Source organism: Macaca fascicularis, chromosome 8 (assembly GCF_037993035.2).
Source record: "Macaca fascicularis isolate 582-1 chromosome 8, T2T-MFA8v1.1".
NCBI lineage: Eukaryota > Metazoa > Chordata > Mammalia > Primates > Cercopithecidae > Macaca > Macaca fascicularis.
This window is the reverse complement of record NC_088382.1, coordinates 26,325,116-26,377,270: the sequence shown is the minus strand read 5'-3', so window position 1 is coordinate 26,377,270 and position 52,155 is coordinate 26,325,116. Positions and strand designations below refer to the sequence as shown.

The 52,155-nt window shown below is 45.0% G+C and overlaps 2 protein-coding genes across 3 annotated transcripts; one reads left to right on the top strand and one right to left on the bottom strand.

Moving 5' to 3' along the window:
* Positions 1 to 5,474: 5,474 nt before the first annotated feature.
* On the bottom strand, positions 5,475 to 5,924 carry LOC102135736 (large ribosomal subunit protein eL34-like). The gene has a single exon (XM_045398037.3). The coding sequence runs from the start codon at positions 5,892 to 5,894 to the stop codon at positions 5,541 to 5,543; it is 354 nt and encodes a 117-aa protein (XP_045253972.2). The 5' UTR covers positions 5,895 to 5,924; the 3' UTR covers positions 5,475 to 5,540.
* Positions 5,925 to 22,936: 17,012 nt separating this feature from the next.
* Positions 22,937 to 51,841, top strand: TNFRSF10D (TNF receptor superfamily member 10d). Of its 2 annotated transcripts, XM_005562837.4 has the most exons (9): positions 22,937 to 23,217; positions 33,550 to 33,652; positions 39,949 to 40,062; positions 41,407 to 41,518; positions 42,546 to 42,796; positions 43,371 to 43,402; positions 43,825 to 44,007; positions 49,213 to 49,285; positions 49,456 to 51,841. In XM_005562837.4, the coding sequence occupies exons 1-9, from the start codon at positions 23,068 to 23,070 to the stop codon at positions 49,584 to 49,586; spliced, it is 1,149 nt and encodes a 382-aa protein (XP_005562894.3). In that variant the 5' UTR covers positions 22,937 to 23,067; the 3' UTR covers positions 49,587 to 51,841. The 2 variants fall into 2 exon arrangements, with proteins under 2 accessions (XP_005562894.3, XP_045253970.2); XM_045398035.2 differs by lacking the exon at positions 43,825 to 44,007.
* Positions 51,842 to 52,155: the final 314 nt, after the last annotated feature.

Genomic DNA, 52,155 nt, shown 5'->3' with positions numbered 1-52,155 from the left:
TGGAGTGCAGTGGTGTGATCTCAGCTCACTGCAAGCTCCGCCTCCCAGGTTCATGCCATTCTCCTGCTTCAATCTCCCAAGTAGCTGGGTCTATAGGCACCCACCACCACGCCCGCCTAATTTTTTGTATTTTTAGTAGAGACGGGGGTTCACAGTGTTAACCAGGATAGTCTCAATCTCCTGACCTCGTGATCTGCCTGTCTCGGCCTCCCAAAGTGTTGGGATTACAGGTGTGAGCCACCGCGCAAGGCCATTTCTTGTGTCTTTTTTGGTATGGTTTTTATAAGGTGTCTACTTTTAAGTATTTTTATATTTAATTTTGGTAACTTAAAAATCTTAGTTATATTAACCTAAGTTAAATGAAGGTTATTTGTATTAGTCTGTTTTCTGTTGCTATCACTGAATACCTCAGAGTAGGGAGTGGGTAATTTATAAAGAAAATCAATTTATGTATTATGGTTCTTGGGGCTAGGAAGTCCAAGGGCAAAGGGCCAAACCTAGGGAGGGCCTTCTTGCTGACGGACTCTGATATGGTTTAGATCTGTGGCCCCACCAAAGTCTCATGTTGAATTGTAGTCCCCAGCGTTGGAGGTGGGGCCTGGTGGAGGTGATTGGATCATGAGGGCAGATTTCTCATAAACGTTTTAACACCATTCCTCTTGGTACTGTCCTCCTGACAGTGAGTGAGTTCTCATGAGATCTGATTGTCAAAAAATCTGTGGCACGTCCCCATTCTCTCTTCTCCTGCTCTGGCCATGTGAAGTGCTGTCTCTCCCTTTGCCTTCTGCCATGATTGTAACTTGCCTGAGGCTTCCCTATTTGCCAAGCAGATGCCAGCATCGTGCTTCCTGTACAGCTTGTGGACCTGTGAGCCAAATAAACCTCTTCCTCTTTATAAATCACCCAGTGTCTGGTATTAATTTATAGCAATGCAAGAACAAACTAATACAAAGTCTCTGCAGAGTCCCAAGTTGGTGCAGGACATTATAGGGCGAGGGGACACACTGAGAGGCAAACAGGCTTTTATAACAGAGTCACTGTATTAGTTTGTTTTGCATTGCTATAAAGAAATACCTGAGCCTGAGTAATTTATAAAGAAAATAAGTTAATTAGCTCACACTTCTGCAAGCTGTACAGGAAGCATGGCGGCTTCTGCTTCTAGGAGGCCTCAGGAAGCCTCCAATCATGGCAGAAGGCAAAGGGGGAGTGAGCTGTCTCACATGACCAGAGCAGGAGGTAGAGAGAGAGGGGAAGGTGTCACACACTTATAAACAACCATATACTGGCCAGGCATGGTGGCTCACGCCTATAATCCCAGCACTTTGGGAAGCTGAGGCAGTGGATCACCTGAGCTCAGGAGTTCAAGACCAGCTTGGCCAACATGGTGAAACCCCGTCTCTACTAAAAATACAAAATTAGCCGGGCATGGTGGCATGGTGGCGGGTGCCTGTAACTCCAGCTACTCCGGAGGCTGAGGTGGGAGAATCGCTTGAACCCAGGAGTGGAGGTTGCAGTGAGCCAAGATCGCACTGCTGCACTCCAGCCTGGGCAACAACGCAAGACTCTTTCTAAAAACACAAAAATGAATAAACAAAAAAACTATGAGACAGAAAAGATGGGTTTTTGCTAAAATAAAAAATAATATTGTTTTAGTTTGGAAGTTATTCAAAGGTTGTTTCAAAATGAATCACTAAATAACAGATCAAACTGAATGGATATTGTCTCAGTCTGATTTGTGCTACTATGACAGAACACCTGAGACTGGGTGATTTAGTTAAATATGGAGATTTGTTTTTTACTGCTCTGGAGGCTTGGAAGTACAAGGTCAAGGGGCCCCTATTTGGCAAGGGCCTTCTTGTGGCCTCATCACCTGGTGAAAGGTGGAAGGACAAGAGGGCATGCATGAGAGGAAGGGAAAACATGCAAGAGGGGGCCAAACTCACTTTTATAACAAATCTACTCCTGCAATAACGAACCCACTTCCACAATAATGTATTAATCCATTCATGTGGGAAGTACCCTCATAATCCAATCATCCCTTAAAGGTCTCACCTCCCCCCACTGTTGCATTCAGAATTAAGTTTCCAACACATGAACTTTGGGGGGCACATGCAAATCACAGCAGAAATAAAAAGCTGAAAGAGAGAAAACGAGAGAATCCTATGTGCTCAAGTTGATTAAACTGAATGAATTTATTATATTACTTTTAAAAATGAGCCTAAATACTGAGAGTGAACTGACACAGAACTAGAATTTGAATTTCTCTGTTAAAAGGACAAAACAGGCTGGGCGCAGTGGCTCACGTCTATTATCCCAGCACTTTGGGAGGCCGAGGTGGGTAGATCAACTGAGGTCATGGGTTTGAGACCAGCCTGGTCAACATGGTGAAACCCCATCTCTACTAAAAATACAAAATTAGCTGGGCGTGATGGCAGGTGCATGTAATCCCAGCTACTTGGGAGGCTGAGGCAGGAGAATCACTTGAACCCAGAAGGTAGAGGTTGCAGTGACCTGAGATCGGGCCATTGCTCTCCAGCCTGGGTGACAGGTTGAGACCCTGTCTCAAAAAAAAAAGCACTACAGAAGGTTAAGTGAATGTAAAAAACCTTTTAGATCTCAGTTTTTCTAAGCAATTAAAAACCTAATAAAGGCAACAAATGAGTTATTATTATTACTATTACTATTATTTTGAGACAGGGTCTTGCTCTGTAGCCCAGGCTGGAGTGCAATGGTGTGATCATGGCTCACTGTAGCCTCCACCTCCCCGGGATCAGGTGATTCTCCCACATTAGCCTCCTGAGTAGCTGGGACTACAAGCATGTGCCACCATGCCCAGCTAATTTTTTTAAAATTTTTATTTATTTATTTATTTATTTATTTATTTATTTATTTATTTATTTTGAGATGGAGTCTTGCTCTCTCACCAGGCTGGAGTGTAGTGGCGCGATCTTGGCTCACTACAACCTCTGCCTCCCTGGTTCAAGTGATTCTCCTGCCTCAGCCTCCCAAGTAGCTGGGATTACAGGCACGTGCCACCACGCCTAGCTAATTTTTGTATTTTTAGTAGATGGGGTTTCACCATGTTGGCCAGGATGGTCTCGATCTCTTGACCTCGTGATCCACCCACCTCGGCCTCCCAAAGTGCTGGGGTTACAGGTCTGGGCCACCGCGCCTGGCCTAATTTTTTCTTTTTGGTATTTTTTGTAGCTATAAGGTTTTGCCATATTACCCAGGCTGATCTTGAACTATTGGGCTCAAGCAATCCACCCACCTTGGCCTCCCAAAGTGCTGGGATTACAGGCATGAGCCACTGCACCTGACTGGGAATTATTTTGATAAAATGTAAAATGTTGTTTCTTAGGCTGATTACGAGAAAGGGAAAGAAAAACCTGCAGTCTGACTGTTCCTCCTTATGGAAAGCCCATCTAGAAAATGCTAGTATTTTCTCTTGATAGACAGTTCAGTTCAGGACTTTTTGCTTCCTAGTTTTCACTAAAATTTAAAGTTACTAAGGATAACAATTGTAGTTAGTGTATAATTCTGTACATAAGATTTGCCAAAGAAGATGGGTTCTTATTAAGAAAAAGAATAAATTTGTCTAATTCAGAAGTTATCTAAAGGTTAATTCTGTTTATGGACTTGCAAAGGTTATTTATGAAACAAGGTAGAAAGGAACCAGTAAGAAGAGGAGAAAGATGTAAAGTAAGTCATGGATTTATGGCCAGGCGTGGTGCCTCACGGCTGTAAACCCAGCACTGTGGGAGGCTGACGCAAGTGGACTGCAACCTTAGGAGTTCAAGATCAGCCTGAGTGATGTGGCAAAAGCTCATCTCTAACAAACAAAAAAAAAAAAAAAGAAAAAAAAAATTATGGTGAAGATGTATTTTTGGTAATGAAGGTTAGAAAGAAAAGAGAATAACTTTGTATGAGAAAAAGTCTTACATGATGAATATAGGAACATATTCTAATATAAATTGAATGATTATTAAAACAAAGACAGAATTTAGGACAAAACAGAAAGTTCTAGCATGTCATCAATGATCCATGTAAGTACATTGTAAAATATTATTTAAAATCTGGTAGAAAATTGAAAAGTTTGGCTAATTGACATTGCTCGTGGTTAAAAGCTCAGTCTTGATGAAGCTAAAATAAGAAGTATTGTAAAGAAATACACTGGCAGTTTGCCAATTCTTCTTTAATATAGTTCATCATGAAGTCATATTTAAACAAGGGGCCACATTTCACACCCACGCTTGCGTTGCTTCGTTTCACACTGTATTGCTCTTCTGCAGAGATAGTACTAGCAATAAAGTACTTACTTGTCACATGCCTAAAGTGAATTTCTTAATTGCACAAAATACACAGTGGGATTGGTGGACTTAAAGACATTAATTCATATACCAGAAATGAAATATTCATCTTTTTTTTTTTTCCTTAGGCCCTGGGTAACACGGTAGCCTCCAAGACAACTGAGTAGGAAAAAAAATTGGGGGTTGGTGTCCTGTTTATTTGTTTTTGCTTTTAATTTACATTTATCTGCTGTTTGTTTTCATTGGGATTTGGCTTATACATACAATTATAAGTCCATTGTTGTTGTTGTTGTTGTTTTTTGTTTGGTTTTTTTTTTTTTTTTGAGATGGAGTCTCGCTCTGTCACCAGGCTGGAGTGCAGTGGCGTGATCTTAGCTCAATGCAACCTCCCGGGTTTAAGTGATTCCCCTGCCTCAGCCTCCCAAGTAGCTGGGACTACAGGTGCCCACCACCACACCTGGCTAATTTTCGTATTTTTAGTAGAGATGGAGTTTCATCATGTTGGCCAGGATGGTCTCGTTCTCTTAACCTCATGATCCATTCACCTCGGCCTCCCAAAGTGCTGGGATTACAGGCATAAGCCACCGTGTCTGGCCGTATTTTAGTTTCTAATGGAAGGCTTATATTTGGTTCTATGAACAGCCATTTTGTTTCCTGTGCATTTCCAACCGTTTATCATTTGCTCTATTTACCTAAACTTCCTAAGCTACCTTTGTCAAACCTGCAAAAATTGAGAGCTGATACCAGCCATTTAAAATTGGATTGGTTTTGCTTAGCTCTGACGATCTAGAGAGCTACAAGAACTTTAAGTTTCCTGGTAAAAAAAAAAAAAAGTAAAAATAAAGGCTTAAAAGTCCAGCAGAAAAAGAACATTATTGATTTTGTTATCTGGAAAAGCAAGTGAGAGGAGAAATGTTTAAATGGCATTTCTTTTCACGGAAATTCAATTCAATCAATAATTTAAGTTGGTTTCAGATCCTTTTCTTTAGGCAATGAAGAAAAACTGCGATACGGGTACAAAGTTTTAATATTCAGGAAAGATTGACCTTGCCCTGAAGAAATTTATATTGACTAGGATTTCTCTAAAATTGCTTTAGTTGTGTTTACCATTATTAAAACTAAGTGACATTCACTTGGGTTAAGTAGTAATTTTAAAAATGAGACTTTTCTTTTTTTTTTTTTTTTACAGCAACTCTTTTCATTTTTATTACTCAAAAAAGTTTCATTTTTTTATTTAGCTTTCTGACTCTGTGCTTGTGCCTTCAACACTTTCACAACAATTTTCTGCTCCTCGATAAGGAAAGCACGCTTGATCCTGTCACGAACACATTTAGCACACATGGAACCACCATAGGCCCTGCTGACATGTTTCTTTGTTTTGGACAATCTCATAAGAACTTTAGGTCTTAGAGCACGAACCCCTCGAAGTCTGCCTGGGCACATACCACATGCAGATTTTGGTGCTTTCCCAACCTTCTTGGTATAAAGGTAAACAATTCTATTACCAGGAGTTCGGGACAGCCTAGTTTTGTTAGAAGCTGTATTGTAGGAAAGCCTACGTCGGTATGTCAAACGCTGGACCATTCTGAGTACCTGCAGACAATGTCCCCGGAAGAGCCATTTTTTTTTTTTTTTTGAGACAGAGTTTCACTCTTGTCGCCCAGGTTGGAGTGCAATGGTGCGATCTCGGCTCACTGCAACCTCTGCCTCCCTGGTTCAAGTGATTTTCCTGCCTCAGCCTCCCGAGTAGCTGGGATTACAGGCACCTGCCACCACGCCCAGCTAATTTTTATATTTTTAGTAGAGATAGGGTTTTGCCATATTGGCCAGGTTGGTCTTGAACTCCTGACCTCAGGTGATCCACCTGCCTCAGCCTCCCAAAATGCTGGATTACAGGCATGAGCCACTGTGCGCAGCCAACTTTCTACTAATTTTTTATCCCAACCCTTTTATTACGTTTAGGCCTTCATGTGTGTACTTGAAAATAAAATACGTACAAGTGTTGCACCGGTTTGAAGGCTGTAGCAGTGAAACTTACCTAAGCAGTTGTCTAGATTAACAATCTTGGAAAGGTGTGATGACGCTCTTTTGAAATAGTTGAAATTATTCTATGCTTGTTCTTGACTCTGTCCCTGTTTTCTTTTACAGTATTTAAGTGAAAGGAGATTATCCCTATGCTGAATTTCGAAAACTGATATCCACATTTATGTTATTTTTTTGTTTGTATTTTTGAGACAGAGTCTTGCTCTTTCACCCAGGCTTGAGTGCAGTGGCACAGTCTCAGCTCACTGCAACCTCTGCCTCCTGGGTTCAAGAGGTTCTCCTGCCTCAGCCTACCAAGTAGCTGGGATTAAAGGCACGCACCACCACACCCAGCTAATTTTTGTATTTTCAGTAGAGACAGGGTTTCACCATGTTGGCCAGGCTGATCTCAAAGCTGTGACCTCAGGTGATCCACCTGCCTTGACCTCCCAAAGTATAATCCCAAAGTGTGATTACAGGCGTGAGCCACCATGCCTGGCTGCATTTACCTTTTTTTAAAAATGATGGAGAGGAAAGTTAGTTGTTTTACTTTGGTAAGTTTGGCATAAAATCTATCACATTTTTGATGCTTTTGGACATAGTTCTGTCACTAGATTGTTGCAATTAGACATGTGCAATAAGTAACCTAACCACTTTAATATAATGGTTTGAAGTGCTGCAGGCAGTAACTACTGGACATGGTTAATCTGTGACATGTTAGAGAGAATGCTAGGACTTCCTGCAGTGTAAAATCCTGTTAACCAATCCTGGGCTGTCAAGTTAAAGGACTTTGACTCCTGGGTCTGAAAAAGGCACTGACTCTTGCTTGCTTAATCTTTTTTTTTTTTGGGGGGGCGGGGAGGAGGGACAGAGTCTCGCTTTGTCACCCAGGCTGGAGTGCAGTGGTGTGATCTCCGCTCACTGCAAGCTCTGCCTCCAATGTTCACACCATTCTCCTGCCTCAGCCTCCTGAGTAGCTGGGACTGCAGGTGCCTGCCACCACACCCAGATAATTTTTTGGTTTTGTATTTTTAGTAGAGATGGGGTTTCACCATGTTAGTCAGGATGGTCTCGATCTCCTGACTTTGTTATCCGCCCGCCTCAGCCTCCCAAAGTGCTGGGATTACAGGCGTGAGCCACCGTGCCTGGCCAACTCTTGCTTAATCCTGAACATTGGCACCAGTCAAAGCTTCATCTTCAGACCCAGGAGAAGGTGACAATCAAAATGAAGTGCCTTCATGAGACACAGGGCAAGAAATTAAAACTATTCAATCCCTTTAGGCCCAGGGACTATTTTGGAAGAGATGGGCACGTGAGATAGTAAGGACTGATTCTGAGAGATAAAATAAGTTCGGAGTTTTTCTACAAATTAAGCGTTAATATTCAAAGCACACTGATGCAAGGCCAGCATCTGGGCCCCTGTGTCAGAATAACAGGGTTTCCTTGGAATATTGATTTGCTCTTTAATAGAAAATTGTAAAACATTATAGAAAGTTTATGAAAATCTTACATTATGTTCAAACTAATTAAAATTAGATTAGTTTCTAAGCGTTTATTAAAATGAGTTTTAACAATAATACACCATACAAGGGTAAAAACTTTGTTTCTTTTGAACAAAATGTTTGTGTAATATTAATAAGAGATGATCTTGCTACGATTCATCTTTGGTGGAAGTGGGGGATGGAGAGAGGAAGATTGTATTTCAGAAGAAAACTGTAGGATTAGATTAACCTGTGATTCCTGAGTGGCCACGAGGTCACCCATGGTATTAAGCTGCCCACAACGCCTCACCTCAGTGTGAGGCAGCCAGAAAGATCCAGGGTCAGGTTCCCCAGGATTGAGGAATTAATAAGTAGAAATGAGGGACTGAAACAGACCCAACTGTCTCACAGAATCGATGTTTACGGTTTATTTGAAAAATCATAGAAATTGATCCCCCCAGTGTTAACACTTTAGAAAGTTATATTAGTCTTATCTAACTTCCTTTCTCAGAAAACCCACCAACAAGCTTTCCAGACAGTATCAAGGAACTGAAACTTCCTGAAATCATTGCATTTGAACAATGAGATGCCAGACTCCTCATCCACTAGGATTGCCTAGCCAGTCAGGTGGTTCCTGTTGACTAACTTCTCTTCTTTAGTCCTCTCTAATTCCTCTTTTTCCACACATGGTTAGGTTTCTTATCATCACTCTCTAATTCCTGTATTCCTACACATGGTTACATTTCCTCCCTGCTATATATACCCCTACATTTCCCTGGAAATACTCAATGTCTCAGTGCTTGACCTTCTGTGTGTCAAGCAGCAGGACCCAGACCCATCCTCAGGTGTTTCAGTAACAATAACAACTTACCTATGGACAATTTTCATGCCCGTGAGTATATGGGGTGCTCAGAAAGTTCACCAGAACACTTGATGTAAACCACACAACAGGAAATTCATCAAAATTGCCACGACTTCTTATTCCACTATCTAAAGATACTTCAAGCCCAACATCTAGAAATCTCAACGGACTGTCCTCTGGACTCAAAAACTGGGCTTGTATAATTTGCTCCAACCATTAACCTTTACTTTTCTTTCGTTTCCATAGAAATGCCTCTTATTAAATACTGATTGGCCACACCTTATAGAGGCCTAACCTAGATGAAGGACCACCTACAACATCACCTCCTAAAATGAGATACAACTGCTTAACTGGACAAAACTATTCTCATGACTAAGAGACTTATTCAATAAGATATGGGACGCCTGTAATTCTAGCACTTTGGGAGGCCGAGGCGGGTGGATTGTATGAACTCAGGAGTTTGAGACCAGCCTGGCCAACACGGTGGCAAAACCCATCTCTACTAACATACAAAAAATTAGCCGGGTGTGGCGGCGCACACATGTAATCCCAGCTACTCAAGAGGCTGAGACAGGAGAATCGCTTGAACCCAGGACACGGAGGTTGCCATTAGCTGAGATCGCGCCACTCCACTCCAGCCTCGGTGACAGAGTGAGACTCCGTCTCAAAAAAAAAAAAAAAAAAAAGAAAAAAGAAAAAAAAATGTGACTATATAGTTAGACTTATGTCTTGCCTGTTCCTATTTATATTCCTGTTTTCCTTTATAGGTCTCTTGCCATTCAGTTACTAACCTGATTCTGCTCTCCACAGCCATCAACTTAACTTTTAATACATGAAACGTCCTGGGAAGTTCCAGATGAGAGAAATGAAGGGGTTAAAATATGCTAATCTAGCATACTGACTATTTAAGTTAAAGATACTTGAAAAACAGCAAGTGAGAAATAATCACTTTGACCCTCCTGTTATTTCTTAAAAGTAGAAGATGGCCGGGCACGGTGGCTCATGCCTGTAATCCCAGCATTTTGGGAGGCTGAGGCAGGTGGATCATGAGGTCAGGAGATCGAGACCATCCTGGCTAACACAGTGAAACCCCATCCCTACTAAATATACAAAAAATTAGCTGGCGCTGTGGGGGGTGCCTGTAGTCCCAGCTACTCAGGAGGCTGAGGTAGGAGAATGGCGTGAACCCGGGAGGCGAAGCTTGCAGTGAGCCCAGATAGCACCACTGCACTTCAGCCTGGGTGAAAGAGAGAGACTCCATCTCAAAATAATAATAATAATGATAAAGTGGAAGATGTAATTTCTATGGGAAAGATGCCCTTCCCTATCTGCAAGGAAGAGAAGTTGAAAGAGGATTCTGTACAGACCTTGTTAAAAATAACTTATCTTTTAAATCTCTTCATGTAATTTAATTGCTTCTTCACAACTCGTTTTTGATCCAATTCAGTGCATGAGTAACTGACTCTAAGTACTTCATTGGATCTTCATTTCTTTATGAGGGCTCCCGATGATCAATCTTATGTCAGTTTAACTCTGCAACCTAGGTGGGATCCTAGGAGAATGAAAGGGAGTTTCTCCAGCCCTACGACAGCAACCTAAAGAGGGCTTAATGAAAAAAAAAAAAAAGTGATGGAATTTGACTAAGCGCATTAGTTTTAGGACTACTGTAATGAATTGCCGCAAACTTTATGGTTCAAAAAAATTCACCTCACAGTTCTGCAGTCTAGAGGTTCAAAGTCAAGGTGGCAGCAGGGTTGGTCCCTCTGCAGGCTGTGAGGAATAATCCATGCCTGTCTTCTGGTTTCTGGGGGCTGCTGGCTATCCATCACCTTCCTTGGCTTCGGGGTGCTCACTCAGTCTCCATGTCTGTCTTCCCAGGATGTTCTCCTCTCTGTGTGTCTCCCCTCTGTGTCTTCACATGGCCTTCTAAGGACACCAGTCACTGGGTTTAGGGCCCACCTTAACCCAGTATGACCTCTTTTTAAGTAATTATATCTGCAAAGAACCCATTTCTAAATAAGATCACATGACCAGGCACAGTGGCTCACACCTGTAATCCCAACACTTTGGGAGACTGAGGCAGGCGGATCACAAGATCAGGAGTTCGAGACCAGCATGACCAACATGGTGAAACACCGTCTGTAATAAAAATACAAAAAGTAGCCGAGCGTGGTGGCATGCACCTGTAATCCCAGCTACTCAGGGGGCTGAGGCAGGTGAATAGCTTGAACTTGGGAGGCAGAGGTTACAGTCAGCTGAGATCGTGCCACTGCACTCCAGCCTGGGCAACAGAGTGAGACTCTGCTTCAAAAAAAAAAACAAAAACAAAAATAATCGCATTTACAAATACCAAAGCGTAGGGCTTTAAAATAAGCTTTAGGGAGAAAAATTCAACCCACAAAAGCATACAAAGTAAATATGGTCCATGTGCAGGGAAAGAAGAAATTGATAGATACCTGGGGAAGCTCAGATATTGGTCTTATTCGGCTTTAAATCAACAGTTGTGGTGGGGTTTGTTTGTTTTTCTGACAGAGTCTCGCTCTGCTCTGTCGTTCAGGCTAAAATGAAGTGGCACCATCTCGGCTCAAGGCAACCTCCACCTTCGAGGCTCAAGCAATTCTAGTGCCTCAGCCTCGGGAGTAGCTGGGGTAACAACAGTGCCACAATTGCCTGGCTAATTTTTGTATTTTTAGTAGAGACATGGTTTCGCCATGTTGGCCAGGCTGGTCTCAAACTCCTGACCTCAAGGGATCTGCCCAACTCCACCTCTCAAACTGATAGGTTTATGGGCATGAGGCAATACCTTGCCTAAATCAACAGTTTCAGGAATGCTCAAATATCTAAAGGAAGTGTGTGTGTGTGTGGGGGGGGTGTATATTCTAGAGGATTGCGGAGGATTAAAACAATAGCGCGCAGCCCATGGCTTCAAGGGTGAGGCTGAGGAGCCCATGGGCAGGGGCTGGAGGGAAATATTCTAGGGAAACCCAGAGTAGCACCTACACTTTTCCTCTGGGAAAACATTGATGCATCTCTCTCTATATATATCTATACATACCTATACGAACATATAGAGAATATCCATAAAGATATAGGAAATATCAGAAGGTAGAAAATCCTGGGACTGAAAAAAATATAATAGCTGAAGTGGAAAATCCAGTAGAGAAATTACACACCAGATTTGATCGGGCAGAAGAAAGAATCTGCTTATTTGAAGGCAGGAGAAAAGAACAGGCCAGACAGCCTCTGCTGTGTGCACGGAGGGCAGGAACTACTTCACAAAAGCAGACCTTCCCTTGCTTGTCTGTTCTCCTACTAGAGAAAGCAGTAGATGATCATATCTGAAGAATATGTTGGTAACATCAAACATAAAAAGAAGGCAATTAAGGGTAAAATCTTGAGGTATGTGTGAATTCATGACCAAATTAACTATGGAAACTGACATAAAAAGAAGTGTAGAGGTTTTGTTTGTTTTTGGTTTTGCCCTGTCCCATTCTCCTCTGAAACAGCTCTGAGTAAACACAGGCTGTGTTCTCGCTGTGACTCACACCTCCCTGCCTTCTCTTCCTTCAGGTTTGCTGAAGTGCGTGGGGGGTTGTTTCCTGCCTCTGACTCCCTGGAATTTAAAGTGACAGAGCCTTGACCAGGCACGGTGGCACACGCCTGTAATCCCAGCACTTTGGAAGGCCGAGGTGGGTGGGTCACGAGGGGTCAGGAGATCGAGACCATCCTGGCCAACATGGTGAAACCCTGTCTCTACTAAAAATACAAAAAATTAGCCGGGCTTGGTGGTGGGTGCCTGTAGTCCCAGCTACTTGGGAGGCTGAGGCAGAATGGCAGGAACCCGGGGGACAGAGCTTGCAGTGAGTGGACATCATGCCACTGCACTCCAGTCTGGGCGACAGAGAGAGATTCCGTCTAAAAAAAAAATAACAATAAAAAAATAAAAAAAATAAAGTGACGGAGTCTTGGGGACTGGAATCCAGCACCTCCTTCTGCCCCTCCCTGTGGGGACAGGGACACCAGCACTGGCCTGGCTCACCCACAGCCTCCGGGGGGGTCCTCTGGCTGCACCTGGGGCTGCAGCTGGGCTCTGATAGAGCTGTCAAGGAAGGGACAGTCGGTCCCTGAGTGGTGAACTGGCCCTGGTTGTTGGGAAAGTCCTGTGGTCACTTTCCTGTGGCTTCCTCCCGCCCTGGGCCGATCTTCACTTTCTCCCTGGAGCTTCCCTGCATCGTCATCAGTGGGACCGGGTTGGTTCATTACAGGCGACTCCTGTTCTTCAGCTCTGTGCCCCTTTTCCTGACATTTGGACCCTGCCCAAATCCCCCCACAAAACATACAGTTATTAAACATCCTGTGAGTCCCCCTCCAAAGATGATGAGGATGACCTGTGTTCTCAAGACGGGCAAAGGCGAGAGTCCAGTGTCACGCTCCGCCCAAATACTAGCCCCTCTCCCCAAAACCTCAATCACCAGTATGCGGAGGGCAAAGAAGTTGTGAATATTTGAGAATACATCTTTGGCCACATTTCTGATCACATTCATTAGGCAATTTTCTAGAAGAAGTAGCATATTGGGGTTAACCCGTAGAGGTGCACACACACACACACACACACACACAGAGCTGTGATTCCTACCAACAGTGCCAACTTCTACCAACTTTAGATCTGACATCACTGCTCTTTGGTTTTCATTTTTGCTAACCAGGAAAGAATTAGTTGATTGGATATGCATTTCTCTGATATATATTTCATATATTGGTCAGTAGTTTAAATTTCTTTGTTCAAATTCACTTTTTAGGATTTGTCTTGTTTAGAAAGACAGGCTTCATGCTTCCCAAATACTATTAACAGATTTCTGGATTTTTTATTTGCCTATTCTTTTTGTCTTAGATTTTAATGTACAGAAATTTTACATTTTAAGTAGCTAAATCTATAGGTACATTTATTTTTTTTCTTGATCATAAGCTTAGAAAGTCCATTGCCCAACATAAAATAAGATGAACTTCTCTGATTTCTTAAGGAGGTTTTATTAAATGATTAGATTTGTAGCATATAGTGAGGTAAAGCCCACGGACATTACTTTCGCTATAGAAAGTGTGATGTTGCCCTTAATTTTTCTGAGTTACTCTCATCTGTCCAACCCCAGTGAGCGACTGATTATTCCTTTCCTCTGAACCTTGTGGTTTATGGTGTTTATGGCAGTTTCATTCCAAAGCACGAAGGTGTCAATCATTAATCTCGGGTGATTAATCCTCAGGCATCTCCCTGCTCTGAACTAAGGGATGTGGTGGTGTGGAAAGTTCCATTGTTCTGATCATGTGGTTGGTTCCACTGGCAGCCGGACCCTCTCCTCCAAGAGCCACCTCAGGAGCCTCAACTCAGGAATGCTGGAAGTCATCTTATGATTAAAAAAAATAAAGCCCCTCTCACCACAATTGCTCAGGAAACATCAGTGTTTTGAAGCTTTGGCCCCAAAACCAGAGAAAAAAACAGATGTTTCTCATTACGTCCCAGCCATGAATACCAGGAGAGAGGAACACTGGGACCATTTCAGAAACTGCTTACCACAGGCCCCATGTAGGCTCAGGGGAGACAGGCCCTGGCCTGGAGGAGGAAGAGTGAATGGGAAGTATGAGTGACATTAAGTGTTTGCTAACATGAGACTGGCTGGACCTTCTCTCTTCTGGTGGTCCCTGAATCAGAGCCTTAGCACTACATATTGGAGTCTGGATTGCCTGTTTCAGGAACCTGGTCTCTCTACAGTCATTAGATTTCTGCATGAAGATTTAGCATAAACACCCTATATATGAGAAACCAAAATTTTAAAGATCATATATAATTTGTTTTGAGGCCTTCATGAAAAATTTAAAGAAATTACACTACCACAACTCATACTGACATCTACCGATCCCTGGAAACCAGAAGAGGAATGTGTTAGGAAAAAATATTCTGCCAGGGACCCATTTGATATTGGCCTGACCACCTGAGCACAGACACTGGTCCCACTCATTAACAGATCTAGGAAGCATGAGGTACCAGCCCTACTGCCGAAAACCCTGAGTGCTATAGGCTCAGACAAAAAGGCAAAGTTCTAGCTAAGAAAATATTAAGAAATTACACTGATCAATATGTTCATAGTTCGAGGTACTTCTGGGACAGATGTGTGGATTTTTCTCACCCTGACCAATTCTCCCACCTCAGATGAGTGCGCATAATTCACTTCCGACACGAATCGGAGGTAGTGCCGACCCCACAGGGTAAGGACTCAGTCCCACAAGACTCCACCCCCGCTTCAGGTGCAAATCATAAGCAGGTGGTCTGATATGGTTTGGCTCTGTGTCCTCACCCAAATCTCATCTCGAATTGCGATTCCCACATGTCAAGGGAGGAACCTGGTGGGAGATGTCTGGATCACGGAGGTGGTTTCCTCATGCTGTTGTCGTGATAGTTCTCACGACATCTGATGGTTTTATAAGGGTTTGGCAGTTCCTCGTTCACTCTCTTCACTCCCTTCTGCCACCTTATGAAGAAGGTGTTTGCTTACACATCGCCTTCCGCCATGACTGTAAGTTTCCTGAGGCCTCCTCAGACATGTGGAACTGTGAGTCAATTAAATCACTTTCCTTTATAAATTACCCAGGCTTGGGCCATTCTTTATAGCAGTGTGAAAACGGACTAATACAGTGTCCTCAAGTCGTCCACGCCTTCTGTCTGACTTGGCTACTGATATATAATAGTGTTTGGTGGCCGGGCGCGGTGGCTCAAGCCTGTAATCCCAGCACTTTGGGAGGCCGAGACGGGTGGATCACGAGGTCAGGAGATCGAGACCATCCTGGCTAACACGGTGAAACCCCGTCTCTACTAAAAAATACAAAAAACTAGCCGGGCGAGGTGGCGGGCGCCTGTAGTCCCAGCTACTCGGGAGGCTGAGGCAGGAGAATGGCGTAAACTCGGGAGGCGGAGCTTGCAGTGAGCCGAGATCGTGCCACTGCACTCCAGCCTGGGTGACAGAGCCAGACTCCGTCTCAAAAAAAAAAAAAAAACAAACAAACAAAAATAGTGTTTGGTGACCCTAAATGTCTCAAAATAAAGTCACTTGTGACAGATGATCAGCCCACATTGAAATTGCTGACCCCTCAGAGTGAGAAGTGTATGTGTGGTGGACTCAGGTGATGAGAGGACCTGCTGTGGACAGGCACCCCCTAGACCAGACAAGAAAGTGAAGCCAGAAGGCAGCTGAGATCTTGGCTACGGGCATGCCTGCAGAGTGTCATAAAAACCGCAAAGACACTGACCATAGCCAAGCAGCTGCTGCAGCGCTGCCCACAAGAACTCTGAGACCTCTTTCCCACGGGCTATGGGAAAAGAGCAGCGACCCCCATCCTGGCCCATGTTCTGAGGAAACCTGGACCTGCCAGTGTGTCAATCAGCATGCTGGTCTTCTGAGACACTCACCATGGTCCCTTCCCCACCATCTCACCACTGCCTGTGTGTGTTGAACATATTTACGGGAGTGTTTATGTGCAAAAGCCACACAATAAACTGCGAATTAATAAGAATTTCATTGACCACTGAGTCATTGTGAAACCTCCTGGTTCCCCCACAACTAAGCTAATTGGAACTCGACCTGGGAGCCACCAACTGGAAATTACCATGATCTCCTTCTCAGGTTTCATCATTCACTAGGCCGGCTCACAAAAGCCAGGAACACAGTTTACTTGCTATTGCCAATTTATTACAGAGGATTTTTTTTTTTTTTTTTTTTTTTGAGACAGAGTCTCGCTCTGTCATCCAGGCTGGAGTGCAGTGGCCGGATCTCAGCTCACTGCAAGCTCTGCCTCCCGGGTTTACGTCATTCTCCTGCCTCAGCCTCCCAAGTAACTGGGACTACAGGTGCCCACCACCATGCCCGGCTAGTTTTTTGTATTTTTTAGTAGAGACGGGGTTTCACCGTGTTCGCCAGGATGGTCTCGATCTCCTGACCTTGTGATCCGCCCGTCTCGGCCTCCCAAAGTGCTGGGATTACAGGCTTGAGCCACCGCGCCCAGCCTACAGAGGATATTTTTAACGATATCAATCAAAAGTCAGATGAAGAAGGTGAGGGTTGTGAGGGCGCCCAGTGCAGGAGTTCTGTCCCTGTGGAATTAGAGTGTGCCACCCTCCCTACATATGGATGTGTACTTGTTCACAAACCCAGACGCTCTCTGAACTCTGTCTTTTTGGGCTTTTTTGGAGGCTTCATTGCTCAAGCATGATTGATCACTGGTTATTGGTGACAACCTCAACATTCAGCCCCTCTTCTCTCACCAGAGGCTGGGATGGGGGAGGGCATTTGTAGCTTCCACCAGGTAAGCAAAACCCAAGCAAAACTTCAGCAGGGGCTGAAGTTTCAACCCTCTGATCACAGGCTGGTTCCCCTCCTGAGGCTGTCCAAGAGCCTCCAGCCATCAATCACCTCACTGACATACAAAAAAACATTAATTACTTGAGAGGTTCCAAGGATTTTAGGAGCTTTGTTGCAGGAAACAGGGCAGAGATCAATAAAATAAAATAATACATATTTGATCTTTTGAGTTGCATATCCTTTTGCTATGAGGGAGTCCATGGCCAGAGACCAGACTGATTTCTGTCCATGGACTCTCTCATAGCAAAACGATACACAATTCAAAAGATACTGGTAGGTTACTAGGTCCTCCTCAGTCATTGATAATTAGTCAACTCCAGCATCATATCATATAAAAATACCTCCCAGGGGCCAGGTGTGGTGGCTCACACCTGTAATCCCAGCACTTTGGGAGGCTGAGGCTGGTGGATGACCTGAGGTCAGGAGTTCAAGACCAGCCTGACCAACATGGAGAAACCCTGTCTCTGCTAAAAATGCAAAATTAGCTGGATGTGGTGGCACATGCCTGTAATCCCAGCTACTTGGAAGGCCGAGGCAGGAGAATCGGTTGAACCCGGGAGGTTGCAGTGAGCCGAGATCACGCCATTGCACTCCAGCCTGGGCAACAAGAGAGAAACTCTGTCTCAAAAAAAAAAAAAAAAAACAAAAGTCTCCCAAGAAGAGGCCACTCAGGTTTGTAGGCCTCCATTCCACCTGTCAGGTTCCAAAAGCAGGACAGGTGTCAGCAAATATGGAACTTCCCCTTCTCAGACATCTGAGATAATTGAGCTAAGAGACAATGTCTTCTCTTCCTCTGCGTCTCTTTCTTGGTATTACCGTAATATAAGATTTTCCTCATGACATAAACCATTTATTCATTCTTTCACTTTCAGCTCCTCCTCCTTTTTCTTTTCACTTATATTCAAAGTTTTCCACTTTAAAAGCAATTGTGATGGGCCAGTTTGCTGACAGCAATACTCAGGCAGCAAGCGTATCCCCTCAGTCCACTTCCATTCATACAGGGCAGGGTTACACAGGTGCAGAACTAATGGGCTATTTTACCAATAGGCAATGTATTAGTCCATGTTGAGTTGCTATAAAGGAATAGCTGAGGCTTGGTAATTTATAAAGAAAACAGGTTTATTTGGCTCATAGTCCTGTAGGCTGTACAAGCATGGCACCTGCATCTGCTCAGCTTCTGGTGAGAGCCTCAGGGAGCTTCTAATCATGGAAGAAAGCAAAGGGGAGCCAGCACATCACAGGATGAGAGGGAGCAAGAGACAGACGTGAGAGGTGCCAGACTCCTTTAAGCAACCAGCTCTTGAGTGAACTAATAGAGGAAGGACTCATTCACTACTGTGGGGAGGGCAGTGAGCCATTCATGAAGGTTCTTCCCCCATGACCCAAACACCTTCACCAGGCCCATCTCCAATATGAGATCCTATTTCAATATGAAATTTGGAGGGACACACATCCAAACCATATCAGGCAATGTAGCTGCATATACGGTTAGCCTCTATTTTGGCGGGTGGGGCAAAGCACAACCCACATCCATGAGGTCTATAAGAAAATTGACAGAAAAGTCTAAACACATAGTCTCAGTTTCTGGCTTAGGAGTCGTCGCTGCTTCCAGCACTTGTAGTTGTAGCCCCGATCCTGTGGCCACTGCACCAGGTGGCAGGTGGAGAGGAGGGGAGAGTTGAGGTAACGTGGGGAAGAAAGACAAAAATGGCAGTCACTGGCTGGGCACAGTGGCTCACGCTGCCTGTAATCTCACCACTTAAGGGAGGCCAAGGCGAGTAGATCACCTGAGGTCATGAGTTTGAGACCAGCCTGACCAACATGGTGAAACCCTGTCTCAGCTAAAAATATCAAAATTAGCTGGGTGAGGTGGCGGGGGCCTGTAGTCTCAGGTGCTTGAGAGGCAGAGGCAGGGGAATCACTTGAACCCGGGAGGCAGAGATTGCAATGAGCCGAGATCGTGCCATTGCACTACAGCCTGGGCGACAGAGCTAGACTGTGTCTCAAAAAAACCCAACAACAACAAAATGACAGTCATTATACAAGCATCCTCCCCACCCCCTTGTCCCCAGATTCACTAGAAAAATGGAGGAAAGTCCAGTGGGGACACTCCTTTAGCCCACTTGTGTGGAGTAGGGGCACACACCGGTGAAGGCGTGGAAGCTAGCCCTTCATGCTTGTTATCTCCCCGCATTGTAGATAATGTTTCAGTTGACTGTTCTGCTTCCCTATCAAATTATTACTCTAAGGAGGATATCTCTCTGCCCATGGCTAAGCACTATGCACTGAACGGCATGTTTCTTGGTCCAAGGAAGTGCGGCTTAGTGGCCCAAACTAGAATAATACCTTATTTCAGTTCTTTTATATTAATAGCACTCTGGGCATTTGCAGCCTCCACCAGGTAAGCAAAAGACAATCCACAGTCAGTTTCTGTTCCCGTGGAGACTCACCTGTACCCCCCAGGACCCTGCCCTCAGTCTCACTTTCCAAGAATGTTCAGGGCCTCCCCATCAGGGAATCTGCCTCATAACCATAGGCAGTCTGTGTCTCTCCCACTGGCAGACAGAACAGCTCTTATTGGCGTTATGCGCCTGAGAGACAGCAAGAGGAACGTGTTTCAATTCAGCCCATCTCTGCATCGCTGTGGTTCCCTCATATCCACTTATTTTACTTCGTGGACCCTGGTGACCACCTCAAGGGAGTACACAGGGGTATCTCTTGCTGATTACAGTCACTTTCCAAACCTGAGGGTGGGTTCTACTGACCGCTATGGGCATGTCCTATTTTAATGCACTCCTCAAGTACCCCTAGAGATTTCCATAGGGTCGGGCCCCATATGGACATCCCTTCAATAGGCCAGTTTTCCATTACTCTTGGAAACAATGGAAAATGTAGAGACGAATATCCAAATTTAATACACTTTATTTAGAAAGCAAGAATTGCAATTCTTGGCATACACAAAGACCAAGTTGTCTTTGGTATGTCCAAAGAACAAAGAGAAGTTTAAAGGTTTTTTTTAAAAGGAGAAATACTAAGTATTTTTTTTTTTCCAGAAAGTTCATTGGCGCTGTACAAATCGAAGAAGTGGCATGCTCTGACTGGCGAGTGACTGCAGTGGGTCAAGCTGGTCTTAGAGCAGCAGCAGGTTGTGTCAATAGATAGTAGATAGAACTATTAATAGGTTCAGCTTACAGCTGCCAGGCTTACAGAAAATTGCAGTTCAGGGGTAATACACTGATTTTTTCCCCATGACCTCTTGACTGTTTTAGTTGGGTATGACAAGAATGACCCAATTTGTGCGATCAACTTTCACATTCTCCTTCCCAACTCTATGACTGGGATGTTGACGACTGTCCATGAGCCAGAAAAAAACCCAAGTACAGGGGCTTTTGCTGCTGTTCAAATCTTCCATCAACGCTAGAAAAACAGCATGCAATCCAACCCACCTAGCCGATTTGCCTTTGCCTTCCTCAATCAGAAGGGTGGCCTTCCAAATAGGATGTTGTCCATTCACCCAGGAATGACAGTGTACAAACTAAGTAGCTCTTGGTCAGTCAGTAAAGAGCTGTGTATAGGGAAGTGTCCAAGTGATCATAGAATCCAACAGCTCCTCACCCAGTTCCAGAGTCAGTCTGAGGGGAACAGAGGCTCCCTGCTCATGAGTGTCTCCTCTTTGCCTTCCTCAGGCACCAGGATCCCATGTCAACCATTTCCATTTTGTAGGCCGGGTGAGGTTGCTCACGCCTGTAATTCCAGCACTTTGGGAGGCCGAGGTCGGTGAATCACAAGGTCAAGAGATCAAGACCATCCTGGCCAACATGATGAAACCTCATCTCTACTAAAAATACAAAAATTAGCCGAGCATGGTGGTACGTGCCTGTAATACCAGCTACTTGGGAGGCTGAGGCAGGAGAATCGCTTGAACCTGGGCGGTGGAGGTTGCAGTCAGCCGAGATCGCACCACTGCACTAAAATACATTTCCATTTTGTAATAGAACTCTTCTGGGACTGCCCTCCCCATTAGAGCTTTTCCAAGATTACTGAAGACATCACGAGTTTTTCAGGTTTCAAGATTACGTCTTTCAGTCACAGGGGGAGCTTCAGTTAGTGTTCCATCGCAAGCTAGTAAGTCCCTCTTAAATGGAAACTTTATGATCTAAAGGCCCAGTTCCCGGGAGGTGCTCACAGCCTTTTGCCATTAGCCCTAGTCAGTGTCCCACATAGGGCACAGAGAATGTGTTGTTACCTGCAATCTGGTTTCTAGTCTACACTGTGTGGTTCACCCTCCAGGGCCAATGGAGCTAAAGTGCTTTAAGGACTTTGCTGCAGGTCCTGATGGCTCTGTGTTAATGCTGTCAGTCTTTCTGAAGTCCCTGTCCTCTCACTTCCTGCACCCAGCACACATTCCTGACCCCACACATTTCTCAGTGCCTGGGGCCTGGCACACATTTCTTTTCTTTTCTTTTTTTCCCCACAGAGTCTCACTCTGTCACCCAGACTGGAGTGCAGCGGCATAAATCTCGGCTCACTGCAACCGCAACCTCCTGGGTTCAAGCGATTCTTCTCCCTTAGCTTTCAGAGTAGCTGGAATTACAGGTGCCCGCCACCATGCCCAGCTAATTTTTGTATTTTTAATAGAGATGGGGTTTCACCATGTTGGCCAGGCTGGCCTCGAACTCCTGACTTCGTGATCCTGCCACCTCAGCCTCCCAAAGTGCTGGGACTACAGGCGTGAGCCACTGCACCTGGCCCTGGCACACACTTCTGACCCTAGGTCAGTGTCTGGGGCCTGGCAGGTGCTTGGGGTGCTCCATCGCTCAAATCCAAGCCTGTGGAGAGGATGACATTTCATTCCCAGGTTTCTGGTGAGTCAAAAAACCTTCATTTCTATAGTGATACCCTCTTCTACCTACCATGTGCGGGGTCAGGAGCCAACTGACCCCAAGGGTCTAGGAGTCATGCCATTGACCTGATTGCCTAGGCTCACCAGCTGGCACCCTTCAATACCACACATTGGGTCTGTCCTCACAGCGGCAGTGTGCTTAACTCGGTGGGGAGGTAAGTGGCCCAAGGTCAGACAGCTGGACCTGGGTAGAAACTAGACTTGGGGAAATGCTTTGGAAGCCACTCCCCTGACTCCCCTGTCCCCATGGGGCCTCAGTACTAGAGCCCTGAAGGCTGGTCAGGGAGTGTTTGTGCCTTGACCATGCAAAGGGTGCCAGGCTGTGGCTAGGGATGCCCCTGGCTTTCCTCTCCCTCCTACCTACTCCTCAGCCTCTGCATGTGCCCGTCATGGCCTCTGCGTCCTTCATTCTGTCCACTCATGTACTCACTGGGCCCCTCCTTGGTGCCAGGCACCCACTACTGAGGGGTGCCAAGCCCCTGCCAGAGAAGCTTGGTGCTGGGTCACAGCAGCAAGGAGGCTGGAGGCAGTGGCATCAGAGCAGTGGTGGCAGAAGCTAAGAGTGGACTGAAGTCCTTAAGCCAGGAAGTAGTTCAGGGTTTAACAAGAGGAGAGACAAGCGTCCCGGGGAGGGAGCAGGCTCAGGACAGGCCTCCAGTGCCGCCTTTGAACCTCACTACCCCGACTACAGCAGCGCAGTGGGAAGCACCTCAGCTTCTACCCCTTCTGCTTGCCACAGCATGGACAGGACCCGGAATCAAACCACAGGCCCTGGGTCACCACTGCCGGCAAGAACTAGTTCTTGCACCCACGCACACAACCTGGGCCCTCCCGGAAGTACTGGGGGAGGCCGTGCCCCTTTTCTGAGTGCCTGGAAGTGACTGCGGGAAGGGAGAACAAGTGACCACGCCTTTTTTCCGGGGTATAAAAGCGGAGGTGCGCGCGCCAATTCTGCCAGTGTAGCTGCGGGAACCTTTCCACGCGCACCAGCTACGGGGACCGTTTCCGGACAGTTTCTGATTGAGTTTGGCGCTTTTTACCCAAACTTCAGAGGGGCGAAAAGCCTCCACCCACCTCCCTTCTCATGGGACTTTGCGGACAGAGCGCCCCAACCGCCTCGAGCGCTCGAGCAGGGCGCTCTCCAGGAGCCAGGACGGCGTCGGGAACCACACCATGGCTCCCGGACCCCAAGACCCTTAAGTTTGTTTTCGTCGTCGTCGCGGTTCTGCTGCCGGTGAGTACCCGCCGCGTTCCCTGGCTGGGGAAGAGCGCACCTGGCGCCGGGAGTGGGCAGAGAGAGAGGGGGACACGGCGGGGACGCTTGGCCCGGGTCGCCTGCGGCGGGGCATGCCCGGGCAGGACTAACCCGTCGTCGGAGTCGGGAAGATTGGGTGGTCCCCTGGCTGGGCAGGAGCGACCCGGCCGCGAGGGAGCAGAGCGCGCGCTCCCCCTGGCTGTCGCGTGAGGCGAGGACCGCACTGAGCTGCCCCGGAGTAAGTTCCAGAATCAACGGAGGGAGGAAGTCAAGATGGAAACTCCGGAGTAAACCTCTGGAAGCCACAGACCGGTGGCCTCTTTCGTTTGTCCGTTCATTAATAACATTAACCCAGGCCTGGCGTGGTGGCTGATACCTGTAATCCGAGCACGTTGGGAGGCCGAGGCGGGGGGGATTACCTGAGGTCGGGAGTTGGAGACCCGCCTGGCCAACTTGGTGAAACCCCGTCTGTACTAAAAATACAATTAGCCAGACATGGTGGCAGGCGCCTGTAATCCCAGCTACTTGGGAGGCTGAGACAGTAGAATTGCTTGAACCCGGGAGGCAGAGGTTGCAGTGAGCCGAGATTGCACCAGTGCACTCCAGCCTGGGCAACAGCAAGACTCTGTCAAAAAAAAAAAAAAAAAAAAAAAAAAAAAAAATTAACCCTATGTTTACACTGTTAAACGTGTTCCTTGGAGATCCGTTTAACAAACAGCCGGTGAAAAAGCTTTCCAACGCTTGTGTTTGCAACTTTAATTTCCTCTAGAGCCCTGAAAGTGGCAGGAAGCGGTTAACCAGTGTCTTTCACTGTCACCCGTGTGTTCCCTCTGCATCGCACAGACAGGACCGCGGGCTGGCCCCTTCCTTCAGCATAAAAGGTGTAAAGTTCTCGTTGTGAGTTGGCTTTGGAAACTGAGATTGGTGGTGGGGTGCAGAGTAAGGACGTATTATAAGTAAAATGTGCAGACTGCCAGGACTTTCTCAGAGTGATTGACGTTTCTGCCAACAGCACTTTCTAAGGTTCCTTACATAATACCAAAACAAAAGGGGGAGGATAAAACAAGATTATAGGAACTATGAGAGTTTGCATGTTTTCTTTCAACAAATTAATACTAAATTCAGAAAAGCAGTAACATTTTCACCTCTCAAAAATTATACAGCCGACTTCTGCAATAGTTTATAGTGGGTGGACCTACCTGAGGCAGGTAGAAGAATGGCTGTGTTAGGACAGTGGACCTGAAGAGAGAATGCGTGGATGACCAGTGTAGACAAGGCCAGCAACGTGAATCTCAGTTTTGGGAATGTGAACTCTATACATCCCAAAGGAGGCTTTGTTCCCTCCATCAGTCTTGCCTTATCAAATGCATTTCAATGTGCAATCGCTCTTTAAAATTTTGGAGCTAACACAAATCACATTAGATGTTTTATGGCAGTACATTCAGATTGATCTTCCTTTAAATAAGGGTATTTTACTGCATGGGTAAGCCAAAGGTTAATTCACTGTTACTGCCTAGGGGCAGCTTGTTAGATCCTACCCTGACTTTGCCTTTGCTAATTCCAACAATGTTGTACTAAATACCGTTGTATGTATTGTGTGTCCACATATCCATGTGCACCAGCTTATTGGGCAACTCCTTAGAAGTATAATTTTACTTCTACTTCTGTGGGATAAATGATTTCAGAAGTTTCTTTAGATGTTCACAGATTTTGCTCCAAAAGACCATTGAACTCAGCATATACTCACACCTAGTCCACAAATGTGCCTGTGTCCCTACACCCTTGCTACACTTAGCTTTCATTTTTTGCTAGTCTAGGAAGTAAAACGTGATTCATCACATTGCTGTGTACTTTCATTCCTTCATGGTATTAGGAATTTTCAAGGATACAGGAGTTCTTTGGTACTAGGAGTACCAAAGTACCAAATCTACTCCCAGTAGATTACTGGGGGATCCAGATGAGACAGCAGGGGAGGGTGGCAGGGAAGACCGAATTCCCAGCTATGCACCTGGGAAACCATGGTCAGCTGGGGCAATTCCCTGCCACCCACCATGCCTGTGAATGGAGATAAGGTCTCCGTCCTCAGGCTTTCAGGAGGATATCAGATGAGCCTGGAGCTGAGCTCAGTTCCTGACCCCAGGTCCTGGGTCTGTCAACGTTGGACTGGTTCAATCTCTGTGACAGGTGCTTCTACCCCGCCCCTCTCTTTATCAAAGTAGGAATCGAATAGATCCAATGGTTCAGAATCTCAGACTCTGAGGCTCTCAAGGACTCCTGAGATTGGAGGCTGGGAACAGCTGGGCCCTGCTGTGCTTCCCCTCCAGCTCTGTGACACTGGTGTGGCCCCAGCTCCTGCCTGTAAAGTAAAGAGGAGATAAAGATCTTCAGCAGCCCTGTGTAAACCTCAGAGGGCTGTGTTACCAGGTGTGGGAGGATGAATTACATCCTCAGGGCTGGTGTCAGTCATTTTGGACTCTGGATCCCCAGGGCATATGTCCTCCACCCAGCAGAGGCTGCACCTGCTCCTACCTGCACCTCAGTACCGGCTCCCTGAGCTTAGGGCAGAAACTTTTTAAGACTGGAGTGGAGCACCATGTGGAGGGGCCATCAAGGAACAGAGGAGCCAGAGTTCAAGTGAGGACAGTGATGGCACTGCAGGGCCACAGCCTGGTTTACCTGCCACGCTTCCAGTTGTCCTAGTGGTGGGTGCCTGGCCTGGGTTGGAGTTCTAAGAGTGAGCAGGAAAGGTCTCCATCCAGGTGACTGCAGATGGCTGCTCTCCCAGCCCCTACTGAGAGGCCACGGTCCTGGTTCCGGTCCTCTGTCCTGTATCTGGGAGTGGCAGGACAGCGAGGCTCTAGCTTCCAGGTTGGGGATGGGGACAGTGGGGACAGTGCCATGCCCCGAGCCTGTGCTGTTGGGCAGCTGGTGTCCTGCTCTCAGCCAGTGACTGCACATTTTCAGGTAGTGGATTTTCCTAACAACCTGGGGAGATGAGGGTAGATCATTTTCCCTCTTTTACAAATGACAAAATGAGATTCAGGAGCAATGTCTCCAGCGTTTTTGGCCTCACCTTCTGTATAATGGCAGCCATATTTGGGCCTCTGCAGAGCTAGAGTTCTCTGAGCAGCTGCTTCTCTGATCTCTGTCCTGCACTTGGCCTCGGGGAGCTCCTGTGGGTCCTCAGCAGAGTCCACAGGGCTCTTCAGGGTCCCCTCTCTGTGCCACAGCCTGGAGCCTGTCCTTAGGCTGTAAGCTGTGCTCACCTCATGGGCTTGGGGGGAAAGTGATTGACCCAGGAAATAGATAGTGAGCCCTTTATTGTCTTTGGAGTCTGCTGGAGCCAGGGAGGATGGACGAACCCCATGTGAATCCTGCTCCCTGGAGCCCACGGTGTGGTGGGTGAGGTGACACCAGGAATCATATAACTAAAGGAGGTACAGTGAGGGAGGCATGAGATCACCACCCTTGCCTGCCCCTCCTCCAGAGATGCCATGCTGGTGCAAGGCCTTAGAATGTGGTATTGTTGGCCTGGAGGATGGTGTTTGGATAGAGTCACCATTGAGTCATAGAGGAAAGCTAAGCTCCCCTTTAAGGGCTTTTTTTTTTTTTTTTTTTTTTTTTTTGGCTGTGCCTGAGAATTAAATAGACATAAGACAGGTACACAGGATAAAAGCACATACTACTTTTTTTTTCTTGAGATGGAGTCTTGCTCTGTCGCCCATGGTGGAGTAACAGTGGTGTAATCTCAGCTCATTGCAACCTCTACCTCCCAGATTCAAGCAATTCTCCTGCTTCAGCCTCCTGAGTAGCTGGGATTACAGGTGCCCACCCTCGCACCTGGCTAGTTTTTGTATTTTTCGTAGAGATGAGGTTTTGCCATGTTGGCCAGGCTGGTCTCAAACTCCTGAGCTCAGGTGATCCACCCGCCTTGGCCTCCCGAAATGCTGGGATTACAGGCATGAGCCACCATGCCCGGCCAACACACACATTTATTTAATGCAAGTTTTACCTGGTGCAGAAGATGCAGTGAGAGTCAGTTACTTATGTACTGAATTAGACCAAGTAACTTGTGAAGAAGCAAGTAAATATGTGGAAGCTAAAAAGATGAGTGGTTCTATTCTAACAAGGTCTGCACAGTACTCTCTTGGCCTTGACTTCTATCCTTAAAAATAAGGAGATTTCTTGGGGGAACCGCCCCCAATATTTCAACGTAGGTTCTTCCTATTTTCCCTAAGTGTCAGTCGGTCTGAGAAATAAAGAGAAAGTGTACAAGGAGAGGAATTTTACAGATGGGCCTCCGGGGGTGACATCACATATCAGCAAGTCCATGATGCCCCTGAGCCACAAAACTAGCAAGTTTTTATTAGGGATTTCAAAAGGGGAGGGGGTGTACAAACAGGGAGTAGGTCACAAAGATCACATACTTTAAAGGGGCAAAGAAGCAGAGCAAAGATCACATGCTTCTGAGGAAACAGGACAAGGCAAAATCAGAAACTCCTGATAAGCGTCTCTGTTCAGCGGTGTATGTATTGTCTTGATAAACATCTTAAACAACAGAAAATAGGGTTCGAGAGCAGAGAACCGGTCTGACCTCAAATTTACCAGGGCTGGTGTTTCCCAATCCTAGTAAGCCTGAGGGTACTGCAGGAGACCAAGGCATATCTCAGTCCTTATCTCAACCACGTAGGACACTCCCAGAGCAGCCGTATATAGACCTCCCTCCAGGAATGCAGTTCTTTACCTAGGGTCTTAATATTATATTCCTTGCTAGGAAAAGAATTTAGCGATATCTCTCCTACTTGCACATCCGTTTATAGGCTCTCTGCAAGAAGAAAAATATGACTCTATTCTGCCCGACCCCACAGGCAGTCAGACCTTGAGGTTGTCTTCCCTTGTTCCCTAAAATCGCTGTTATTCTGTTCTTTTTCAAGGTGCACTGATTTCATATGGTTCAAAAACGTGTATTTTACTATCAATTTGTACAGTTAGATACACTTATAGTGGTCCTGAGGTGACGTACATCCTCAGTTTATGAAGACAACAGGATTAAGAGATTAAAGTAAGACAGGTGTAAGAAACTATAAAAGTATTAATTTTGAGAACTGATAAATGTCCATATTAAAATGAAATCTTTGCAATTTACATTCAGAGATTGTAGTAAAGACAGATGTAAGAAATTATAAAAGTGTTAATTTTGAAAACTGATATATGTCCGTGAAATCTTCACAATTTATGTTGCTCTGCTGCGACTCCAGCCAGTCCCTCCGTTCGGGGTCCCTGACTTCCCGCAACAGAGATTGTCCTATGTTTCCCTGGGGACTTTCATCTCCTGCTTTTAGGAAACACAAAAGAGGTCAAAGCATGTTCTTGCACCTGATGTTTTTCAATAGCCTTTAATTCATAATAGTTAATGGGTCAGGGTGGGTGGGCAGGGTGTGATGGCTCATATCTGTAGTCCTGCCAAGGTGGGTGGATCACTTGAGCCCAGGAGTTCAAGACTAGCCTGGGAAACATAGCAAAATGGTGTCTCAAAAACAAAAACCAAAATAAAACAAAACAAAACAAAAAACCACACACACACAGAAAATCATGTCGTGTGAAGGAACCTAAGCAGAATGCATACCATTTGATTCCTCGTCTTATTAAAATGCAACTAATGTATTGTGACAAAAAGCAGAAGAAGTGTTGTTGGGGACATAGGAGCAAAGCGGAGGAGAGGATTACAGTGAAAAATGAAGAAACACTGCAGGACGGTAGACTTGTCATTATCTTGTAATGGCAGTAGTTCCACAGTGTATACATACATCCCAGTCTACCAAACTACATGCTTCAAAAATATACACTTTGTTTCGTATCCATTATACCTCAATAAATCTATTTTTTAAAAACCTTCAATAGAATATAAACACTTGAATGTATACTGTATTCCCTGTAGCACTTACACATAGATCATGAAAATATGTTGCATAAGAAGTCAGTATCCAGTTAAAATGGAATTCTGAAAGGTAATTAACATTAAAATATGCAGGGGAAAAAGGAGTAAAATTATACTAGACAATCATAGTTTTTTGGTTTTTTTTTCCGGAGAGGGAGTGTCGCTCTGTCGCCCAGGCTGGAGTGCAGCGGCGCAATCTTGGCTCATTGCAAGCTCTGCCTCCCAGATTCACGCCATTCTCCTGCCTCAGCCTCCCGAGTAGCTGGGACTACAGGCGCCTGCCACCATGCCCGGCTAATTTTTTTTGTATTTTTTTAGTAGAGACGGGGTTTCACCGTGTTAGCCAGGATGGTCTCGATCTCCTGACCTCATGATCCACCCACCTTGGCCTCCCAAAGTGCTGGGATTACAAGTGTGAGTCACCGTGCCCAGCCTAGACAACCATAGTTTAAATGGTAAACTTATAGGTCTATTTCGACTATCAATTATTGCACTAACTGTAAATCCACTGGACACTACAGTCAAAGGTAGAAAGAGTTTGAAGGGCTGAAAAAACAAGACTCCGCTATATCTTGTCTATACGAGCTGGGACTTAAAAGGAAGACACAGATGCTGTCTGTTGAAAGTAAATAGATGGAAACAGATACACTATGCAGAGTGTAAGGCCAAGAAAACTGCCATGGCTATCTCAGTATCAGAGGAAGGTGATTTTGTTAGCAGTGGACGAGATCTGAGTTACCTTACGTTGAAGGTGGCCAATCCTTATGGTTCCACAGCAATTTCAGCTCTTCACCTCCTGAGAAGAAAGAATAGGACTGAGGGGCATGAGGCAGAAGGAGAGATGGAGGCAAGTTTCAGAGCAGAGTGAAAGTTCATTAAAAAGCTTTAGAACAGGAAGGAAAGGAAAGAAGGGAAAGAGAAGGAAAGTACAACTTGGAAGTTGGCCAAGCAGGTGACTTGAGAAACAGTGTGCAGCCCGCCTGCCTGAGTTGGGGTTTTATGGGTTGGCATACTTCCAGGATCTTGCCTTCTCCCCACTCCTGAAATCTTATTGGGAAACTACTGATCAGTTTCAGGTGTTTTCTATGTATTGGGAGACTGCTTTTTTCTGGCATCGGCTATAACCAGTTTTTCGTTTATTTTTATTTTTTTTTTGAGAAGGAGTCTCCCTCTGTCACCCAGGCTGGAGTGCAGTGGCGCGATCTCCGCTCACTGCAAGCTCCGCCTCCCGAGTTCACGCCATTCTCCTGCCTGAGCCTGTCGAGTAGCTGGGACTACAGGTGCCCCCCACCACGCCCGGCTAATTTTTTGTATTTTTAGTAGAGATGAAGTTTCACTATGTTAGCCAGGATCGTCTGGATCTCCTGACCGCGTGATCCGCCCGCCGTGGCCTCCCAAAGTGCTGGGATTATAGGTGTGAGCCACCACGCCTGGCTGTAACCAATGATTACTTTAGAGGTACAGTTATCAACCACCTGATGGTCGCCCAACCCTACTGGTGTCAGAAGCTGGAGAGCCCTCCTGCCCTGCTCATACCTGACTAGCTACCTACTGTAACAATTTTAGGACATAGAATATTATGGGAGCTCAAAAGGGACCTTTTGTAGTTAAAAAGGTTAATTCTTCAAGGAGTGTAATAATAATCACAAATTGTATATGCCTAGTAATACAGCTTCAAAACACATAACACAAAAATAGAATGAAAAGGAGATTAGATCAGCTGTTTCTCTGCACTTGGTAGCACGATCAGATAAAAACGCCAGTAAAGAGGCAAGCGACCTGCACACTGTGAACCACCTTGATTTAACTGACATTTAAAGAGCAAGAGTGGAACATCCACTGAACACTCATTCCTTTCTATGCTCATGATACGTTCACCAAGATAGACCGGGTTCTGGGCTATAAAACACACGATACGATCTCTACACTTAATGAAACGAAACTGGAAATCAGTAACAGTCCGTAGAGAATTCTAAAATTTGGTTATTGAAAATACACTTCTAAAAAATCTGTGGTTCATAGAAGAAATCAAAAGGGAAGGTAAAATGTTACAAAATAAATAATAATAACAATATAACTTCAAAACTGGTGGGAAATGGCTAACAGTGCTCGGGGTGAAATAATACAGCTTTCAATGTTTCTACTAAAGAATTGGGAGTTGGGGAGATGGGGAGTTACTATCGAAGGGTATGCAGTTCCTTTGTGGAGTGATAAAAATATTCTAAGATTGATTATAGCGATGATTGCATAGCTATGAGTATATTAAAAACTACTGAAATGTAGACATTAAATGAGTGAATTATATGAATCATCATAATTACTAATTATGTGAATTGTGTCTCATTAAAGCTGTCAAAAATGTGAAATGTATGGCCTGCAGATCTACATTAATCAATCATAAAATATAAGCATAAATTTAAACCAAACAAAGTAACAAGGAGGAACATAAATCAAGGAAATAGAATACAGACCACAAAAAGAACTGACAAAACGGATCGTGTGTGGTGGCTTGCGCCTGTAATCCCAGTACTTTGGGAGGCCCAGGCAGGCAGAACGCTTGAGCTCAGGAGTTGGACCAGCCTGGGCAACGTGGTGAAACCCCAGCTGTACAAAATACACAAATATTCGCCAGGCGTTGGGGCACACTCCTGTCTGTGGTCCCTGTCACCTGGGGACTGCGGTCGAAGCACCACTTGAGCGCGGGAGGCAGAGGCTGTAGTGAGCAGAGACTGCACTCCAACCTGGATGACAGAGAGAGACCCTGTCTCCAAAAAAAAAAGAATTGACAAAATGCAAAGTTGGTCTTCAGAAGGAGTAAGAGTGTGAGAGCAGAGAACGGAGACAGAGACATCGCCTGAACCTAGAGGGACTGCAGCCCGAGAAGGAAGGATTTGGGAAACGTGCCTTAGCTTCGCCGTCCCCAACTACTAGACAGGCTTTGATGTGGAAGAAAGCTACATTTTGTCTCGTTTAGATCCAGGCAGTTGAACAGAGCCCAGCATAAGTAGCTTTTATTGTAACCACTTTGTTTTTACTCAGGAGCAAGATTATATTAAATTTAATTAAATGTAAGTCTACAATTAAATTAATTTTGTACTTTAAAACACTCCCAACTTAAAAGTTACAAAAACTATACACAAAAATTTGAAAAATAGCTGTTGGCATGATGAAAGCTATTATTGAATTATTTAGTGTATACTTTCTAAAAGCAAGGAAATTAACATCAACACGTTACCACTATCTAATAAGCAGACTCTGTTCTGATTCTCCAGTTGTCTTCTCCTTGTCATTTATAACACACAGATCATGGCCAGAATCCCTGAATTGCTGTTTCATCTTTTTCTGTAACTCTTTGATATTTACTGGGAACAGCTTGTCAAAAAGTCCCTTGTAAAGTAGAAATTACTTAATGTTTGATGCTATATCCTGACTTTCTTTAAGGTTATATTATAACCCTCATTTATAAAACTGTGTATCTGTGTGTGTGTGTGTGTGTGTGTGTGTGTGGCAGAGAGAGAGAGAGACAGAATTCACCCACTAGGTCAATTAAACACTTGGTCAAACTAAATATATTAGATGCTATTTCGGCTTGAAGGGATCATATGTGTTTTTTGTATTCTGTTTGTTTTTGAGACGGAGTCTCGCTCTGTTGCCCAGGCTAGAGTGCAGTGGCGTGATCTGGGCTCAGAGCAACCTCCGCCTCCCAGATTCTGGAGGATGCTGAGGCATCCCAAGTAGCTGGGACTACAGGCACGCGCCACCACATCTGGCTAATCTTTTGTATTTTTAATAGAGATGGGGTTTCACTGTGTTAGCTAGGATGGTCTCGATCTCCTGACCTCGCGATCCGCCCCCCACAGCCTCCCAAAGTGCTGTGATTACAGGCGTGAACCACCGCACCTGGCCTTTTATATTCTTATAAAATATTTTCTTGCCAACCACAGTGGTGTGTTCCTGTTATCCACATTACTTGGGAGACTGAGGCAGGAGGATCACTTGAGGCCAGAAGTTCCAGGCTGTAGTGGACTATGATCACACCTGTGACTAGCCACTGCATTCTAGCCTGGGCAACATAGCAAGACTCTATCAAAAAAATAAAAAATAAAAATAACTCTTCTGCTCACATTTTCTGAGGTAAAGATATTTTATGTTATAATATGAGAAAAGGACACAGATGTGTTTTTCTTTATAGAAAATAGCTGCCCTAGCAGGCCAAGGAACAAACACGGATGCAAAAGAATGAAAGTTTGGAGCTGGAAAGAAGCCCAAGCTCTGATGAGTTTTGTCACTTGGGGTGAAGGGAATATGAGACGGATCCTGGGAGAGGTAAGGTCTGGAAACCACTCATGCCCATCTCTGCCTTGTCCCCATAGGTCCAAGTTGACTCTGCCACCATCTCCCGGAAGGATGAAGTTCCCCTGCCGCCAGTGGCCTCAAAGCAACAGAGGCGCAGCCTTGACGCGGAGTGTCCAGCAGGTGCACTCTTATTTTTAAAAATCAGTTTATTTTTAATTGACAGATAAACATTGTATATATTTATGGTGTACACCATGATGTTTTGAAGTATGCATTGTGGAATGGCTAAATCAAGCTAATTCACATACGTATCGTGTATTTGTGGTAAGAACACTTAAAAATCTACTCAGCAATTTTCAGCTGTACGGATACAGAGCCCTGGGATAAGCCCTCTTTGCCCTCCTCATCTGTGGGTTCTGTAGCCATCCTCATCTGTGGGTTTCGCATTCGTGGCTGCAACCAACACAGATCAAAAATATGTGGAAAAAATAATGGAAATGATAACACGACAATAAAAGTAGATAAAAAGAAATGCAGTATAGCACTTATTTACATAGCATGTCTATTGCATTAGGTATTACAAGGAACCTTGAAATGATTTAAAGCGTATGTGCCTGGGGTATATGCAATACTATCCCAATTTATATCAGGAACTTGAGTAAGTGCAGACTTTGTTCCATGGAATATATTCCCTGTGAATAGAAGGCAGGACTGTACAACACATCGTTTTAGTAACTGTAGTCAACATGTCACACAATACATCTCTTGAATTTATTTCCCCCTATCTCACTGAAATTTTGTGTCCTTTGACCAACAGATCTCCAACCCACCATCCAAATGCAACCCTGGTAATCACCATTCTACTCTCTACCTCTATGAGATTAACTTTTAAGATTCCACATATGTGAGATCATAGGGTGTTTGTCTTTCTGTGCCTGGCTTATTTCACTTAGCATAGTATCTCCAGGTTCATCTATGCTGTCAGAAATCACAGAATTTCCTTCTTTGTTAAAGTTGAATAGTATTCCATTGTGTCTGTGTACTACATTTTCTGTACCTTTTCATCATCGATGGACACTTAGGTTGATTAAATATCTTGACCATTGTAAATAATGCTCCAGTGCACATGGGAGGGAAGATACCTCTTCAACATACTGATGTCATTTCCTTTGGATGTACGCCCGATAGTGGCATTACTAGATCATATAGTTGTTCTATGTTTTGTTTTTTTGAGGAACCTCCATACTGTTTTCCACAATGGATGTACTAATTTCCATTCCCACCAACAGTGTACCAGCGTTCCTTTTTCTCCCCATCGTCATCAACACTTGTTATCTTTTGTCTTTTGGATAATAGCCATTTTTACAGGTGTAAAGTGATATTTCATTGTGGTTTTGATTTGCATTTCCCTGATTAGTGATGTTGAGCATTTTTTTCATATACCTGTTGGCCACTTCTGTGTCGTCTTTTGAGAAGTGTCTATTCAGGTCCCTTGCCCACGCATCCATTTTAATTGGATGATTTGATTGCATGCTATTGAGATGCTTGAGTTCTGTGTATTTTGGATATTAACCAAAATCTTGGATCTTTTGGATATCCATCTCTCATCCTGTAGGTTGTCTCTTCACTCTGTTCATTGTTTCCTTTGTTGTGCAAAACCTTTCTAGTCTGATATAATCTCATCTGTCTATTTTTGCTTTTGTTGCCTGTGTGTTTGGGGTCATAGCCAAGAAATCATTGCCCACACCAACGTTGTGAAGATTTTCCCCTATGTTTTCTTGTAGTAGTTTTACAATTTCAGGGCTTAGGTTTAATCTTTAGTCCATGTTGAGTTGATTTTTACATATGATGTGAGATAAGGATCTTATTTCATTCTTCTGCATGTCAATATCTACTTTCCTCAACACCATTTATTGAAGAGGCTGTCCTTTCCCCATTTTGTGTTCTTGGTATCTTTGTCACAATCAGTTGACTGTAAATACATTGATTTATGTCTGGGTTCACTATTTCATTCCATCAGTTTTATCTTCGTTTATGCCATTACTATTCAGTTTTGATTACTATACCTTTGTAATATATTTTAAAATCAGTATGATGCCTCCATCTTTGTTCTTTTTGTTTTGTTTTGCTTAAGATCACTTTGGTTATTTGAGGTCTTTTGTGGTCCCGTACACATTTTAGAATTGTTTCCTCTATTTTGGTAAAAAAAGTCATTGGAATTTTAATAGGCATTGCATTAAATCTGTAGGTCACTTTGGGTCATATGGACAATTAAGCAATATTGAGTTTTCTAATCCATGAATGTGTACTGTCTTTCCGTTTATTTTTGTTACTTTCCATGTCTTTCATCAATATTTTACAGTTTTCAGATCTTTCACCTCTGTCATAAATTTATTTAAAAGAGTTGCTGCCTTGACATCCATTTTTAGGCCCCATATAAGTTGTTTAAAACCCAATCATACCACAGCATCTTTTGCCCAATTAATAATTCCTTTCCCTCTTCAATTGTTTTTGATCTAGCACATTTGTTCTTCATCTCCCTGACCTCAAATCCAACACATCCCACAGCAACTGACTACAATAAAACCCAATGGTTCACACCAGAGCAGTGTGAACCTTCTTTGCAGGTGTTGTCTTCCACAATCCCTGCGGGAAAGCTTAGGGTATAATGCCCATGGATCTTTATAAAGGTGTAGTCCCATGGGTCCTCTTTCTCTGTCTCTTGCTCCCCACACACCGGGTTGTGTCCTTGGACTGGATGGCTCACCACTTCCCATAAGTGCTGCAAAGTGTGCTATCCTCTTCTCTGGAGTCTGTAAGTAATATAGCACTTCTGTGTTTCCTGTGTTTTGTTGTGTTGCTTCCTCTGTGTTTTCCCTAACTGACACATCTGAACCTAACATCTTTCTCCATCTTGGCTCTCTTAAAGAGTCGCTATCTCCTAAAGAGTAGAGATAACTTAAAGCTGGACTTAGGTCAGACAAGAACCATAAGGTCTTCTGCTAGTAAAAGTAATTGTCTTGTGGAAGGGACACCCACAAGATGAACACCTAAATAGGCATTAGACGGTCCACCAGGATAAATAAGTTTTCTGTGAACATCCGTGATGAAATCTCCTGGATCCCCCCTCCAAGGTAAGGCTAGAATTTATAGCCACTCTACAGAGAGAAACCTCAAGACCAAATTAGAAAAAAATACAGTTACCACCTTGGTTGAATTTATTCCTAAGCATTTTTTGTGGCTATTATAAATGGGATTTTTCAGATAGTTTCTTGTTAGTGTATAAAAACACTATTGAATTTGTAAGTTGAGTTCATGTCTAACTTTATTTTATACTGATAACAATTTATCTTTGGTCTCATAAAAACTTGACACTTTTTCTTTCCCTGTCTTATGTTTTTGATGTCATTATTTACATCTTTTTATGTTGTATATTCCTTAACAAATTGTATTAACTATCATTTTAAAAAATACTTTTGTCTTTTAACTTTTATACTAATGATACAAGTAATTTGTACACTATTATGATTGTATTAGAATATTCTGAATTTCATATTTTCTAGTTTCGTATTTTCACATAGTTTGGTGTATCCAGTTAGTGTTCTGTTCTTTCAGATTGAATAGCTCTCTTCAGCATTTCTTGTAAGGCAAGAATTTATGTATTTCGTGTAAGGCAAGAAATGCTAAAGATGAACTCCAATGGTTTTTTTGTTTGTTTGTTTGTTTGTTTGTCTGATAAAGCCTTTACTGCTCTTCATTTCTAAAGGACAGGCTTGCCAGGTACAGTATTCTTGGTTGGCAAGGGTTTTTTCCTTTCTGTACTTTGTGTAATTCCACTCTCTCCTGGCCTGTGGGTTTTCTGCTGAGAAGCCTTCAATAGTTGTATAAGGTTTCCTTTGTGTACATTGCTTTTCTCTTGCTGGTTTCAAAATTCTATTTGCCTTTGATTTTTGGAATTTGTTTAAGATATGTCTTGGTGAAGATCTCTTCATGTTTAATCTGTTTGGGGTTTTTTGGGCTTCATGAATGTGGATATCCATTTCCATCCTGATTTGGGACATTTCCTTTAATTATTTCTTTAATTGCACGTTCTGTTCCTTTTACTTCCTCTGATGCTCCTTGGACTACCATAATGCATGTATTGTTTTTATTCACGGTAACCGTTGGTACTGTTGGCTTTCTTCCCTCTTTTTCATTCTTTTATTTTTTTTTTTCTTTCTGTGACTTGGTAATTTCAAACAATCTGTTTTCAAGCTCACTGAGTCTTTCTTCCAATTAGTCAACTCTGCTGTTGACATTCTCTGGAATTTTTTAGTTCAGATATTGTGTTGTTTAATTTTAGAATTTCTGCTTGGTTCTTTATGTTGTCTGTATATATTAAACCACTCATTTTGTTCATGTATTGTTTTTCTGACATGACTTAGTTGTCTATCTGTATTCTCTAGTAGCTGACTGAGCTTCTTTAAGATGAGTATTTTCAATTCTTTGTCAGGCTGTTGTAAATGTCTGTTTGTTTCGGGTTGGTTACTTGTGCTTCATTTTGTTTCCTTGGTGCTGTCATGATTCCCTGATTGCTCATGAGCCTGAGGCAATGTGTGGGAATGTGCTCTTTGAAGAAGCAGGGACTTATTCCAGTATTTACAGACTGGCTTTGTCAGGGAACGCCCTTCACCAATCAGCCTGTACACAGATTCTGGGCAGGCCATGTGGTGTCGTTCAAGGGTGGTCAGAGCCTGTATCCAGAGAGGTGACCTGAGGCCTGGTTCCATGGGGGCTGAACTGGCACTGGAGTAGGCCTTGTACTTGGGTCTGCAGATGTCAGCCAGGTGCTGTGATGGGCCTCATCCTTGGGTCCACAGGGAAGGGCCTGGAGCCTGAGTTCATGGGGACTGACGTGGCACTAGGGCAGACCTGGAAGCTGAATCTGTGGAGTTGGGTCAGGATCCTGGGTCTGTAGTGCTAGCCCGAAGGCGCAAGCTAAGACTGATATCTTAGCTTATCCTGCCCTTATCTCTATGTGCTTCTAGACTTCTGTTTCCTACACTTCATGGTTCTTTATTCCATAGGGATACGTTGGATGATTTCTGTCAGTCAGGCACCATGCTAATGGGGATAATTATAAGAGGCCCTGCCCTCATGGAACCTTTTCTCTGGGATAGTATTAAGATACACAGATCAAAATAACAGTCAGAAATTCCTGATAGGAACCATGAAGAATAATTAAGTGATGAGTGAGACGGAGACGAGGTTGGTGGGGCCTCTCGAGGATGGTGATTTTGGCCAGTATCCAAAGTTGGACAGGGATTGTTGTGCAGAGAGCCAGAAATAGTGCTCCTGAGCAGCCTCCCTGGGAATGACAGCCTCAGGGTGCAGGGGCTGGGGGATACTGAGCAAAGACAGGGCCACCATAGTGAGTGGACAGCAAACAGGTCAGGTGGACCAGCATGGGCAGATCACATGTAGACGAGGTTGGATTTTATTTTGTTATTTTATTTTATTGTTTTTTTAAAAAAAAAAAGTAGACTGGGCATGACGTGGTGGCTCATGCCTGTAATCTCAGCACTTTGGGAGGCCGAGGAGGGTGGATCACCTGAGGTCAGGAGTTTGAGACTAGCCTGGCCAATATGGTGAAACACCATGTCTACTAAGAATACAACAAATTAGCCGGGTGTGGTGGTAGGTGCCTGTAATCCCATCTACTCGGGAGGCTGAGGCAGGAAAATCGCTTGAACCTGGGAGGTGGAGGTTGCAGTCAGCCGAGATCGTGCCCCTGCACTCCAACCTGGGCAACAAGAGTGAAACTCTGTCTCCAAAAATAAATAAATAAATAAAATATTCCTTTTTTTTTTTTCAAGAGATGGAGTCTCTCTGTGTCGCCCAGGCTGGAGTGCAGGGGCACGATCTCGGCTCACTGCAAGCTCTGCCTGCAGGGTTCACGCCATTCTCCTGCCTCAGCCTACCGAATAGCTGAGACTACAGGCGCCACCTGGCCAATTTTTTGTATTTTTAGTAGAGACGGGGTTTCACCGTGTTAGCCAGGATGGTCTCGATCTTCTGACCTCGTGATCTGCCCGCCTCGGCCTCCCAACATGCTGGGATTACAGGCGTGAGCCACCGCGCCCTGCCAAAAAAAGATAAAATATTTCAAATATTTATATTGATTACACATTGAAATGTAGTGTTTTGGATATTTTAGGTTCAAAAGTAGATTGTTTAAATTAACTTGACCTTTCTTTTTACTATTTTAATACGGCTGTCATAGAATTTGAATTTTGCGTGTGGTTTGTATTATATTTCTGTCAGCAGTGCCAGTCCAAGGTATGTAATAGATGCAGAACTGATGACAAGACCAAACCTGGAAGAGTGGATTTCTCCGTCTGGATTCCACTGAGGGCCAAAAGAGAAGTTTTCCAGCCACTGCCAGCCTCTGGGAATTCTGTGGTGACTCATTCATTGGCTTTTCTCTCCTTTCCCAGGATTTCATAGATCAGAACATACTGGAGCCTGTAACCCGTGCACAGAGGGTGTGGATTACACCATTGCTTCCAACAATTTGCCTTCTTGCCTTCTATGTACAGTTTGTAAATCAGGTACAGAATGTGTGAACCCCTTGCCCAGAGGTGGAGTGCATAGTGATGAGGTGGGTGGGAGCTGTAGCTGATGTGAGTCAGGGAACCAAGTTCTAGCCCAACTTGGTCTTCATCATGCCCCGTTCCATGATTATGACTGGTTGATTGGAAAAAAAAAAAAAAGAAAAAAAGATTTCTTTTTTTTTTTAGACAGAGTTTCGCTCTTGTTGCCGAGGCTTGAGGACAATGGCATGATCTTGGCTCACTGCAACCTCCGCCTCCCAGGTTCAAGTGATTCTCCTACCTCAGCTTCCTGAGTAGCTGGGATTACAGGCATGCGCCACCACGCCTGGCTGATTTTTTTTGTTTGTTTGTTTTGAGACTGTGTCTCGCTCTGTTGCCCAGGCTGGAGTGCAGTGGCGCCATCAGGGCTCACTGCAAGCTCCGCCTCCTGAGTTCACGCCATTCTCCTGCCTCAAGCTCCTGAGTAGCTGGGACTACAGGCGTCCGCCTCCACATCCGGCTAATTTTTTTTGTATTTTTAGTAGAGACGAGGTTTCACCGTGTTAGCCAGGATGGTCTTGATCTCCTGACCTCGTGATCCGCCCACCTCAGCCTCCCAAAGTCCTGGGATTACAGATGTAAGCCACCAAGCCAGGCCAGTTTTTTGTATTTTTAGTGGAGACAGGGTTTCTCCATGTTGACCAGGCTGGTCTCGAACTCCTGACCTCAGGTGATCCACCCACCTCAGCCTCCCAGAGTGCTGTGATTATAGGCGTGAGCCACTGTGCCCAACCAAAATCTTTTCTATAATGCCTGGCAACTGGCTGGGAACTCCTCTGAACTATTGCCTGCAAGGGGGTGGGGGCGTCATTACAGCACAGAGAAGGCCTGGCCCAGTGGACAGGGCTGGGTTCCAGTGGTGGCACGGGTCTGCTCCAGGAGCAGGCTGTTTCCTCCCGGGCTCTGTGCTCCTGGCAGGTGCTCGGGTTCACTCAGCCTTCAGGTTCTCAGGCCCCTTCCTCCTCCCAGTCAAGGCCGGGGCTTTTGGGAAGTCCCCCAAGGGCTGCTCTCCTTGCAGAGTCTCTCAGGTGATGCCCTTGCGCCTCCCTTGCTACTGACCTTGCCATCTAAACAATGCTTTTCTCCTGATCTGATGTAATAAATAATCACGGTCCTTTTGTATTGGTCCTTATGTACAGGGTGGGTGTCCTGTATGAGTCCCGAGTATGCTGGTGCAGAAACCGGCCCTCAGAACTCCTTGGTGAACTGAGTTGAGCTGAGTGGGAGGGGATGGGGTGGTGAGGAAGGGTGGACTGACATGTCAGGGAAACTCATTCCCAAAACCTTATGCTCTGTTGTCAGGTCAAACAAATACAAGCTCCTGCACCACGACCAGAGACACTGTGTGTCAGTGTGAAAAAGGAAGCTTCCAGGATGCAAACTCCCCTGAGATGTGCCGGAAGTGCAGCACAGGGTGAGACAGCAGCCAGGGGCTCCCGACAGCTTTCAAGAACCTGAAAAGACCTGAGTCACCAAGTACCTCTGTCTCACCCCTGACCCCATGAGGCGTCCCTGAGCCTATGGGATTTCCTGAGCCTGCGGTGGCCCCTCCTGGTCCATCTGCCTGTCCCCACCCCTACCCCCTGCGGCAGTCCCTTCCCATACCCTCCCTAACACGAGTCCCTTTGGCCAGGCTGAATTGTTCACTGGGCACAGGAGGTGACTTTCTAGGTCCCTTGAAACTTTTCAGGGGACCTAGGAAATGTGATTTCCTTTTGAAATCAGAAGAACACACTTGAATCCAGCCTGGCTTGTATTTGTCCTTATTCCAAATTGGTTTAAAAAAAATGTAATTTTAAATATTTTTTATGCAGGTGGAGACCCATAAAGGAAAAAGTGCCTGTAGCTCACAAAAATCATAATGAGGCTGTGGGTGGAGCTCCCTTAAGTTCCCATGAGGACCTGAGCCCACCCCGCCGGCCTCACTCCTGGCCCCTGACTTCTCAATAAGTCCTTCTTTTTCCTATTTGGGTTTTAGGGGCAAAGAGTAACTTGCTCTTCTCTGGCCCTCCACTGTTTGCTGTGATTGGGAGGACCCAGCAGCAGACAGGGTGGGGTGAGGGCTCACTGGTACTGTGGGTTAACTGGAGGAAGGGGTTCAGCTTGTGGCCACAGGGGCTTGTGATCTTCCCCTGGAGTGTGGCTCCTCCTAAGGCAGCCTCCCCTGCAGCCCAGGGAAGCTCCGTGTGTGCCCAGCACAGAAGGCTCCTGGAGCTGCAGCTCTGATCCCAGAGCAGGGAGGCCGAGGGGCTGAAGTGCGCATGCTCAGACCCTTCCCCAGCCTCAAGAAGGGAGCATAGGGGGACCTTCTGCTGACACAAGGAGCCTGTCCCCCTCTGACATCTTCTCAAGGACATTAGGCAGGGAGGGTGGCTCCTCTTTCATCTCACCTGGCCAGCTTTCCATCAGGAGTCCCCGTCTCCATCCCTGTGTGTACCCAGGTGTCCCAGAGGGATGATCAAGGTCAGTGATTGTACGCCCTGGAGTGACATCAACTGCAGTGCATCAGCTGCCAGTTCCACTGGGAAAACCCCCGCGGCGGAAGACACAGTGACCACCAGCCTGGGGACTCCTGACCTTTACGGTCTCATAGCCGGCGTCGTTACAGTCTTCATCATTCTGTTTGCAGCTGCATTTGTTTGCATTTTACGTCGGAAGAAACTCATTTCTTCACTGAAAGGCATCTGCTCAGGTAGGTGCTGGCTGAGGGTGGGGGCGCTGGACACTGTCTGCCCTGCCCCCTCCCACTCTGTTCCCACAGACAGTAATCCCCATCCCTGCCCCTGGTCCAAGTGTCTCCAGCCTGGTTCGATCTTCCGCCTTGTGATCGCCCCATCCCCACATCCCGTGTATCCCCCAGGACCCTGGTCTCATTGCCTCTCTCGGGGCTGGGGGTCCCCTCATCTCCCAGCCAAGTGTAGGAGGGCAGGGCCAGTTCCTCCCACCTTCAGGCCCAGCCAGGCAGGGGGCGGTCGCTCCTCAACTGGGTGACAAGGGTCAGGATGAGAAGTGGTTCTGGGATTTATTCAGCCTTGGTCAGAGCAGAACATAGAGATTTTCCACGTGTTGGTTTTTACTCTAGTTCCCCTTCTCATCCCCCTTCCTCAGGGTGTCCCCGAATTGCAAGGCCCTATTCCTGTTCCCAGCCCCAGGGCTCCTTGTCCAGTGTCCCTGCCCCCAGCCTACCCCTGTGCCCCGCTGTCCTCTGGGAGGGAGGTGCTGTGTGGGCCCCTCCCTGCCTGCTAAGGAGACTCCTTCTCTTCCAGGTGGTGGAGGGGACCCCGAACGTGTGCACAGAGTAAGTTGGTTTCTTCAGAAACTGGGGGCTTCCTGGGTTCAGGAACTGCTTCCCGTCCACTGGCGAGCCCGGGTGGACACAATTCCTTGTCCTCGTAGCTGCCCTGACTCTCTGACGTGGCCTGGGGTATCTGGGCTGACTGTGGGGGACACATGGCCATTTTGAGCAGCACACAGACTGACGGGCTGTGCTGCAGCCCCGTCCTTCCTGCAGCCTGGGTGACACCATCACTCCACAGCTGACCCCGTGGGGATGGGGTGCCCACCTGACCCACCTCCGCAGTGGATGCTGGATGTGCTGAGCCTCAGCTGCCTGGGGTGACCTCATTGGAAGGGATTGGGGATGGCAGGTCCAGCTGCCAACTGGGGACCTTGAAGCTGAGCCCTGGGTGTGGACTGGAGTGGGCTGTTTGCCTTCCCAAGGTCTTTTTCCGGCGTTCACGTCCTTCACGAGTTCCTGGGACAGAGGACAATGCCCGCAACGAGAGCCTGAGTACCAGATTCTTGCAGCCCACCCAGGTCTCTGAGCAGGAAATCAAAGGTCAGGAGTCGGCAGAGCCAACAGGTGTGACTGTACAGTCGCCAGAGGAGGCACAGCGTCTGCTGGTGAGTTGAGGAGGGACTGTGCCATGCCTGGCCTGCTGCCTGCACAGGACTTTGAGGACAGTGGGAGATGGCAGTGCCTCCGCTCTCCTGGCCCAAGGGGACATGAAGCCTTTGGGAGACAGGGGACTGCAGGGGACGGAGCAGCTGCACTGAGGTGGTGACTGTGCCAGTCTGCAGGACATCTGCTTCTTATTCCTTGTCCCCAGAGTCTGGATCTCCACAGGCATACAGTGGGTGTCACAGGGTTCGTTGATGACTGACTAAGGCTGCACAGTCTCCATCGTGTGCTCCTAACAGAACTCAGGGAGCCCCTGCTTGAAACTGCAGAAGTTTTAAATGTACTTCAAAATTCTCACTACACTGCACATACTTCATAGTAAATCTTTGTCCAGATTTCTGATCAAGTATGTAAGGAGGCTTCTGGGAGGAAGTAGGATTTCTCAGTCAGTGCGTAGAAGTGCTTTTGTATTACACAAACACATACATCCAGTTATTCACTTGGATTCACCAGTTTTGATATGACATTGAGTAGGTGTGAAATCTGGACACACATTTTCTTTTTGCTTCGAAAGTTCTTTCCTTTAAGATAAGATGATCCTATCTAATTTCTTATGGACTTTTAAAGAACGATTTGGTTTGTAGCATTCACCAGTGGAATGTAGGTGCCATTTCTTTTGCAATGCTGCGTGAAGGGAGGAACTCTGAATTATTCTGAGTCATTGTCTCCTTCCTCCTCACCTGTTTAAGAAATGATTCTCCTATTGTTTACTGCTTTTGGCTCCTCTTTGACCACTTGTCAAATACTTATCTGGACAAGGATCACTTTCCACCCGTTTTCTTCCTTTCCTATAACTACACCGCATGTTTTTTTAAATGAAGTATAAAAAGGGAAGAAAACAAACAAAAAATGTCAACAATTACTCCATGCTGCTGAACCGCATTGCACCTTTATTATGTAATTTGTAGAGATCCGATCTTGCTATGTTGCCCAGGCTGGTCTCAAACTCCTGGCCTCAAGTCATCCTCTCACCTTGGCCTCCCAAAGTGGTGGGATTACAGGCATAAGCCACTGCACCTGACCGCGTTGCACATTTTTTGAAAGTGGTAAATGCAGAGCCACACATCTGCCACACTACAGGAAGGTTCTCAGTCATAGTGGTAGTCCCCCAACACTTCCTCCAGCCCCAGCCCTTCTTAATTCAGGTAAATGCAACAGAGAATATCTTGTGATTCTTTGTGGAAATTTTTATGCATATGCCACGTATATTCATACAAGCACGTACATTTTGTTTACATTACAGGGATTATGTTACATATAATACACTGCCAAAGGAAACTTGTTTTCATTTTTTCTTTTTCCTTTTTCTTTTTTTTTTTTTTTTTGAGACGGAGTCTCGCTGTGTCTCCCAGGCTGGAGTGCAGTGGCGTGATCTCGGCTCACTGCAAGCTCCGCCTCCCGGGTTCACGCCATTCTCCCGCCTCAGCCTCCCAAGTAGCTGAGACTACAGGCGCCCGCCACCACGCCCGGCTAGTTTTTTGTATTTTTAGTAGAGACGGGGTTTCACCATGTTAGCCAGGATAGTCTCGATCTCCTGACCTCGTGATCCACCCGCCTCGGCCTCCCAAAGTGCTGGGATTACAGGCTTGAGCCACCGCGCCCGGCCTCTTTTTCTTTTTTCAAATTTATTTTGATTCAGGGGGTGCGTATGCAAGTTTCTTACCTGGTTATATTGTTTGATGCTGAAATTCGGGGTATGAATGATTTTATCCAGGTTGTGGGCATAGTATCCAACAGTTAGTTTTTCAACCCTTCCTCCCCTCCCTCCCTCCCCGCCCTGGTAGTCGCCAGTGTCTATTGTTGCCGACTTTGTCTTCGTAAGTACCTGATGTTTAGCTCCTACTTATGAGTGAGAACATGCAGTATTTGGTTTTGTGTTCTTACGTTAAATCACTTAGGATGATGGCCTCCAGCTTCATCTATGTGGCTGTAAACAATATGATTTCATTCTTTTTTATTGCTGTGTAGTCTCCCATGGTGTATATATACCACATTTTCTTCATTCAATCCACTGTTGATGGGAGCCTAGGTTGATTCCACGTCACTGCTATTATGGATAATGGTGTCTGTCTTTTGGTAGAATGATTTGTTTTCCTTTTTTTTTTTTTTTTTTTTGAGATGGAGTCTCACTGTCACCCAGGCTGGAGTGCAGTGGCACGATCTCAGCTCACTGCAAACTCCGCCTCCCAGGTTCACACCATTCTCCTGCCTCAGCCTCCGGAGCAGCTGGGACGCCACGCCCAGCTAATTTTTTGTATTTTTAGTAGAGATGGAGTTTCACTGTGTTAGCCAGGATGGTCTCAATCTCCTGACCTTCTGATCCGCCCGCCTCGGCCTCCCAAAGTGCTGGATTACAGGTGTGAGCCACTGCACCCGGCTACACCCGGCTAATTTTTGTATTCTTTAGTAAAGACAGGGTTTCACCATGTTGGTCATGCTGGTCTTGAACTCCTGACATCGTGATCCACTTGCCTCGCCTCCCAAAGTGCTGGGATTACAGGTGTGAGCCACAGTGCCCTGCGCTACTGATTTTTATACATTGATTTTGTATCCTGAAATTTTGTTGAAGCTGTTTATTAGTTCCAGGAGCCTTTTAGTGGAGTCTTCAGGGTTTTCAAGGTGTAGAATCATATCGTCCATGAAGAGTTTTGACTTCTTCATTTCATATCTGGATGCCTTTTCCTTCTTTCTCTTGCCTGAGTGCTCCGGCTAGGACTTCCAGTACTATGTTGAATGGGAGTGGTGAGCGTGAGCATCCTTGTCTTGCTCCAGTTCTCAAGGGGAATGCTTCCAGCTTTTGCCCATTCAGTATGATGTTGGCTGTGGGTTTGTCATAGATGGCTCTTACCATTGTGAGGCATGTTCCAATGGGAACTTTCTAATGTTTTTTAATATCCAAAAGAGCAAACACCTCTTCCATACTTTTTCAAAATGTATCATTTTACCCAGATAAAATTCACAATTAAAAGATTTCCTCCATCCTTCCCTTCTGAAAAAACTCGGCATTTTTGTCAATTCGCTTTAAAATTAAAAATTAATCTAGAAATACTGAATATTTTATAAATATAAATGTAAATATTTATACATATTTTTAAAATATTCATTATTTATATATAAATAAATACATATTTACATATAAATATATGAATTTATATAATATATATAATTATATATATATTTTTAATTTATTATTATTATTATACTTTAAGTTCTAGGGTACATGTGCATAACGTGCAGGTTTGTTACATATGTATACTTGTGCCATGTTGGTGTGCTGCACCCATCACCTCATCAGCACCCATCTACTCGTCATTTACATCAGGTATAACTCCCAATGCAATCCCTCCCCCCTCCCCTCTCCCCATGATAGGCCCCGGTGTGTGATGTTCCCCTTCCCGAGTCCAGGTGATCTCATTGTTCAGTTCCCACCTATGAGTGAGAACATGCGGTGTTTGGTTTTCGGTTCTTGTGATAGTTTGCTAAGAATAATGGTTTCCAGCTGCATCCATGTCCCTACAAAGGACACAAACTCATCCTTTTTGATGGCTGCATAGTATTCCATGGTGTATATGTGCCACATTTTCTTAATCCAGTCTGTCACTGATGGACATTTGGGTTGATACCAAGTCTTTGCTATTGTGAATAGTGTTGCAATAAACATACGTGTGCATGTGTCTTTATAGCAGCATGATTTATAGTCCTTTGGGTATATACCCAGTAATGGGATGGCTGGGTCATATGGTACATCTAGTTCTAGATCCTTGAGGAATCGCCATACTGTTTTCCATAATGGTTGAACTAGTTTACAAAATAGTTTATAAAAATATATAAATATATGAATTTATATAATAAACAATAATTATATAAACTAATAAATTTATATACAAATAAATTATATATTTTATTATGTATATTATATATATTTATTATATATAATTTATTATATATATTTATATATAAAATCTATATATACATACATAAATTTATATATAAATAGTGAATATAAAATATTCAGTATTTCTAGATTCAGTATATTTATTCAGTATAATAATATTCAGCATATTTATTCAGAAATAAGTATTCAGTATTTCCTTATCAAAGGAGATAACATTTGGTGTCAAGTATTTTATTGTAACTGAGTTGTGATTTGTGTTCCTCTTCAAATCAATTATTCCTGTTTCTTATGGCTGTTTAGTATTTCGTATCCAGCATGAGTTGGATAGCCTTGTAATTCTGTTTGCTAATTTATTGCATCTGCTATGTTCTTAAGATTCCTCCAAACATACATTTCTATTTCAGTATTGTAGTTTCATTCTTAGGGATTTTAAATGACATTGAAAATAGTGATTATTGTGTCTGCCCTCTTCCAAGAGTCTCGCCTCATTTTAATTTTCCATCTTGTTGCCTAGGCCAGACCTTTCAGAACCATGTTCAGCTGTGCTTAGGGAAGGCAGGTGTTTGGGTCTGATTTGATTTCTGGAGAAGACCTCCAAAGTGTCACCCTGAGGAATGGCGTTCACTTTTGGTTTCATATAGAAATTCTCATAATCAAGAACGCAACCTACTATTCTAAAAGGTTCTGAAAAAGATCAGAATTGGTGTTTAATTTTACCAAATGTCTCTCCAGGATCCATGGAGACTGCTGTGTTATTTAATTACACTATGGATATGGTACAGTATTAATGATCAAAGGTCATTTACAGTCTTGGAATAAATCATTTTGTTAGGTTTTCCTGGGTGCTCTCATATATACTCTTCTGCCGAGACTTCTGCTGGTGAGAATTGTGTAAGGAAGTGATCATTTCCTGTGAGGGTGGGTGGGAGTTGATGAGATGGGGCAGAAGGGGACTTTCTGGGGTGGTGGCAATGTTCTATGTCTTGATCAGGGGATAATTACCCGGGCATATACAGTAGTCAAAGTTGGGCAGAACACTTACAAAGTGAACATTTACTGCATGACACTTATGTCTCAATGAGTCACCAGCACACAGAGCCCAAGAGCTATGCAGGACCAGAGGTTTGTCTCCATCTCCATGGAGACCCGAGATGGGAAGCGCTGCAGGTCTCTTGCTGGCTGGTGGTCAGGGTCAGTACTGGACTGCAGGACTCCTGACTCTGACCAGAGCATTCCTCACTGTGTGTTACAGGAACAGGCAGAAGCTGAAGGGCGTCAGAAGAAGACGCTGCCGGTTCCAGTGAATGACGCTGACCCCACTGAGAGTAAGTGTTTTGTGCCTTGAGACAGGGAATAGGGACAGTGTCCTAACTGCTGTCCCTATAGCGAGAGGGCTCTTCTGGAGCATTCACTGCTGGAAGCAGGGGGTCCCATGTCAATCCTGTGCTGATTGTCCTTGGAGCATCGAGACTCTAAATCTCTTCTCTCTTCTCAGTCAACACCTTGCTGGATGCCTCGGCAACACTGGAGGAAGGACATGCAAAGGAAACAATTCAGGACCACATGGTGGACTCTGAGAAGCTCTTTTATGAAGATGACGCAGGCTTTGCTACGTCGTCCCTGTGAAAGAATCTCTTCAGGAAACCAGAGCTTTCCTCGTTTACCTTTTCTTCTAGAAGGGGAAGCAGCCTGGAAGAGACAGTCCAGTACTTGAACCATGCCTCAACTAACTCTGCTATCCAATATGGTGCAGCTTACCAAAGGTCTTAGAACTTTGTCAGTGCACTTGAAGTAATTTTTATGAAATACTGCGTGTGATAAGGAAACTGGGGAAATTCGTATAAGACTCTTGGCGGCATAGAGTTATACGATTGTGTATTAACGGTGGTTTTCGTCCAAGTGCGGTGGCTCATGCCTGTAATCCCACCACTTTGGGAGGCTGAGGTTGGTGGATCGCTTGAGTTCAGGAGTTTGAGACCAGCCTGGTCAACACAGTGAAACTCCGTCTCAATTTAAAAAGAAAAAAAGTGGTTTTAGGATGTCATTCTTTCCAGTTGTTCATCATGAGACAAGTCTTTTTTTCTATTTCTTATATTGCAAGCTCCATCTCTACTGGTATGTGCATTTAATGACATCTAACTACAGATGCCGCATAGCCACAGTGGTTTACCTTATAGTTTTTTAACTTTAGAATGGGATTATCTGGTTATTAGCTGTATTTTCAGTTTAGGATATTTCTGAGTTAATGATGAGATTATCAAGACATAGTCCTATGCTACGTCATGAGCATATGGATTTATGAGGGTTCGACTTAGAGTTTTGAGCGTTAAGATGGGATTATTGGGGCTTACCCCCACCTTAATTAGAGAAACATTTGTATTGCTTATTACTGTATGCTGTATTATCTATTTTCCGATTTTTATATAATGATGTAAGCATGGAAAAACTCTAGGAAATGCACTTATTAGGCTGTTTACATGGGTTCCCTGGGGGTGCAAATCAGCAGTCAAAAATGACTGGAAATATAACTAGTGACGAAGGGAGAAATCCTCCCTCCGTGGGAGGCACTGACTGTGTTCCAGTTCTCCCTCCTACGCCCTGAGACTGGACAAGGGTTTGATGACTGGCAACTTCTCAGGGGGCCAGCCTGTCTTACTTGATAATTTTAGAGGTATATAGCCATATTTATTTATAAGTAGACGTTTACATATGCCCAGGATTTTGAAGAGCATGGTATCTTTGGGAAGCCATGTGTCTGATTTGTCCTGCTGGGACAGTCATGGAACTGCATCTTCCTACGTGTCCACAGCAGATGAAGACAGAACTAAGTTAGATCTGAGACTGTGAAGAGTTTCTCTTTCAAGCGCCATTACCGTTGAACATTAGTGAATCTTGGGCCTCCTTTGGGCTCAGGGCAGAGCAGGTGTTTATCTGCCCCAGCATGTGCCATGGCATCAGGAGGGAGGAGTGGACAGTGCTTGGGAATGGTGTGAAATGGTTGCCGACTCAGGAGTGGATGGGCCCCTCTCCCTTCTGGTGGTCTGTGACCCTGAGTCCCTGGGCTGCATTTAGGGTAGAGATTCCTGAGCTGCATTTTAGGGTACAGATTCCCTATTTGAGTCGCTTGACTTCTCTGTAAGCATCTGATTCATCTGAGTAATACCAATTCTTAAACACTATGACAACGGAACCTCAAATGGGTGACACATTTGTCCTTGTGTCACATTCCATTATTTTATTTAAGAACCTCAGTAATCAGTGTAGCCTCATTCCAGCAAACCCTTCTCCACAGCAGTCCAGTCGTGGTAGGATAAATTACAGATGTAGTCATTCTAGGGGTTTCAATCTTTTCCATCTCAGGGCATTGTGTGTTTTGTTCCGGGACTGGTTTGGTGGGACAAAGTTAGAATTGTCTGAAGATCGCACATGCAGAGTGTTGTGGCTGTGGAGTTTTAGGAGGGGGTGGCCTTTCTGGTCTACGCACTTCCATCCTCTCCCACTTCCATCTGGCGTCCCATGCGTTGTCCCCTGCACTTCTGGAAGGCACAGGGTGCTGCTGCCTCCTGGTCTTTGCCTTTGCTGGGCCTTCGGTGCAGGACACTCAGCCTCAAAGCTCAGAGGGAGCCAGTCCAGACCCAGCTCCCTTGTCCCTTCCTCAGAGGCCTTCCTTGAAGATGTATCTGGCCTATTAGCCTTATCAGTGTTTAAGCTTATTCCTTTAAAGTAAGCTTCCTGAGAACGTGAAGTTGTTGGGGTTTTGGGGGGTTGGATATTTGTTTAAGTTTTGCTTTATACCGAGGTCAAATAGCACATAACACCTGGTTATTTATGAAATGCTCATATATTTATGACCAAAATAAATGTGAAACCTCATAGAAAAAGAGTTGTGGTGTTCATTTATTTCCATCCTCCCCTCCTCCTGTGACGCAGCTCTGATTGACAGGAGGCCAGGGCTTCCTTCCTGCTGGGATTCCTTCCTTGTCCCTTCTCTGCCTTCAGGCTTGGCCCGCCTGGGGGTGGGGTGGGGGGTTGGGGGGCTGGAGGTGGGAAGGGGTCGAGGTTCCTGCCTATAACTCCCTAGATTTTAAAGGGCCAGGTTCTTGGGCACTGGAATTCGCACGCACCTCCTCCCTGTTTCTCTCCTGTCTGCCCCTCCCTCTGGAGAGAGGGACAGCAGCCCTTGCCTGCATCCCCA

Coding starts and splice junctions, on each gene's coding strand:
- LOC102135736 (XM_045398037.3), bottom strand. CDS start 5,894: ATGGTCCAGCGTTTGACATACCGACGTAGGCTTTCCTACAATACAGCT.
- TNFRSF10D (XM_005562837.4), top strand. CDS start 23,068: ATGGGACTTTGCGGACAGAGCGCCCCAACCGCCTCGAGCGCTCGAGCA. Junction 33,653..39,948: donor TGACGCGGAGTGTCCAGCAG/GTGCACTCTTAT, acceptor CTCCTTTCCCAG/GATTTCATAGATCAGAACAT. Junction 41,519..42,545: donor TGCCGGAAGTGCAGCACAGG/GTGAGACAGCAG, acceptor GTGTGTACCCAG/GTGTCCCAGAGGGATGATCA.